Source organism: Oncorhynchus nerka, linkage group LG25 (genome assembly GCF_034236695.1).
Source record: "Oncorhynchus nerka isolate Pitt River linkage group LG25, Oner_Uvic_2.0, whole genome shotgun sequence".
NCBI classification, from domain to species: domain Eukaryota; kingdom Metazoa; phylum Chordata; class Actinopteri; order Salmoniformes; family Salmonidae; genus Oncorhynchus; species Oncorhynchus nerka.
The window spans coordinates 52,254,935-52,327,023 of NC_088420.1; the positions used below are offsets into that span (position 1 = coordinate 52,254,935).

At 44.0% G+C, this 72,089-nt stretch overlaps 1 protein-coding gene, 1 long non-coding RNA gene and 1 pseudogene across 3 annotated transcripts in view; all 3 read right to left on the minus strand.

Annotated features, from left to right (window-relative positions):
- Nucleotides 1–24,149: 24,149 nt before the first annotated feature.
- LOC115109665 (testin-like) lies at nt 24,150–52,685 on the minus strand. Its single transcript, XM_029634867.2, has 7 exons — nt 52,280–52,685; nt 42,989–43,074; nt 36,402–36,843; nt 34,895–35,602; nt 30,845–31,060; nt 29,455–29,613; nt 24,150–25,357 (listed from the first exon to the last, which is right to left on the minus strand). Exons 1-7 carry the CDS (start codon nt 52,304–52,306, stop codon nt 25,166–25,168), a joined length of 1,830 nt encoding a protein of 609 aa, XP_029490727.2. The 5' UTR covers nt 52,307–52,685; the 3' UTR covers nt 24,150–25,165.
- On the minus strand, nt 32,104–34,884 carry LOC135564552 (uncharacterized). Its single transcript, XR_010461138.1, has 2 exons — nt 34,408–34,884; nt 32,104–33,796 (listed from the first exon to the last, which is right to left on the minus strand). It is a non-coding gene; the product is annotated as an uncharacterized LOC135564552 (long non-coding RNA).
- A 17,320-nt stretch (nt 52,686–70,005) lies between the features above and the next one.
- The window catches only part of LOC115109666 (carboxypeptidase A1-like), a 3,973-nt pseudogene continuing 1,889 nt past the window's right edge, over nt 70,006–72,089 (minus strand). The window contains exons 7-11 of the transcript XR_010461139.1: nt 71,845–71,955; nt 71,223–71,313; nt 70,798–70,997; nt 70,531–70,615; nt 70,006–70,334 (exon numbers count right to left, since the gene is read on the minus strand). The product of XR_010461139.1 is annotated as a carboxypeptidase A1-like (transcript). The remainder of the gene's footprint in view (nt 70,335–70,530; nt 70,616–70,797; nt 70,998–71,222; nt 71,314–71,844; nt 71,956–72,089) is intronic.

Sequence of the window (72,089 nt, forward strand, 5' to 3'; positions counted from 1 at the left end):
GTAGGCTTCATTGCGCTCCTATAAGCCAGACATGAGATTGGCAGTCCTACTAAGCCACTTTAGCACCACCAATGAACTCTCCTAGACTACTCTGTTGTGGAGTCCTCTCTGTGGAGACTATTCTGTTGTGGAGACCACTTTGATCCTTATATCTTTATCTTGGCCAGGTCGGCTTTATCTTGGCCAGGTCGCAGTTGTAAATGAGAACTTGTTCTCAGCTTGCCTACCTGGTTAAATAAAGATGAAATATTCATGTTGTTGAACTCTCCATATCTCTCTGCTATGCTACTGTATTTAGTTAGGCATTATCTTTTGTGGCTCCTATACATTAATGACTTGGTACTGCAGAGGTTCTGTCAGACAATGTAAACGTTGGATGTTAGATGGGCAAACATGCCTCCCACTGGAACGGTTCCTCTGGTGGAATTTGGGGAAAGCCCTCAGCCGAGCCAAGATAAATATCTGGATCAATAGAGTAAGAGTGGGGATAATGATTTGCACCAGGAGGCAGATTATAAGAGTAGGAGCATATTTTACAACTGAGCTCAATCATATTGCTTTCATCTGGATGCTGTGGAAATGGTTTTGAGTATTTCTAGCCTATGTGGCTTGGACGGCACACACACACACACACACACACACACACACACACACACACACACACACACACACACACACACACACACACACACACACACACACACACACACACACACTTAGTAGCAAAGAGGCCATCTTCTCGCATGGCGACCATGAAGATATACAAGCAGGGAATAGTAATTCCTTCCAAATCTCCATGGTCAACTACATTGTGAAGGCTTACAATTTATTGCAGAGAGAGGGGCCAAGTGTATTCTCTCCAAACCCAAACTCTCATACAGAGGAAAGGAACTCTACTATTGACATGTCTCTGTAGAAGAGGGGAAAAAGCCCACAAACAATAACTTGAAAGGCATCGTGAGGGAAAAAAAGTCCAAGAAAAGGGACAAAACACCTTTTTTTGTGTGTGTAACAGTAATTAGTGTAAATTGATTAGATGTTCACTTTTTGGTGGTACCTGAACAAAACAAAAACAATTTACCCAAACTTGGCTCCAGCATGAGAAAACGTAGGCAAAAATTCAGTCAACTTAAAATGATGTGTTTCTTCAAATTGTCTCATATGTTCATTCAAGTACAAATGAGTATTTGGGCATCTTATCAAAAAACTTTTTTTTTTAAATTGTGGAACTAATTACACACACAGTGCTTTTAACATGAAATAGTTCCAACTTACGTATTTGAAATATATGATTACATTGTGCATGTTCATTCGTACAGTAATTCAAACTCACCTGGGATTTGCACTCACAGCATTCCAGTCTTCTTGCTACACCCCCAGTTCCGTGTCAATGACTCATTTCACCTGGATTGCTACACTTTGCACTAAATCTCAGCTCTGTTAAAAGTACAATCAAGAAATATGATTTTATTTATCATAGTGATTAAAGAGTAACATTAAAATAGATTAATATGCTCCACCAACATTAGACTACTATACAGAAATCCTTCAAATTGCTGAAATTAGCTAATTAAATCAATGATGAGAGGATAGTCCAATGAACTGATAACTGACACAGGCATGATAGCATAGCAGGAAAATCAGAATGCCATGAATCCAATAGGTTGTGAGTTCAAATCCCAGGCAAGGACATGTTGAATAAAAATTACTATACAAATAAACGTGCACAATGTATGTTAAAAGCGCTGTGTGTGTGTGTAACTAATTCCAAAGCCTATTTTAGGTAAGATGCCCAAGTAATAAATTCTAGTGGAATTGAACATATTAGACAAGTTGAGCAAACACATCATTTTTAATTGACATAATTTTTTCCTTCGTTGTCTCAAGTTGGAGTAAGTTTAGAGACAGAAGAAGGGATAGGGTGCTTATATTTGAGTTACATTCTTCACACCTAAAGGTAACTCCCTCCATTGCCTCAACCCTAACAAAAGGGGTGTGTGGTTTGTTTGTACGTGTGTTTCTGCATGCGAGTCTGTGTGTGTGTGTGTGTGTGTGTGTGGTAAACTTGGGGGAATACCTTTCCCTAAAATCAAAGCCATCAAGATTAATTTTTCAGCTGTCCAGTGAATGTGCGTGTGGGCGCGTGTGTGCCTGTGTGTGCATCTGCATCTAAGTGGCTGTGCTTTCATGCCCCATGTGTTTTAGTGCAGGGCTGTGAGCTGTGGGGGAGGGAGACCATAGCTTGCCAGACTTTGACATGGATTAGCAAATTACACTGTGGAAAGCGTGGGGCTGGGGTTGCTCAATGGGGGCTTGTTCACTTTGCAGGGCCTGGCTGTTACTGCCAGGGCTACCCTGAAACTAGGGGGGGGGGGGGATTACAGTGGTATACAGGGTCTAGGCTATGAGCGCAGTCTGTCTAAGAGCAGGAGTCACGTTGGGAAACACCATGAAACACATGACCCAGTCAGTGTGCAGAGGTTGCTGTGCTGTGGGAAACGTTGCTCAAACACAGCCAGCAGGCAGAACTGGGCTACAGATCAGATCAGCCTGAAGCCTGGGAAACAAGTTAGCTCATCAGACAGTTAGATAATCAGTCAGTCAGTTAGCCAGTCAGTTAGTCAAACACTCATTTAGCTAGTCAGTCAATCAGTCAGTGAGTCAGTCAGTCATATTATAATTCAACCAGTGGGTCAGGGATGAAGATGAGAAGGACAGTTTGCCGGTCAAACAGGTAGCCAGCTGAACTGTGAATGGTCATGGAGAACCAAAAAAAAAAAGGGTCAAGGGAAGCCAACTAGGATTTGGCATCACTCCTATTAAATCTCATTGAGAGCATACGTCATTGACAGAAAAACTTGAATTATTGCATCTTGTTGCGTTGTTGTCCTCCGGTGGCTAGCTAGCTAAAGTTGTCCATTTTCTACCTTAGCCATGGATGGAGATAAGGATTTGGACTTGTGTTTTTACTTAATTCTCGGTACTGGCCAATGACTATAACGGCGATTCTGATCCAACCCCCTGGCCTGAGAGGATGGAAGTGAAATATGCACCTAGATGTAGAAGGCTAATGTTAACTAGCTAAAGTTGACGATGAACGTAAGGCTAGCGAGCAACAGAAAAGAACAAAAAATACAACATCAAAAATATTAAAACTTGTACTTTCGTCACCATGAAACAGAGGATGGCATTGGCGTTTCACTACAAGTAGTGTTAGTCAACATGTTTTCCTACTTGCACGAATGCGCACGCGCACACACACTCACACAGAAATCAGAACCATGGACAGCCACATCATATTTAGCTTAGGTTGACTGGACTAAACTGTTTTTGGTATGTTTAGGATGTTGAAATGGTGCTCGAAAAGTGGAGGCACCCGTTTTCTTTGCGACTTCTGGTAACTGTAAGGGTTTTCCTGTGGTGAAGGAGAAGCGGACCAAAATGCTGCGTGGTGGTTATTCATGTTCTTTAATAAAGGATCTAGACATGAAATAACTAACAAAACAATAAATGTACGAAAACCTAAACAGTCCTAGCTGGTGCAAACACAGAGATAGGAACAATCACCCACAAACACACAGTGAAACCCAGGCTACCTAAGTATGATTCTCAATCAGAGACAACTAATGACACCTGCCTCTGATTGAGAACCATACTAGGCCGAAACATAGAAATACCCAAAACCTAGAAAAACAAACATAGACTGCCCACCCAACTCACGCCCTGACCATACTAAATAAATACAAAACAAAAGAAATAAAGGTCAGAACGTGACAGTAACTCTCTGTGGTCCTGAATCAATAGTTGTTTAGTGGTCGGAAAATGTCGGAAACATTGCTTGCTTGACTATGCTGTAGGTCATGTAACTGTCTGTTACTGTACATACAATATGCTTTGTGGAATTTACTGGACAGAGGTTTTATATACGATTTTGTGATAAACAAAGGTGTGGTTGAATTTATTCTGCCACTGTGTCTTCTTATTGTTTCGGCCTTTAGGTACATCTGGTCTAATGGGACTTCTGAAATCTTGTGCATGCTTGATAAGGAGTACATGCATCATATATCTTAGTATTCTACAGGACTATTGACGTCATGGTCCTGGAATGTAAGAGCAGACTTAGAGAGAATAGGAATGCTGTTGCTGTTTCTCCCAGAAGCAACTAATAGGAATCTATTTCACTTCCAGACCAGTCACAGTGTTGGTGTTTTAACAAGAAGGCTTTGTGCATTCTGGGATGTGTGTGGGTCCTAACTGATCCAACAAACCAACGCAGTGTGGAGTCACATCCATGGCAGAGCCCTTTGAGGTTGGAGTGGGGGCGTTCGGACACTGCCTGGGCAATGGCAACCTAACTTAGCAAGTGTAAAATAAACACATGAAACTAGAACCCTACATACTGGTCTTGACGAGAAGGAAAAAAAAACTGTCAGGGGAGGTTCTCTTCTGCACTGTTCAACCAATCCAGTACATTTGGAGGAGGAGTTAAGATGGAGCGTTGCCTTGTTACTTTTGCTCTTGGATGGTAACCTCTTTCCATTTTCCTCATGAGAAGACCATATTGTTCTTGTTAGTCATAAACTCAACTCAAGCAGTCTGCTAAATGACTTAAATGTAAATGTAAATGTTTGCAAGTCTTCTTCCTTTCATGACACTACTCTTACGACACTTTGCCGAGAGGATAGGTCAAGTGCAGAGGCCCTGATCACTTAACAGAGTCAATAAATGTATACCAGTGAAGGCTGCTGATGGGAGGACGGCTCATAGCTGGAATGGAGTCAATGGAATGGTATCAAACACATCAAAAACAGGGTTTCCATGTGGTTGATACCACTCCATCGACTCCATTCCAGCCATTATTATGAGCCATTCTCCCCCCAGCAGTCTCCACTAACATACTTGACAATCGGAGTCAAAGTGGAAACAATACGTTTTGCAATAATAACATTCCCAGCTCCACATTCCTTCAGCAAGCAGCTGACCAGTTGACCTGGACATGGACCAGCGCTCCAGGAAACATGGTGTCAGTGAGTCAGTGGTTTGGCCAGAAGAAGAAGCGAACGTCAGGAAACATGGGAAAGCTGAACTGTGTTGGAACGGGTCTGTTATTGTTATTTGTTGAAAAGCATTTCTAAAAGACGATCTCTATTATTGATGTTAATGATCAACTTGTATGTCAGCCAGAAATCACTACAGGGCCTACAGGGACATATAATAATCGCCAGACGGTTTTGCGTCGAAGGGTTCGATGGTTTATTTATTATCTGTGTCTTATAAGTCGCCAGGCCTTAAACTGACAGTCACTGTAGCAGTGCATTGGTGGAGGAAGAAGGATCATACTTTCTGTTTACCTTGCTGACTCTAAGTGTATTGTTTCTCATGCTTATCTCCCGAAACAAAAGACATCATTCATAAGACAACCCTCTCTGACCTGTAGACAAGAGAGTGGATTTTGGCATACGTCAACGATGGAAAGATAAGTGTAAAGGTTGTGAGGTGAGCTATGGGCCAGTGTTGACACTCACTTCATCATTCCAGATCAGAATCTGTCAGAACGTCTGTAGCGGAAAGACGTGCCCCTTTCTTTCACTCTCGTTTTCTGTCTTCCTCTCACCACAGTGCAAAAAGTCAAACATCTGATCTGAAGGCGGGAAAATGAAAAGTGTAAAACAAAATGTCCAGAAGGGGTTGGTGGGACTATCAGTGATCAAGAAGGGTGGAATTTTTGAGATTTTTTTTGAGTGGAGGAACTTGACCCCGTTCCTCCCTTCCCTGTTTCCATAGCCACTGGGAGATGATATTTCACTAGGAGATGTCAGAGCGGGGCTAGGGAGTACCAGTCGGAGAGAGGGGGTCTTTCCACAGAGTCATGGAATCCCCAGACCACATTCCGGTCAGCAACCTGGCCCGTGTACACTAGGCACCTCTGTGTCCTCTGTCTGGACTGTGCTGCTGGAGGGAGGGTTAGGACTGTGGGAGGGTAAGGAGAGGGTTATCCTGTTATGATTAATCCAGGACATTCCTCCAAAATATCACACCTTCCACTCCCTTGCACTGTATACACACAGAGAGGGTGTGGACCGGGACCAAATACATCGACTCACGGATGTGTGAGTGGGGAGATGGGGCATGAACTGTGTGTGTGTGTGTTTCATTTCATATTATACCTCCCTCTCCCATACACTGTAATGAAAAACTAATTTATACCGCAATTTTGGGTATTATTAATACTTTGAATCGTTTCACTGCAGCATGCAGGCAGATGGCAGACAGCGTATATGGCGTAGTGTGGGCCAGCAGTTAACATTTTGTTTATACATTTAACTAGGCGAGTCAGTTAAGAACAAATTCTTATTTACAGCCTACCAGGGAAGAGTGGGTTAACTGCCTTGTTCAGAACAACAGCTTTTTACCTTGTCAACTCAGGGATTCAATCCAGCAACCTTTCGGTTACCGGCCCAACACTCTAACCACTAGGCTATCTGCCCCCCATGTAGCCTAGTTTGCTGATGTCAATGTTGTGAACATGGTGCCCCATGGTGGCAGGCATAAGTTACAGACAATGAACACAATTGCATTTTATCAATGGCAATTTGAAAGCACAGAGATAGCGCCATAACCTCATGTTTCAGCATGGTAATGCACGGCTCCATGTCGCAAGGATCTGTACACAATTCCTGGAAGCTGAAAATGTGGCCTGCATACACACCAGACATGTCACCCATTGAGTATGTGTGGGTCATCCTGTATGAGGCAAATGGTGGACACACCAGATACTGACTGGTTTTCTGATCCACGCCCCTAGCCTTTTTTGAAAAGTATCTGTGACCAACAGATTATTTTCTGTATTCCCAGTCATGTGAAATCCATAGATTTGGGCCTAATGCATTTCTTTCAATTGACTGATTTCCTTATATGAACTATAACTCAGTAAAATCTTTGAAATTGTTGCATGTCGTGTTTATATTTTTGTTTAGTGTTTAAAAACCAGCCCTCAATTTTTATTACCATACAAGGCAGCCACACATTCCTGCCGAGGACATTTATTGGCTCTTAAATTCTGTTCCTTCGGCTTGCCAAACTCTGGGGAGGAATTCTTGTGTGCGTCCCAAATGGCACCCTATTCCCTACCCAAATGACACCTTATTCCCTATGTAGCCCTGGTAAAAAGTAGTGCACTATATAGGGAATAGGGTGCTATTTGGGACACAACCCTTATCTGCTACATGAGCAGTGTGGAATGGAGACTTGGAAAGAGGGATGAAGGAGGGTGGGGGTTTACGGAATGAAAATGTTAATAGGAACCATTTTGTTTGAACAACATGAGGTGTAATACATATTTGGGCTATAAAGTGCATACGGAAAGTATTCAGACCCCTTGACTTTTTCCACATTCTCTTACGCTACAGCCTTATTCTAAACAAAAAACTATTTTCCTTATCAATCTACACACAATAGACCATAATGACAAAGCAAAAGCAGGCTTTAAGAATTTTTGCACATGTATTAGAAATAAAAAACTGTGAGTATTCAGACCCTTTGCTATGAGACTCAGAATTGAGCTCAGGGGCATCCAATTTTCATTGATCATCCTTGAGATGTTTATGCAACCTGATTGGAGTTCAGCTGTAGTAAATTCAATTGATTGGACATGATTTGGAAAGGCACACACCTGTCTATATAAGGTTCCACAGATGAAAGTGCACGTCAGAGCAAAAACCAAGCCATGAGGTCGAAGGGATTTTCCGTAGAGCTCCGAGACAGGATTGTGTCAAGGCACAGATCTGGGGAAGGATACCGAAACATTTTTGCAGCATTGAAGGTCCTCAAGAACACAGTGGCCTCCATCATTCTTAAATGGTAGAAGTTTAGAACCACCAAGACTCTTCCTAGAGCTGACCGCCCAGGCCAAACTTAGCATTCGGGGGAGAAGGGCCTTGGTCAGGGAGGTGACCAAGAACCCGATGGTCACTCTGACAGAGCTCTAGAGGTCCTCTGTGGAGAATGGGAGAATCTTCCAGAAGGACAACCATCTCTGCAGCACTCTACCAATCAGGCCTATATGGTAGAGTGGCCAGACGGAAGCCACTCCTCAGTTAAAGGCACATGACAGCCCGCTTGGAATTTACCAAAGGGGCCTAAATTACTCACACTATGAGAAACAAGATTGTCTGGCCTGATGAAAACAAGACTGAACTCTTTGGCCTGAATGCCATGTGTCACGTCTGGATGAAACCTGGCACAATCCCTACGGTGAAACATGGTGTTGGCAGCATCATGCTGTGGGGATGTTTTTCAGCGGCAAGGACTGGGAGACTAGTCAGGATCGAGGGAAAGATGAATGGAGTGAAATCCTTGATGAAAACCTGCTCCAGAGCGCTCAGGACCTCTGACTGGGGCTCTGAATGTCCTTGAGTGGCCTTGCCAGAGCCTGGACTTTAACCAAATCGAACATCTCTAGAGTGACCTGAAAATAGCTGTGCTGCGACTCTCCCCACCCAACCTGACAGAGCTTGAGAGGATCTGCAGAGAAGAATGGGAGAAACACACCAAATACAGGTGTGTAAGATTATAGTGTCTTGCCCAAGAAAACTCGAGGCTGTAATCATTGCCAAAGGTGCTTCAACAAAGTACTGAGTAAAGGGTCTGAGTACTTATGTAAATGTGATAGTTTTTAAAATTTCTAATCAATTTGCAAACATTTCTAAAAACCTGTTTTCCCTTTGTCATTATGGGGTATTGTGTGTAGATTGACGAGTGAAAAAACCCCAATTAAATCAATTTTAAAACAAAGCGAAATGTAACAAAATGTGTTAAAAGTCAAGGGTCTGAATAGTTTCCGAATGTACTGTAGGGGGCTACAATGAGAAGTGTCCTCAATTCCCGCTGAGATTGGGAAGATCGCTTTAAGTTACTTACCCAATGAGGGCTGGGCTGTATATAACAGACAATGTCGTCCTGCAGTTTTATGGATCGGCTAATGCATTGGAGAGGGGCTCTCTCCAGAACATTTACAGATTAATATATACAGCGAGAAAACACACACCAATCAAAACTTCAGAGACTCCCGATCCAATATGACTCACTTGTATTTTTCAGCTGGTGGCATGAATGTGTTTATGTAACAAAAAGTACAGTACGCTCACTGGCCTCAGCATGCCCATGACTCAATTGTTGCGAGTGTGTGGACGAGCAACTCATTGGTTTCTCTTAAATCCATACTGTGTGAGTGTGTGGAGGAGCAGCTCATTGGTTTCTCTTAAATCCGTTCCGTGTGAGTGTGTTGGAGGAGCAGCTCATTGGTTTACATGCGTCTTTAACGAGAGGATTATAGTCTTCTGCCAGGCAGAACGCAACAGTGGAAAAGTCATCCGGTCATTACAGAAGAGGAGGGAGACTGTTGAACAGAAACAATGTATTAGTGGAACGGAAGAATGCTCCAGACCGACCAGTACTGGGGGATCACACTGTCCCTGTGTGTATCTAGCCTCCGTCTTTGAAAAGGCAGGAAAAGAGAGAAAGCGAGAGAGTGTACATGTGTGTTGTATTATACTGTATCTGTATGCTCTCACATGCAATTGAGCCTTGGAAATCTGAATGAACACAACTGCACAACAGGACAGGTGTGTTTTAGAAAAGTGAGGTAGAAGGGGGAACACTTTGTTGAAGGCTAATAATGGCAGTGATGTAAAGTCCTTAAGTAAAAATACTTTAAAGTACTACTTAAGTATTTTTGGGGGGGTATCTGTACTTTACTATTTACATTTTTTGCAACTTTTACTTTATTACATTCCTAAAGAAAATAATGTACTTTTTACTCCATAAATTTTCAGACACCTAAAAGTACTTGTTACATTTTGAACGCTTAGCAGGACAGGAAAATGGACCAACTCACGCACTTGTCAAGACAACATGACTGGTCATCCCTACTGCTTCTGATCTGGCGGATTCACTAAACACAAATGCTTCATTTGTAAATGATGTTTGAATGTTGTAGTGTGCCCCTAGCTATCCGTAAATAAATAAAAAAAAACAAGAAAATTGTGCCACCTGTTTTGCTTAATGTAAGCAATTTTAAAGGATGTCTTTTGATACTTAAGTGTATTTAAAACCAAATACTTTGACTTTTACTGAAGTAGTATTTTACTGGGTGACTCACTTTTACTTGAGTAATTTTCTATTAAGGTATCTTTACTTTTTCTCAAGTACGACAATCAGGTACTTTTTCCACCACTGGCTAAAGGCCTAACACTTGGCTTTACAGCTAACATACAGACAGAGCTTCTAACACACTCCGTTGTTTATGATGCCACTAGAGCGAGAGCTTTACATTAGGATTGACTGACTGCCAGGGGGTTATACTGTACTGGCTCTCCTCAAACATTCTCTATAGTGAAGGGTTTCCCCCAATCCTAGTAGTGCTGGGGAGAGGAGACCCACTGCAATCAAAATGGTGGGAAACTTTATTTATCTGTAAACACTTTCCCCCAGTATTTACCTAATAGTTATTTGGAAATAGTTTGCCATTAACAATGGGTACTTTCTGAAATGTACGAGTCCATATTCAATGAGCCCATCCTCCCCATTTCTACCTCCATCAGCTGCCACTTGTTAGAGAGTTATAGGGGAGTGTTGTCCGTAGAAAGCACTTCTGACACAGTGTTTATTGTGACTGGGGGTCATTTCTAAGGCCTATGCTCTTTTAGTTTGAGAGAAGGAGTAATTGGTTGTGTGAATGTGAATGCAGGCTTTTTCCAGCTCTGGAAAGAGGAAGTGCCGCGGTGCACAATGACAGGAAAGGGAAACTTGTATTGAGAATCAGGGTACAGCTGCTAATGTTGCTGGACAGAAGTCCATGCTACTAACAGGAAAGGATCGCAGTCTGCTCTTATAAACACCTTGGGTTTATTCATTTTTGGGGTGCATAGTCGCTAGTGAAATTACCTGCATTGCAGCTGAGCTAGGTTTAATATGTATCTAAACATTGGGCCTATCACTGGCTCAATATTGAAAGAGCCAGTGATCGAAAGAGCCATTGATTGACCAATGCTATTGCCCTGATTCTCTCCCTGTACATCGGTCATAAACAAATGTTGAAATTATAATTCATGATTATCGTCATCTCTCATTGCAGCTGTCTAGAAGCCATTGTGCAGTACATCCAATTACAGGATAAGTGTTTCTCAGAGCCTTGTCTCTTGGCTGACAACAACAACAACAACACAACACAAACCTGCGTGAGCACCTCTGTTTTTAACTCCACTGTACCTTGACCACCCAAACTAATCAGCCAGGTCGTCCGTGATACAAGTCAGTATTTGACCCTCATCCATGTCGGAGGATGCCAGGAGATTATGTAAAAACAAAACGTCCACTAGGGGCAACCGTGAGCGCTGTTACCTTCAAGTAGGTTGCGGTTTTGCGCGGATGTCGTGGATGGGTGCAAGCGTCTGCCTCTAATTCTTGAAGTTAAAGTTAAAGTCCAGCGATAGAAAGTGTTTTTTGGAGATTGTAGTTTTAAGCCTATCCGTAACCATTTGGAGGTAATGCCTAACTTTAAGATTTTGGACTTCATGCCTAAACTTAACCTTAAACACTTTCAAATTTGACGTTTGCAACAACTTCAAAATGCTATGTTTGAGAAACATGGATGAACGTGTCATGGCGGACTGAACACGGCGGTGCAGAATGCCTCAAGATAAAAACATAATATTCAATATCTGTACGTTTGACTAAATATTAGCACTTCACTCCACAAACTCGTGGGCAATAACCTTCAATATGAATCAAATCAAATCCAATTTATTTATATAGCCCTTCGTACATCAGCTGATATCTCAAAGAAACCCAGCCTTAAACCCCAAACAGCAAGCAATGCAGGTGTAGAAGCACGGTGGCTAGGAAAAACTCACTAGAAAGGCCAAAACCTAGGAATAAACCTAGAGAGGAACCAGCCTGAGGGTGGCCAGTCCTCTTCTGGCTGTGCCGGGCTGAGATTATAACAGAACATGGCCAAGATGTTCAAATGTTCATAAATGACCAGCATGGTCAAATAATAATAATCACAGTAGTTGTCGAGGGTGCAGCAAGTCAGCACCTCAGGAGTAAATGTCAGTTGGCTTTTCATAGCCGATCATTAAGAGTATCTCTACCACTCCTGCTGTCTCTAGAGAGTTGAAAAAAGTAGGTCTGGGACAGGTAGCACGTCCGGTAAACAGGTCAGGATTCCATAGCCACAGGCAGAACAGTTGAAACTGGAGCAGCAGCACAGCCAGGTGGACTGGGGACAGAAAAGAGTCATCGTGCCAGGTAGTCCTGAGGCATGGTCCTAAGGCTCAGGTCCTCCGAGAGAGAAAGAAAGAGAGAAAGAGAGAATTAGAGAGAGCATACTTAAATTCACACAGGACACCGGATAAGACAGGAGAAGTACTCCAGATATAACAAACTGACCCTAGCCCCCCGACACAAACTACTGCAGCATAAATACTGGAGGCTGAGACAGGAGGGGTCAGGAGACACTGTGGCCCCATCCGATGATACCCCCGGACAGGGCCAAACAGGAAGGATATACAACACAAAATAAATCAATGCAATTTAAACGGACGTTGAAGAACTTAAAAAGGAGAACATGTTTCTGAGAGAAGCCTTACTTGAAATACAGTCGAGATCAATGAGAGAAAATATGGTACTTACTGGTATTAAAGAAAATAGGGAATATCCTGAAAGTGTGGTGAAAGAATTCTTTCTAACAGCACTACATATCCCATGCGATACCGTCAACAAATTCAAACTCAAACGTGTACAAAATAAAACGATATGAGCACCCAATCATTGCCAAAATTTGCATCCTTTAAATATAAAATAATGGTTAAAAGCCTGGGTAAAAGACTCACTGGCACAAAAATAGGCATAAATGATCAGCTCCTATTGGAAATTGCAGAAATTCTGTACCCAATCTTCAAGGTGAATAGATTTAAAGGGAAATGTGTGGGCTCCCCTCTTCGACAAAACTGTATATTGATAACCAATTGTTCCGATACACCAAGACTACTCCATGGCTATTCTAAATATTATAATGTTCCCATAAAGGTAACCTCCCATCCGCTCTGTAACCCGGCTGGAAGCAACGCCGTCACCCCGGTTTCCTGGGAACCCCGCTTACCTCCCCCGGAGCGCTATGATGGAAATTCCAGAACCTGCCTGACCTTTCTCTCCCAGTGCTCAATCATTTTGAGCTGCAGCCTTCTTTGTTCCCCTCGGACCACTCAAAGATAACACACATTATTACGCTGATGTCCGGGAGGGCACTCGCCTGGGCCTCGGTGGTGTGGGAGCAACAAACCGCCGTCTGCCTCAGTCTGGAGTTATTCATGGAGGAGGTGAGAAAGGTTTTCAATGCTCGGGTGTCCGGGAGAGGGGCTGCCTGGAAGTTACTCCAGCTTCGGCAGGACCCCCTCAGTGTGGCAGACTATGCGGTAGAGTTCCGCAAGCTAGCAGCGGAGGGTACCTAGAACCTGGAAGCGCTGTTCGACACGTTCCTGCACGGATTATCGGAGGAGGTAAAAGATGAGCTGGCAGCCCGAGTACTACCGACGGATCTTGACTCACTCATCGCTTTAACCATCCGGATCGATAGTCGGCTACGGGAAAGTAGGAGGGAGAAGAGGTCCGATTGCAGTCCCAATCGCTCACTCAGGGATCCCACCTGGCATCTGATGAACTCTGGAAGTCCCCGGCGTCTACGTCCCAGAGAGGAACCGAGCTTACCCGAGTCCCTCCAAGAGCCTCTGGAGACTGCCGATTCTCCTCTTCCCAAGCCGATGCAGCCCGGCAGGGTTAGGCTGTCTCCAGCCGAACGAGTATGCAGACTTGAGACCCAGAGTTGTCTTTATTGCGGTACTGCCGGTCATGCGCCACCTCTGGATTACCAACCTCTGCCTGACCTGACCCTGAGCCTGCCTGCCATCCTATACCTTGGCCTCTACCCTGGATTATCGACCCCTGCCTGCCTTGACCTGTCGTTTGCCTGCAGTCTTACCTTGGTACCTGATAAATCTATACGGTCCAAACAATAATTGTCTATGCTTCTTTGAAAATATATATAATTTATCAAACCTACAAGCAATACAAGACTATTATTATGGTGGACAATTTAAGAACGGTTTTAGATATCTCAATGGACCGTAAAGGAAATCAAACTACAAACTGTCACCCTCATGCACTTCAGGAAATCACAAATATCGTGGATATATAAGAACTAGTGGATACATGGAGGGTTAAATATCCAGCCATAGTAAGGTATTCATGGTGGAGGCTCAATCAAGCTAGTCGTCTTAACTACTTTAGACAGAATGTGGTCGGATAATTAAATAATTGGCATATTGTATATATTAGTCTTACAGGATATTTGACACTAAATCAAAGCCTATTGGATGATAACTTTAACGAGGAGAGAAACATTTCTAATGGACTTTTTTCCGATATAACATATGTACAGCAGATCCCCCTTATTGTATGGGACACTTTTAAATGTGCCTTTAGAGGCCATGCAATTCAATACTCATCTTTAAAACATAAGCAATTTAGGTCAAATGAGTCCATATTAACAATGGAAAGAGAAGGACTAACCGTACAGATAGATATCAATAAACAAATGTATCATAGAGGCTCAGAATAAATTAAGGGAAAAACTCAAAGAAACGGAGGAACTTATTCAAGAAACATCAAGTGTAATAATGTATATTATAAAAGTAGAGAGGAAAGCACTTTAAGTTTTCATTTCAGTCTCCTCCATCTCCACAAACCAAAGTTAATTGTATGCATTTATTTCTATTAATAATGTATAAGTAACAGCTGAACAGAAAGACTAATGTGTAGACCAAATTACAGAGAAGGAACATCTTGATGCAATTAAAGCCTTTAAGTCAGAGAAAACTCCAGGGCTGGATGGCATACCAGTTGAGGTATAACAAACCTTTTTTGATATACTCAGAGGACCGTTAGGGGAAAGGGGGATATCTAGTCAGTTGTACAACCGAATGCCTTCAACTGAAATATGTCTTCCGCTTTTAAACAAGTTTTAATGACTCCAATGGATTTAATGGAGTCATTAAAACTTGTTTTTCAACCACTCCACAAATTTCTTGATAACAAACTATAGTTTTGGCAAGTCGGTTAGACATCTACTTTGTGCATGACACAAGGAATTTTTCCAACAATTGTTTACAGACAGATTATTTCACTTATAATTCACTGTATCACAATTCCAGTGGGTCAAACGTTTACATACACTAAGTTGACTGTGTCTTTAAACAGCTCGGAAAATTCCAGAAAATGATGTCATGGCTTCAGAAGCTTCCGATCATCATTTGAGTCAATTGGAGGTGTACCTGTGGATGTATTTCAATGAGTACCTACAAACTCAGTGCCTATTTGCTTGACATCAGGGGGAAAATCCAAATGAATCAGCCAAGACCTCCACCAGTCTGGTTGATCCTTGGGAGCAATTTCCAAACGCCTGAAGGTACCACATTCATCTACACAAACAATAGTATGGAAGTATAAACACCATAGGACCACGCAGCCGTTGTACTGCTCAGGAAGGAGATGCGTTCTGTCTCCTAGATATGAACGTACTCTGGTGCAAATCAATCCCAGAACAACAGCAAAGGACCTTGTGAAGATGCTGGAGAAAACAGGTACAAAAGTATCTATAGCGACATAACCTGAACGGCCACTCAGCAAGGAAGAAGCCACCGCTCCAAAACCGCCATAAAAAAGCCAGACTACAGTTTGCAACTGCACATGGGGACAAAGATCATACGTTTTGGAGTAATGTCCTCTGGTCTGAATGAAAAAAAAGAAAGAACTGTTTGGCCATAACGACCATTGTTATGTTTGGAGGAAAAAGGGGAACGCTTGCAAGCCGAAGAACACCATCCCAACCGTGAAGCACGGAGGTGGCAGCATCATGTTGTGGGGGTGCTTTGCCACAGGAGGGACTGGTGCAATTCACAAAATAGATGGCGTCATGAGGCGGAAAATTAATCTGGACATATTGAAGACATCAGTCAGGAGGTTAAAGCTTGGTCTCAAATTGGTTTCCCAAATGGACAATGACCCCAAGCATGCTTCCAAAATTGTGGCAAAATGGCTTAAGGACAACAAATCAAGGTATTGGAGTGGCCACCACAAAGCCCTGACCTCAACCCTATAGAACATTTGTTGGCAGAAGTAAAAAGCATGTGCGAGCAAGGAGGCCTACAAACCTGACTCAGTTACACTAGCTCTGTCAGGAGGAATGGGCCAAAATTCACTCAATTTATTATGGGAAGCTTGTGGAAGGCTACCCGAAACGTTTGACCCAAGTTAAACAATTTAAAGGCAATGCTACCAAATACTAATTGAGTGTATGTAAACTTCTGACCAACTGGGAATGTGATTAAAGAAATCACTCTACTATTATTCTGACATTTCACACTCTTAAAATAAAGTGGTGATCCTAACTGACCTAAAACAGGGAACTTTTGCTAGGATTAAATGTCAGGAATTGTGAAAAAGTTTAAATGTTTGGATTTGAACCAGTATCTGTGCGTTGGTGCCTAGAAAGCTCAGACTGAAACTCCCATTCACCAGCTCTGCAATTCTTACAATGTCAAAATACGAGCAACTATCTTCATGTACTTCCTTTACGGCAGGTATGTACTTCCCAAAAAGGTCTAAATAAAAATTTACAAAGAAAATACCACTTCGGCACCTTATAAATGCTTGAAGAACTGATGAATGGGAGTTTGAATCAGAGCTTTCTGTGCGTTATAGAGATCTCTAATGCACATGTGCTGGTTCAGATTGGATTATGGGTTTACTAACGAGTTAGTTCTAGTAGCTATGTTGACTATGACGTTAGCTAATATGATGACATTGATGTAGGCTGTATGTAACGGTTAACCGTTTTGGTACGAAAGTTTGCCTTGGAGAGTTTTTCACCTGGTCACACAGACAGCTGTTATGTTGTGCACTGAAGTCCACAAGCAAAGGGAAAATGTGAGATGAGGAGAGCAAGTAGATGTGATGATTCTGTTTGTATGGCTGCTATGAAGGGGAACAGTGTGTGCGGGGGATTGGGGGTGTATTCATTCCGCCGATTCTGTTGCAAGACGTTTCTTAAAACGGAAGCAAACGAAACGAAACTAAACCGGGATGGACCTACCTAAATTAGTCGAATAGTAACGGCGGTATTGGACGTATCTGACCGTCTGTCACCCTGATTATTCCGATTTGTCTCTCGACCTGTATGTTATAAACATACATAATAAATAGTACTGTATCATTTGAATTATTTTCGTCAATAAGATTCCTGCTACGTAAACTTAACTTTCTGAACATTCGAGACGTGTAGTCCACTTGTCATTCCAATCTCCTTTGCATTAGCGTAGCCTCTTCTGTAGCCTGTCAACTATGTGTCTGTCTATCCCTGTTCTCTCCTCTCTGCACAGACCATACAAACGCTCCACACCGCGTGGCCGCGGCCACTCTAATCTGGTGGTCCCAGCGCGCACGACCCACGTGGAGTTCCAGGTCTCCGGTAGCCTCTGGAACTGCCGATCTGCGGCCAACAAGGCAGAGTTCATCTCAGCCTATGCCTCCCTCCAGTCCCTCGACTTCTTGGCACTGACGGAAACATGGATCACCACAGATAACACTGCTACTCCTACTGCTCTCTTCGTCCGCCCACGTGTTCTCGCACACCCCGAGAGCTTCTGGTCAGCGGGGTGGTGGCACCGGGATCCTCATCTCTCCCAAGTGGTCATTCTCTCTTTCTCCCCTTACCCATCTGTCTATCGCCTCCTTTGAATTCCATGCTGTCACAGTTACCAGCCCTTTCAAGCTTAACATCCTTATCATTTATCGCCCTCCAGGTTCCTCGGAGAGTTCATCAATGAGCTTGATGCCTTGATAAGCTCCTTTCCTGAGGACGGCTCACCTCTCACAGTTCTGGGCGACTTTAACCTCCCCACGTCTACCTTTGACTCATTCCTCTCTGCCTCCTTCTTTCCACTCCTCTCCTCTTTTGACCTCACCCTCTCACCTTCCCCTCTACTCACAAGGCAGGCAATACGCTCGACCTCATCTTTACTAGATGCTGTTCTTCCACTAACCTCACTGCAACTCCTCCAAGTCTCCGACCACTACCTTGTATCCTTTTCCCTCTCGCTCTCATCCAACACTTCCCACACTGCCCCTACTCGGATGGTATCGCGCCGTCCCAATCTTCGCTCTCTCTCCCCCGCTACTCTCTCCTCTTCCATCCTATCATCTCTTCCCTCTGCTCAAACCTTCTCCAACCTATCTCCTGATTCTGCCTCCTCAACCCTCCTCTCCTCCCTTTCTGCATCCCTTGATTCTCTATGTCCCCTATCCTCCAGGCCGGCTCGGTCCTCCCCTCCTGCCCGTGGCTCGACGACTCATTGCGAGCTCACAGAACAGGGCTCCGGGCAGCCGAGCGGAAATGGAGGAAAACTCGCCTCCTGCGGACCTGGCATCCTTTCACTCCCTCCTCTCTACATTTTCCTCTTCTGTCTCTGCTGCTAAAGCCACTTTCTACCACTCTAAATTCCAAGCATCTGCCTCTAACCCTAGGAAGCTCTTTGCCACCTTCTCCTCCCTCCTGAATCCTCCTCCCCTCCCCCCTCCTCCCTCTCTGCAGATGACTTCGTCAACCATTTTGAAAAGAAGGTCGACGACATCCGATCCTCGTTTGCTAAGTCAAACGACACCGCTGGTTCTGCTCACACTGCCCTACCCTGTGCTCTGACCTCTTTCTCCCTCTCTCTCCAGATGAAATCTCGCGTCTTGTGACGGCCGGCCGCCCAACAACCTGCCCGCTTGACCCTATTCCCTCTCTCTCTTCTCCAGACCATTTCCGGAGACCTTCTCCCTTACCTCACCTCGCTCATCAACTCATCCCTGACCGCTGGCTACGTCCCTTCTGTCTTCAAGAGAGCGAGAGTTGCACCCCTTCTGAAAAACCTACACTCGATCCCTCCGATGTCAACAACTACAGACCAGTATCCCTTCTTTCTTTTCTCTCCAAAACTCTTGAACGTGCCGTCCTTGGCCAGCTCTCCCGCTATCTCTCTCAGAATGACCTTCTTGATCCAAATCAGTCAGGTTTCAAGACTAGTCATTCAACTGAGACTGTTCTTCTCTGTATCACGGAGGCCCTCCGCACTGCTAAAGCTAACTCTCTCTCCTCTGCTCTCATCCTTCTAGACCTATCGGCTGCCTTCGATACTGTGAACCATCAGATCCTCCTCTCCACCCTCTCCGAGTTGGGCATCTCTCGGCGCGGCCCACGCTTGGATTGCGTCCTACCTGACAGGTCGCTCCTACCAGGTGGCGTGGCGAGAATCTGTCTCCTCACCACGCGCCTCACCACTGGCGTCCCCCAGGGCTCTGTTCTAGGCCCTCTCCTATTCTCGCTATACACCAAGTCACTTGGCTCTGTCATAACCTCACATGGTCTCTCCTATCATTGCTATGCAGACGACACACAATTAATCTTCTCCTTTCCCCTTCTGATGACCAGGTGGCGAATCGCATCTCTGCATGTCTGGCAGACATATCAGTGTGGATGACGGATCACCACCTCAAGCTGAACCTCGGCAAGACGGAGCTGCTCTTCCTCCCGGGGAAGGACTGCCCATTCCATGATCTCGCCATCACGGTTGACAACTCCATTGTGTCCTCCTCCCAGAGCGCTAAGAACCTTGGCGTGATCCTGACAACACCCTGTCGTTCTCAACTAACATCAAGGCGGTGGCCCGTTCTTGTAGGTTCATGCTCTACAACATCCGCAGAGTACGACCCTGCCTCACACAGGAAGCAGCGCAGGTCCTAATCCAGGCACTTGTCATCTCCCGTCTGGATTACTGCAATTCGCTGTTGGCTGGGCTCCCTGCCTGTGCCATTAAACCCCTACAACTCATCCAGAACGCCGCAGCCCGTCTGGTGTTCAACCTTCCCAAGTTCTCTCACGTCACCCCGCTCCTCCGCTCTCTCCACTGGCTTCCAGTTGAAGCTCGCATCCGCTACAAGACCATGGTGCTTGCCTACGGAGCTGTGAGGGGAACGGCACCTCAGTACCTCCAGGCTCTGATCAGGCCCTACACCCAAACAAGGGCACTGCGTTCATCCACCTCTGGCCTGCTCGCCTCCCTACCACTGAGGAAGTACAGTTCCTGCGCAGCCCAGTCAAAACTGTTCGCTGCTCTGGCCCCCCAATGGTGGAACAAACTCCCTCACGACGCCAGGACAGCGGAGTCAATCACCACCTTCCGGAGACACCTGAAACCCCACCTCTTTCAGGAATACCTAGGATAGGATAAAGTAATCCTTCTCACCCCCCTTAAAATATTTAGATGCACTATTGTAAAGTGGCTGTTCCACTGGATGTCTTAAGGTGAACGCACCAATTTGTAAGTCGCTCTGGATAAGAGCGTCTGCTAAATGACTTAAATGTCATGTAAATGTAAAATGTAAATAAACTTTAATGAGTAGGCTAGGTTTTAGCAATCTCATGATGGGTTGCTACAGCCTAAACCTATCTATGTTATATTGAGCTGGGTTAATGGAATATTAATGACAGTCATCCAATATGCTGTAATAAAAAATGTCCATCCTCACGAAACAAAAAGCGTCCTCCCTAATCTTAAACGGCACTGACTGCCGCTGACATCATAAACCATAGAGATAAAACTGTGGGTTCTATATCTCTATGATATATTAACTGACCCTCCACCGTACCTCATTAGACAGTTTAACATAAGCAGAGCATGTTGTGTGGAATCCACTGAGGTGATGTATGATAGACAGGCAGCTTTTTTCCCACTGACAGGTGCTGCTGTCAGCAGGGGTAGGATTAGTTAGAGACGCCCCACAGACACAGACATGAAGTGCATGCTTTGTCAGTGTTGTAAAGTACTTAAATAAAAATACTTTAAAGTACTGCGTAAGTAGTACTTTAAGGGGTATCTGTACTTCACAAATTATATTTTTGACAGCTTTTACATTTACTTCTCTACATTCCTAAAGAAAATAATGTACTTTTTAATCCATAATGGTCCAATTCACAAATTTAAGAGAACATCCCTGGTCATCCCTACAGCCAATGATATGGCAGACTCACTAAACACAAATGCTTCCTTTGTAAATCATTTTTGAGTGTGACCCTGGACCCCCCCTTCCTTCTCGTTTTCAATTTTACAGGATTTATAAAAGTTTACTTTTGCAGTATATTATTGCAATTACATTTATTTTGATACTCAAGTATATTTAAAACCAAATACTTTTAGACGTATTACTCAAGTAGTATTTTACTGAATAACTTTCACTTTTACTTGAGTCATTTTCTATCAAGGTATCTTTACTTTTACTCAAGTATGACAATTGGGTACTTTTTCCACCACTGTGTTTTGTTACAACGCCAGCCAGGTCTCAAAAACACAGTGGGAACTGGTATAAGTGAATTTGTCCACAGGATACAGGGCCCCCTACTGGCCTACGATAGAGACACTCCCAGATGCAATGGTAAGGTGTGGTCAGCATATCCTAGCCTATGACTCCTAGGCTTTCTATCTTCTCTATCCTGGATTCTATATAAACCATGTGAGGAATCTGGATGCCATATAATGTGAGAGCCCGGGTCACACACCGAAACTAACTGGCTCCATCTGGACATCGGCCTGAGCCAAACCCTGGAACCAAACTTCTAAAGATAGGGTGGGGGATAGAGAGGAAAGAGGGAGGGTAGAAAAAGAGGGAGGGTAGAAAAAGAGAGGGAGAGAAAATGAGAAAGTAATTGGGAGTAAATATAGAAATGTACTAATGGTCTCAAGTCATAATACTGATGTCCACTAACCATATTGTGCACAAACCATCTTGTTATTGTGATGTAAAGTGGTGCGAAATGGGTATTCTTTGGGTGGGGGAACTACTTAAAAACAGTTTATCATGATTATCTTTAACGACAACCTATTCAACTGTCTGCCACTATTTCATCTATCACTTTTTAAGGGGCTGCCTCACTTCCATACCCCACCTAAGTCCCCCACCCTTAGGTGTACAGGTTGCATTACATAGGATGGTCTGTCACACTATTCTCTATGATTTTGTTTCATTTTTCGAACCCTGATGTTTTTTTACTACCTGCGGCACCCATTTTAGGGGAACACTTTGCCCACATCATGATGACTTGCATTTGAGCACAAAGCCAGAGGTCAAAGGCTAGCTTTAAACAGAGTACAGTACAGTAACGTTAAATCATACACTGACAGAGAGGTCACAGATATCCCGACCTCAGCATATGACAACCATTGAAGATATTCACGTACCGTAGATAATCATTCCATGCCTCTTCCTTCCATAAAAACATTCCTAAAAAGTGTCTCTTCTATCCGTCCCTCCCCCCTCCCATCCACTGTCCATCTCGCTCTTTCTCCACCTCTCTCTCGTTCCAGGGTGAAGGAATGCGTGTGGGGAGTGTTATGTGTTCCAGAGATGACTGCTGCTGCTTCTCCTCACGTAGTATCAGTGTTTAGACCTTCACATACCTCTGGCTTTGACTTGGCACAGCTGGACCAGACCCCAATCTACCCTGCATGTTATAGTGCCTACATTGCATCCCTCTCACACAACGGAAGCTGACAAGACAACAAGTGTGGTATAAAATCACAGACCTTGTGTCCCTTAGAATTTAGTGTCATGGCCAAAGCTAGCTAAATATACTTAAAAAGTGAGTGATAATGTATTGTGGCCATACTGGTTAGTAAGAGCGTATGGACCAACACCATAGAATGTGAAAGTGTGCCCTCTGCAGGAACTGAGCCAAACTGTCCTAAAGAACTTCACATGGGATTCACTGGATTGTTTTTATACCAATGACATGGATATGCCACCAACTGCCAACTTTCCGTCAATAAGTCCTTTTCATACCCAGAAACTAAATGTTGACGGTAGTGTGGGGACATGTCACATCAATGGTATAGCAAAGAACGTGCCTCACTTTCCTATTACAGAGCACATTGAGGTATATCCCATGGTATTTCCAGTTGGTCCTCGGCTGTGGTTCATAGGCGTATGCTGATGAATAACATAGTGAATAATATCAAAGCTAGTAGAATCGAGATACAATCTTAAAAGAGACTATTATCTGGGTCTGAGCCTCTGCTTGTCGCAATGCAAGACGCAGACACGAAGGCTAGCTTAAGAGGGACATTTTTTAAATGTAATCTCCTTGGTTCTTCATGTGACGTCGACTCATAGCTAGTTTACGCAAGTCATATAGTTAATCCAGTGTGCATGGCTGGCTGTCAGATACAGTCATGTACGAGACTATGATCTATGGTGACGAGCCTGCATTCTCAGCACAATCCAGAGATGTCAAAATGGAAATATAAAGTAAATCCAACTAATGATTCCATACATGTGAAGGAGGGATCATCCATCTCTCACAAGAGGTGCAGTGCAGGCACTGTGCCATGCACCTGGCTCTCATTGTAGAGAGAACCAACGGCAAAATCAACAGATCATCTCTACATGTCAGAATGCAGGGAAATAAAAACCTCTCCTCAACCTAGGTCCTAGGAAAATACAGTACAACTGGGGGAGGGGTGGGGACATAGGCATGGAAAGCAGTACAGTGAAAAGTGCAATAGGAGCATGACATCAAAGGAAAGGGTATGATTGAAGTATAAGCCTAGTAGAGGTGAGGTTACAGTATGGGGAGGGAAGCCGCTGCGTTGCTTTGGGCCGGCTGCCACTAAAGACAATGGGGCCTGAGAGAAAATGGGGCTTCCTTGAATTGTGCACCACTTCCACTGAGTGGGTTAAACACAACAAGGCTACTCTGGGCCCTTTTTTATCCCCAGGAGAGGAGGGTCCGGTTCTGTAGCGGAGCTGCTGTTCCACCCGTGTGAAATAGAGTTTGTCACATTAGCCTGCTAGCGACACTGGGTGTGCTAGCTATGTTGACAATTGAATCGCACACAAGTGCGCTCACAAGTACACCGGTTACGTTCTAAATGGTATGTCGTTAACACCTGTGGGAGTGTTGACTTATGTCCTGTATGCCAGTATGAACCAAACAGGACTAATCATGGAAAAAATCTTTATTAGGTTGTAAGAGCGTGAGGAGAAAATATCATAAAGTGCTTTTCACTGAGCAAGAAACAAAGGAAAGCAAATGGCAAATTATTGAGAAGACAATATCATAATAGCAAAAAAAGACAGCAGGAAAGAAAGGAGGACGCAGGTCATTAGACACCACAGTAGAAAGAAAAGTACTTTCTCATTTCGTTGGTCCTTAAGAGTCGTAATTTGAAGACGTTCTGTCGATCGCATAGATATGACATCACCTGCATTCACATTTCAGTGATGTTTTCCATAAAAGTGTCACTTGTGAAAATCTGCGCTCCCCATGGGTTCTCCAGGACTGTGTTGGAGAGAATCAGTCAGCCACTTGGCATAGTCAGATACTTATCCGCCTGTAACAACAATGAAGAGCTGCTTCTAGCGGAAAAGAAACACTGCACACAAAGCATAATTTCTTGTAAGGTTATTGCTATTATACTGCTGCTTCGAGTTGGATGTCTGTAATCAGTCGTACATTCTAGAGAGAAAGCAACAGGCCGAATGATATGAGAACAACCCAAGGTAGTTATTTTGGTAGTAGACAGAGTCGTGAATCCAAAGCTGATTTACACCCTGATGAATAAGTGACTGTAAAATTTTTTTAAAGTGTGCTGAAACAAGACTTCAACAAAATGTATCTCAATAAAACTAGAGTAGTTTCATTGAGATACAGTAGAACAAAACAGTTGCATGTCAAGTGAGAAACAGACAATATTGAGGAAATTCCCAACTGTTATTCAGATGACCGGTTGCAGTCTTGAGCGGAAATAAGCAGAGTGAAAACTAAAATTAGCTCAGGACTAGGGTTCAGGACTAGGGTTGGTTGTCATCAGGAGCAGAGTTGATCTGGGCAAGAATCAGTTGCAGACTGAACCACATTGTTTGAGGTCAAGGGAAATGACCATTTTTCGCATTCTAGACCAGACTTGAATAATTTTGTCATCAGGTTGAGCTGCTCTGGGCCACATAGTCTTCTCTAGGTCATTGTCTTCTTCTTGCACTCGACAGAGCAGAAGAGCATGCCCTGTATGGCCATGAAGCGCTCTCCAATGAGACACTTAGCACAGCAGGAGCACTGGAAGCACTGGGGCTCAGCGTGCCAGTAGAACTCCCCGTAGGAGACGCGCTGGGCCTCGGGCTCCACTGGGTTCTGACAGGCTGTACATACCTGTAGAGTGAGGAGAGGATGTGTTTAAATCACACACACATATTCAACATAGACAAGAGTATGTAGCAGAGAGTTGTATCTCATGTATACAATATACATTGTACACATTTAATACAGGGTATCATATCACACACACGCAGGTATACATGCATGCACACACACAATAGCCACAGCACTGCACAACGCCCTATCCCACCTGGAGAAGAGGAATACCTATTTGAGAATGCTGTTCGTCGACAACAGCTCGACTTTCAACACCATGGTGAGCCAAAGCTTATTACTAAGTTCAAGGCCCTGGTACTGAACCCCTCCCTGTGCAACTGGGTCCTAGACCCAGAGGGTAGGCGACAACACCTAAACCACGCTGATGCTCAACACAGGGGCCCACAGAGGTGTGCGCTTAGCCCCTTCCTGTACTCCCTGTTCACCCATGACTGTGTGGCTACGCACCAACTCCATCATCAAGTTTTCCTGATCACCAACAACGTTGAGACAGCCTACAGATAGGAGTGGTGCCGGGGAAATAACCTCTCTCTCAATGTCAACAAAACAAAGGAGCTGAATGGCACAACAGGAGACAGCATAGAGAGCACAAGCCCATCCACATCGATGGTGCCGCAGTGGAGGGGTACAAACGCTTCAAGTTCCTTGGTGTTCACATCACCAAGGACCTGAAATAGTCCCACCACACCGTCACCCAAGGTGAAGAAGGGACAGCAGCACCTCTTCAACATCAGGAGGCTGAAGAAATTCAGCATAGCCCCCCAAGACCTTCACAAAATTTTACAGATGCACCATTGAGAGCATTGTGCTCGGACTGCATCCCCGCCTGGTAAGGCAACTGTACCACCCGCAACTGCATGGCTCTCAAGAGTGTGGTGCGGTCAGCCCAACGCATCACTGGGGGCACACTTCATAGGAAGGCCAAGAAGATGATCAAGGACCACTGAGCCATGGCCTGTTCCCCCTGCTACCATGTAGCAGACAGAGATAGTACAGGTGTAACCAAGCCGAGACAGAGAGACTGAAAACAGCTTCTATTTCCAGGCTATCAGACTGTTGGTCAGCCATCACTAGCTGGCCAACGGCTGGTACTCTGCCCAGCACCTCAGACACTGTCCCTAGCCAGCTACCGCCAGGCAGCTTAGAGACTGCTGCCGCATGCATATAGAGACATTGTAAACTGTTAAAGTGACAAGTATTCTGACTATTTACCCACTTTATATGCAAATACTGTATTCTAGTCATGGCTCATCCTATACAGTATAACTACTGCTGTACACCTTTTCTATTCATATACTGTCCATGCTGTCAATACACACCATATACAGTTGAATTCGGAAGTTTACATACACCTTAGTCAAATACATTTAAACTCAGTTTTTTATACAATTCCTGACATTTAATCCTAGTAAACATTCCCTGTCATAGGTCAGTTAGGATCACCACTTTGTTTAAAGACATGTCAGAATAATAGTAGAGAATTATTTATTTCAGCTTTTATTTCTTTCATCACATTCCCAGTGGGTCAAGTAGTATTTGGTAGAATTGCCTTTAATTTGTTTAACTTACCCAAAACGTTTGACCCATTCCTTCTAACAGAGCTGGTGTAACTGAGTCAGGTTTGCAGGTCTCCTTGCTGGCACACGCATTTTCATTGCTGCCCACAAATTTTCTATAGGATTGAGGTGAGGGCTTTGTGATGGCCACTCCAATACCCGGACTTTGTTGTCCTTAATCAATTTTGCCACAACTTTGGAAGTATGCTTGGGGTCATTGTCCATTTGGAAGACCCATTTGCGACCAAGCTTTAACTTCCTGCCTGACTGATGTCTTGAGATGTTGACTTGCTCGTCTCCTTCATGAGCGGTATGACGGCTGCATGGTCCCATGGTGTTGATACTTGCGTACAGTTTTTTGTACAGGTGAACATGGTACCTTCAAGCATTTGGAAATTGCTGCCAAGGATCAACCAGACTTGTGGAGGTCTACATCTTGGCTGATTTCTTTGATTTTCCCATGATATCAAACAAAGAGGTACTGAGTTTGAAGGTAGGCCTTGAAATATATCCACAGGTACATCTCCAATTGACTCAACTGATGTAAATTAGCCTATCAGAAGCTTCTACAGCCATGACATCATTTTCTGGAATTTTCCGAGCTGTTTAAGGGCACAGTCAACTTAGTGTATGTAAACTTCTGACCCACTGAAATTGTGATACAGTGAATTATAAGTAAAATAATCTGTCTGTAAACAATTGTCGGAAAAATGAATTGTGTCATGCACAAAGTAGATGTCCAAACCAACTTGCAAAAACTATAGATTGTTAACATCCTGACATGACCCTACAGCATGATAATGCCACCAGCCATACTGCTCGTTCCGTGCATGATTTCCTGCAAGACAGGCATGTAAGTGTTCTGCCATGGCCAGCGAAGAGCCCGGATCTCAATCCCATTAAGCACGTCTGGGACCTGCTGGATCGGATGGTGAGTGCTAGGGCCATTCCCCCCAGAAATGTCCGGGAACTTGCAGGTTCCTTGGTGGAAGAGTGGGGTAACATCTCACAGCAATAACTGACAAATCTGGTGCAGTCCATGAGGAAGAGATGCACTGCAGTACTTAATGCAGCTGGTGGCCACACCAGATACTGACTGTTACTTTTGATTTTGACCCCCTTTGTTCAGGGGCACATTATTCCATTTCTGTTGGTCACATGCCTGTGGAAGTTGTTCAGTTTATGTCTCAGTTGTTGAATCTTGTTATGTTCATACAAATATTTACACATGTTAAGTTTGCTGAAAATAAATGCAGTTGACTGAGGACGTTTCTTTTTTTGCACAGACAGACAGACGGACAGACAGACGGACAGACATTTTGGACACACCTACTCATTCAAAGGTTTTTCTTTATTTTTATACTATTTTCCACATTGTAGAATAATAGTGAAGACATCAAAACTATGAAATTACACATATTTTGGTTAGACGCAGAGTAGGTGAATGGATGATCTGCATGTGTGGTTCTCACAATGAAGGATAAGGTGTGATGGTGTGGGGGTGCTTTGCTGGTGATACTGTCAGTGATTTATTTAGAATTCAAGGCACACTTAACCAGCATGGCTACCACAACATTCTGCAGCGATACGCCATCCCATCTGGTTTGCAGTTAGTGGGACTATCATTTGTTTTTCAACAGGACATGACCCAAAACACACCTCCAGGCTGTGTAAGGGCTATTTGACCAAGAAAAAGAGTGATGGATTGCTACATTAGATGACCTGGCCTCCACAATCACCCGACCTCAACCCAATTGAGATGGTTTGGGATGAGTTGGACCGCAGAGTGAAGAACAAGCAGCCAACAAGTGCTCAGCATTTGTCGGAACTCCTTCAAGACTGTTGGAAAAGCATTCCTCATGAAGCTGGTTGAGAGAATGCCAAGAGTGTGCAAAGCTGTCTTCAAGGCAAAGGGTGGCTACTTTGAAGAATCTCAAATATAAAATATATTTTGATTTGGTTAACACTTTTTTGGTTATGACATGATTCCATATGTGCTATATCATAGTTTTGATGTCTTCTACAATGCAGAAAATAGTAAAAATAAAGAAAAACCCAGGAATGAGTAGGTGTGTACAAACTTTTGACTGGTACTGTATATATTTCACATATCCTGAGTATACCAACCATTAGGAACACCTTCCAGGCTTATCTCAAGGATTAAACATCCTTCTTTAACCTATCCCCCCCATTCATCTACACTGATTGAAGTGTATTTAACAATTTACACCAATAAGGGATCATAACTTTCACCCTGATTCACCTGGTTAGTCTATGTCATGGAAAGAGCATGTCTTCTTAATGTTTTGTATACTCTGTGTATATATTTATACTCTGGATTCTGACATTGCTCGTTCTGATATTTTTCTTCTCTTTGGATTATGTGTGTATTGTTATTGTATTGCTAGATATTACTACACTGTTGGAGCTAGAAACATAAGGTCTTCGCTGCATCTGCGATATTGTCTGCAAATCTGTGTGCATGATCAATAAACTTTCATTTGATTTGACACACACTCTCTCCCTCTCTGTCCTTACTACTGCGTGGCTCTTCATGTAGCAGGGCTTGCAGACAGGCTTGTTGTTCTCCATAACATAGGTCTCTCCAGCCAGAACACAGTCACAGTCGAAGCAGCAGAAGTGTTTCAGGTGCCAGTTCTGGTCCTCGGCCTGTGTGTACTCATTACTGAAGATCAGCTGTAGAGACACACACATCATGATACAGTTAATTCAACACATCGAAGAGCAATAACGAAAACCAGAGTAATAGATTAGGGGAGAGCCATTTCGTTACATTCAGCATCACTCCGTGAAGGGAAATATAATATTCTTTCAAACAAAGATATCTACATATATTTCAGGATGTTATGTATCCCTGGAAATAAATCAGAATTCATGTAAACATTTAAAGTTTTGAAAACATAGCTTTTCCAAAAAATGGAGTATGGGTTAGGTTAAGCCGCCTACACATTTCTGTACGGAATTAAATATTACCACTGCCTTTTTAAAACCATGCCAATCTTTATTTCCCAAACACAATTCAACAGAATCAAAATAGTTTGTCTTTTAATAATTTTAAGTATCTTATCACAGGCTTAACCCCTAACAAAGACTTTGTACTTTTTAAAAACACTTTTAACATAGACCAGGCCCTGTTATTACATCATATCCCAGCGATAATGCCTTACATTACACTTGTGAAGAAAACACTTCAATTTGCTCAACATGGTATTGGCTCAACCATTGGCTCAGCATACCCCATGGCCATTGGCCCAACTTACCCAAAGGTAAACATTTTGACTATATTAGCCCATACTGCTACAAGGATGCACATTCACGCTAGGTTTAGAACCACATACTGAAGTTTATAGAGACGCCAATTGATGTATAGTACAATCTTAAAATGATCTACATTGGTTTAGATACAAGGATCATGCAACCTCAAACAATACATTCATTTGACTTGGTGAAAATGTGTTTTCTTGTTTTTTTTTATACCTAACTTGCTTACCATTTTTTCCATGTGGTTTCTAACTTCACAGACTCCGTCAAACGATGACCTCTTCCTAAATATGTGGTCAAATTATGCATTTTGTGTATGGTTTCCTAGAAACAAGGGTGGCTCAACCACTTTGGTTCAATTACCCCACTCTTCCCTACAGTACATCTATTTTTGTTAGCGTTGCAGTTTTTTCCTCTCTACACACCTGAATCTACATAAAGTGTGTGAATAACAATCTTACTCTCCTGTTGATCTCTCTTCCTTTAACAACCCCGTCTTCCCCATCCCTCCTCGCCTTGTCACACCTTCCCCCTTCTCACAGTCTCCGTAGTGACATCCGAGTGCAGCTGTCCCTTCGTCCCTCACCCCTCTTCTCCCTGCCCCCCCCCACCTCTCTCTTCCCTGCCTCCCCCTCAAATCCCTCACCTCGTCACAGCCTCCACAGCGGGGCTTCTCGCTGTCTCCGTAGTGGCGTCCGCAGTAGAGCTGTCCCTTCTTCCAGAAGTAGATCATGTCCACCAGGAGCTCTGAGCAGGTGCAGCACACGAAGCAGGCCGGGTGCCACAGCTTGTCGTAGCCAGCACGCTCTGCGTACACCGCAGGCTCGCCCTGACGCATGGGCAGTTGGCACTGGTGGCACGACTGGAGGAGGGGCAGGGGGGGTAAGAGGAACAGAGGGGAGGAAGGAGAGAGTGGGACGGAAGGAGGAGCGGGAAGGAGAGGAGATAAAAAAGGAGGAAGGAGGGAAGGCGACCTTCATTAGCAATGCCCTCACAAAAACAATGGCTCTGTAGCATAGACCCATCCTATTATTTTATGCCATTATACACTTAAATCAGTCATTGTTATCATTATGCAGTTTAAGACACTGCCTGACAACGTCCATAAATCAAAATGTTCATTCAGTTTGAATAACTAATTGCATATGGGGAGAGACGGGTAAAGACAGACAGGGGTTTGCATGAGCCAAATCTCTGTTAGATGGAAAAATGGTACATTTAAACCACGATAAACAAATCACCATGCAAAAGTGTACAAAACTTTCCGGCAAAAAGTGATTGATATTTTTACTCCTGGCTCTATCTTGTGGCCTGTTGAATTTACGATCTATATCTAAAATACCAGATACGATTCTCTGCTGGGAATTAAGCCTGTCACATTCTTCCCAGTAGAAACGGTTAGCGTATATATTATGACGGGATTCTTCCATGAAGTGTTTATTGTGATTCAATGGGAGACGACTATTTTTCATGCACATTTTTTCACTTGAGAAATACTTCACCAAACATAGATGTAAAATTGGTAACTAAAACCTCCTTGGCAAAAAATGTAAAAAATAATGACAGATTTCTTGATTGATCTTAGATTCATTTGGACTATTTTGAGGAAGTGCATACCGGCTCTTTGATTTAGTCCACTCTATGTACACTCCCTCATTCCACCATCATAGATTTAAAAGCATTGGATGGGGGAAAACAATCGCAGAAATTACCCCTCATTTATCAAATGGCTCGGGGAGGGGGGGTGGGAGGTCTGGCCAAAATTTCATATGACCATAGTTTTTACATTTTTGATGGTATGACAGTATTTGACGTTTTTGAATTATAAAAGTTCTAAAAGCTTTATGTAGTTCATTTCCCTAAGGTGACTACACAGAGTACCAGTCAAAAGTTTGGACACACCTACTCATTCAAGAGGTCCTCTTTATTTATTTTTTACATTGTAGAATAATAGTGAAGACATCAAAACTATGAAATAACACATGGAATCATGTAGTAACACAAAAAAGTGTTAGACAAATAAAATAAAAAACATGTAATATTTTAGATTCTTCAAAAGAAGCCACCCTTTGCCTTGATGACAACTTTGCACTCTCAACCAGCTTCACCTGGAATGCTTTTCCAACAGTCTTGAAGGAATTCCGACATATGCTGAGCACTTGTTGGCTGCCTCTCCTTCACTCTGCGGTCCAACTCATCCCAAACCATCTCAATTGGGTTGAGTTCAGGTAATTGTGGAGGCTAGGTAATCTGATGCAGCACTCCATCACTCTTCTTCTGGTCAAATAGCCATTACACAGCCTGGAGGTGTGTTGGGTCATTGTTCTGTTGAAAAATAAATGATAGTCCCACTGAGCGCAAACCAGATGGGATGGCGTATCGCTGCAGAATGCTGTGGTAGCCATGCTGGTTAAGAGTGCCTTGAATTCTAAATAAATTACTGACAGTATCACCAGCAAAGCACCCCCACACCCCCTCCCTGCTTCACGGTGGGAACTACACATGCAGAGATGATCCGTCTGCGTTTCACAAATACACTGCATTTGGAACCAAAAGTCTCAAATTTGGAGTCATCAGACCAAATTACAGATTTGCACTGGTCTAATGTTGGAACACTGCTGCGGGGACTTGCTACCAATCAGCCACAAGAGTATTAGAGAGGTCAGGCAATGATGTTGGACGATTAGGCCTGGCTCGCAGTCAGCGTTCCAATTCATCCCAAAGGTGTTTGATGGGGTTGAGGTCAGTGCTCTGTGCAGGCCAGTCAAGTTCTTCCACACTGATTTCGACAACAAATGTTGTATGGACCTCGCTTTGTGCACAGGGCCATTGTTATGCTGAAACATGAAAGGGCCTTCCCAAATCTAGAATGTCATTGTATGCTGCTGCAGCGTTAAGATTTCCCTACACTGGAACTAAGGGGCCTAGCCCGAACCATGAAAAACAACCCCAGACAATAATTAAAACAACCAAACTTTACAGTTGGCAATATGCATTCGTGCAGGTAGCGTTCTCTTGGCATCTGTCAAACCCAGAATTGACTGCCGCATCGTGAAGCGTGATTGATCGCTCCAGAGAATGCGTTTCCGCTGCTACAAAGTCCAATGGCAGCGAGCTTTACATCACTCCAGCTGAAGCTTTGCATTGTGATCTTAGACTTGCTTGGCCATGGAAACCCATTTCATGAAGCTCCCGACGAACAGTTCTTGTGCTGACATTGCTTCCAGAGGCAGTTAGGAACTCAGTAGTGAGTGGTGCATCCAAGGTCAGACCATTTTTACTCACTTCAGCACTCGGCGATCCCGTTCTGTGAGCTTGTGTGGCCTACTACTTTGCAGCTGAGCAGTTGTTGCTCTTAGATGTTTCCACTTCTTTTTGATTTTTGCCCTAGCACTACACAGCTGATTCAAATAATCAAAGCTCGATTATGAGTTAGTTATTTGAATCAGCTGTGTAGTGCTTTGGCAAAAAGTTTGGGGAAACCCTGATCTAAACCACACAAAAGTGCTCTTGCCATTGTAGTGGAACTGTTGGCCTGGTTGCATGGCTGCCCTCCAGACGTTTTTTAGGACTGTAACGTTTGAGCCAAAACATGAATCTGCAAAACATGAATAATTCAGTCAAATGTTGTAAAAGACGTATTGTAACATAATATATCCTCTGTATTTAAAAGTCATACAAGCTAATGCATGGACTTGTATTTAAAAATATACCTTCTCAGTATTTATCTTAATCTCATGTACTATGTTTCAATAAAAATGCCTTTAAATAGCTAAATGAACCTTAAACCAGTAGTCATCTCTAACGGTAGCCGCTAAGCTAATACCGTATAGGCTTGACAGGATAGCGTTAGTGTATAGAGTTAAAACAAAAAAAATACAACTCTGTAATATATAACACTTGGATGGGGAGATGTCAGGGCCTAGACCATACAAACAAGTAGAAATCAAACTACAATATTACCTCAGAGGAGCTAAAGCTAAATCAATAAATTCAAAACAGAATATTATCTGGCGCCATTTTTTCTTATGTTATTCTATGGGCTAGCAACCACAAACCGTCATCTCTATGTCAAGATCGCTAACAGTTTTCCCTCAATTAATTTACAGATTTAAACTTTACAATTTCAACATAAAAAGGTAACTCTCACTCAGATAACCATTTTGACTAACATTTTCAGTAGACAATGTGCTTGTGTACACTACATACCTGTTTAAGAGAACACATTTTTTAAAAGAGTAGGAGAAACAGTAAAAGTTGTCACAGGCGTCTTCTTCAAGTGTTGTTGAGGGGAGTAGAGACACAAACCGCTATGCTCCCTCACCCCCTGCTGGTGGCAACAGGCAAAACAATTCCAAATGGAAATCCTTGGGAGGACTCAGCCCAAAATAATAGTGGATTACAACAATATACAGTCATTGATTACAACAATACCTAAACCACGTGTTATGAACACAATGTGATTCCATAACCTTATGGGCAGCCACAACTATAGTGAATGAAAATAAACATGCATTCTGGTTTCTGTGCGTTTTCAAAACTGGTACATCAGAAACTATAAACCTACAATAGTCTACACCATCTCAAACGAATCTCAAAATGAGATGGCAACATTTACAGTAGATACAAAGATACGACATATTAGTCACAAGGTTGACTAACACTACAGTCATTCACAATTCTCTCTCACACTTACGTATTGTCCACAGGGCCCAGCCAGGTGAGATCCAGGGGCTCCCGGAGTGCCCATTGACCCAGCGGTAGTGGTGGCAGCAGTACCCATGTCTTCTGGTGCACCCTTTCCAGCCCCAGGGTAACCCCCAGCCCCCGTCCCAGGCTGAACTGGTCCTGCTGGCCCAAGTGCACCCCCAGCCCCGGGTCTAGTCCGAAGACCAGGACCTGCAGGCCCAAAGGCTCCCCCAGCTGTTGCCATCCCTGGGTGTTCTGCCATCCCTGGTCGTCCTTGTCCTGGTGCTCCCATGCCTGGTGCTCCCATGCCTGGTGCTCCCATGCCTGGTGCTCCCACGCCTGGTGCTCCCACGCCTGGTGCTCCCACGCCTGGTGCTCCCATGCCTGGTGCTCCCACGCCCGGTGCTCCCACGCCCGGTGCTCCCATGCCCGGTGCTCCCATGCCTGGTGCTCCCATGCCTGGTGCTCTCTCCTGACCCAGTCCCATCATCTCCTCGGGCAGCTTGATGTCTCCCACTCCCAGGGCCTCGTCCTTGTACTTGCGGACAAACTGCTGCATCTGTTTGACCTCTGCAGGGGTAAGCTCGTGGCACTTGGCCGGGTCCTGGTCATGCTCCGGTAGCTGCACTGCCATCTGTTGCCGGCGGTAGGCTGCACCCTCCGTGCCCGCTATGGGACGCCTCTCTGGGGGCAGGAGCTCAATGTAGCGGACAGCCTGATGAGGGCAAAGTGGAGAGGAGAGAGAGAGGATATCAGGACTTTGTAAAGGAGAAGGGAGGAGAAGACAGGAGAAAAGAGGGAGAGAGACAGGAGAAGAGAGAGCGAGGGGAAGACAGGAGAAAAGAGGGAGAGAGACAGGAGAAAAGAGAGCGAGGGGAAGACAGGAGAAAAGAGGGAGAGAGACAGGAGAAAAGAGAGCGAGGGGAAGACAGGAGAAAAGAGGGAGAGAGACAGGAGAAGAGACAATGAGAGGAGTGGCAGAAAGGACATAAAAAAGGAGGAAGGAAGAGTCACGGGCACAAATAGAGAGAGAGTGAAAACAAAAATGATAGAGATACAGAAAGAGGCAGAAAGGAACAGACTAAAATTAAACCCTGTTAATGAGCTGATGTAGTTACGGGAGAATTGGGGAGAGGCAGTAAGCTATTAGAGGACAAATTACAACCTTTCCCTAAATAACACTTATTTGCTTGTTGAGGGATACGAAGAGATCATGAGCACTGGTGGCACAGGACTTCAAGTCAGTGACTTCTAGTGGACAATATCTTCCATTACAACACACCAATGCCTTGCTTAGTGAACTGAACCAGACCAACTACAGACCCATAAGTCTATTGCGACCTCAAGATTGTAATCATATTTCATTGTACAGCACATTATGATGACTTTGCTTCTGGAATGAATAGCATCATGCCAAGGGAACAGCACCAGATTCTTTCAGATTCAGACCTGTGTTCAATACTCTTGGGATTCCTAGGTATTTAAATACTATGATACAGTAGTTATACCCTTACCATATACTGTTTGACCCCTGGTGGTGCCCACTCGTAGGTGACAGACTTCACAGCATCCTTCCTGACTGGCACGACATTGACTGACACAGCATTAGGTCTGATTGCCCCTGGTTTGGACATGGTAGCGGGCCCAGCACTGGCCCCATAACCGGCACCAGCACCAGACCCCGGTACGGCCCCCGCCCCAACCCCAGCACCATAGCCAGCATTGGCTGGCACAGTGTGGGGACTGTATGGTACAGAGGTGGCTGACATGGGGCTAGGGGAGATGGAGAAGGTGACCTGGTTGCCCTTGTATGTGGGGGCGCCATCTGTCTTGAGCTTGGCGACGAGACCCGTGTACTTGGTGTCCTCAAACAGCTTACCAACCTTCCTGTCATCCTCAGAGTTCATCTGAACATCGTGGTCCATCAGGCCACACTTACAGTTCCGGCAGATTTTTCTGTGGAGGGGAAAGTCAATGAGGAAAGGGAATGGGTTAGGTTAGAAAATATTTTTGGTTGTGCCTAAGCACTCTCAAATGTATAGGTTTCCTTTATGATCATCAGACCAGGCCCTTAGTAGGCCCTTTAGCAGCGTTTTCCAAACTCGGTCCTCGGGACAATGATAATCCCTCCCAAAAGCTTTGAAGATCATAGACAAATTCAGCTCCATCTCAAGTTATGAAATAAATCTAACCAAATCTGCCCTACTGCTTCTCAAGACCCTGATAGAGGACTCCATCTCTAATTATGGAATCCCAATCGTTTCCCATTTTATATATATTGGAATAGATATCCTTCCTGAGACAAAACTATTGCCAGAAACTTTAACAGAACGCTCAAATCAATTCAACACAACCTCAGTAGATGGACTAATATCCCAGTTGCTTTAACTGACAGAATATTTGTTGTCAAAAGGAATATATTGCCACGGCTGAATTTCTGCTTCCTTTGTCTCCCCCTTCTGGCTACAGGGATAAAAGCCATAGTGCGGTTTCAAAAAGTATATGGCAAGGTAACGCGAGACTGGATAAAATTAACAAACTTGCAAAGGGAAAGACATAGGACACTCTGTACCAAACTTTAAATTATATTACCAGGCACTAGCATTTCATCCCATACTACATTGGTTTAGACATGATACCATAAAACAATACTCAGCCCCCTGGCTGAGTAGAGAGATAAATATGGTGTCTCCCATTTCCCTGGAAGAGGTGGTCTTCACTGATGTATCCCTTAAACAACGAAAATTACACTTTGGTCCTACTATTGCTCACACTATTTCTATTTGGCACAAAATTGAAAAACAATGTAAATGGGAATCAAAATGGCATGCCCATATTCCATAATGACACATTTCGATCTGGAGGGCTGGCTGCCTTTTAGATGGAGACATGTTGGCTGGGTGGGAGGCCCACTTCTTTGTTTTCATTTCATGTTGATATTGAATGTATTATCACTTAAAGATGCACTATGCAGAAATCGTGCCGCCATTTCCTGGTTGCTAAAATTCTAATAGTTAATAGATACCTAATTTCAGTTTGTGAGACAAAACAAGCAAGTATAGTGTATAGCATCATCGTATCAACTAAACCGCTGTGAAATATATTTCCCACAAGCAAAAATATTGTATTTTCAGCTGTTTGAAGCTGGTGTACAAAACCAAAAGTAAAAGACATAAAAACGAAAACATAAGACCGGGAAGCATAGAAATAGTGCACATAGAACAGATCTGTTTCTTAGACTTGCTATCAATGAAAATGACAGATCGAAAACTCACATTTCTATGTGAATTTGGTCGGATCCCCTAAGAAGTTACATATTGCAGCTTTAAGCTCAGTATGTATTTCTTACATTTAATGTATTTGGTAGCAGCCTACATGTTTTCTGAACCTATAATTTGAAATGGAGTGTACCTGTAACCCCCCCCAAGCAAAAATGTAAAAAACAAATAAATCACATCGCATAACACAGAATAGCTTTCCAGTTCCGTTCTTATTGCCACAGACATGTCTGACCATGACCAAGACCGAAGACCCTTCCCATTGGACACATCAAGTCATTTCAATGTGGAAATTTGGGTAATATTTGGTTGAGGCATTGATCAATGAGATTTCAACCCTTATTCACCCACTCAAAAAGACACCCAGAAGTTTGTTGAATTCCCAAAATGTCATCACCATGCTCCAACAATCGAAAAGCACAATCGAATTCCAATGGAAAAACAATGTCTGACTATGTGTTATCACTGCGCATTCAAAAGAAAAGCTGCACACACATCAACCATTTAAAAGCACAACCAAAGTTCACATGGGAATACAATGTCAGATATTTTGTATTTATACAAGAAACTTAATGTCTTGTCACTGCGCTTCTTTCTTGATATGCCACACCCGTCAGTCAGGTGGATGGATTATCTTGGCAAAGGAGAAATGCTCACAAACAGGGATGTATTTTGTGAACAAAATTTGAAAGAATTAAGCCTTTGTGATTAGGGAACATTTCTCTGGGATCTTTTATTTCAGCTCATGAAACATTGGACCAAGACTTGTTGCGTTTATATTTTTGTTCAGTTTACATAGTGCAAGTGATCAATGCTGTTTGAGATTCTGCAGATTATTATAGCAAATGTGAAGTTCTCCACAGACCTGTTAACTTTGCATGCTATCGTGAACATTTACACTTTCTATGATTACGTAAGACATTTATAGTTACAGTAACATCTACGGATGTGTATCTTTAAACACTGATTGTTTAAAGCAAAACTACCAAAACTATTGCTGATGGTGAACCTGAGTAATCAAAATAAAATCTATTTTAAGCCCTGTATAGCCAGATGAGAGCTGTGTTTCCGTTAGCTTATTTTTATTCCGGTAAAACACCATTTTCAACAATGCATACAGTAGATAACATTAACCTAGCAGGTTACATAGGCTTCCATCAACGAATAAAGCCTAATATCGTTCATGCCATTTGTCACGTCCTGACCATAGAAAGCCTTTATTTTCTATGGTGGAGTAGGTCAGGGTGTGACTGGGGGGTGTTCTAGTTTATTATTTTTATGTGTAGTCTAGTTTTTGTATTTCTATGTTGGCCTGGTATGGTTCCCAATCAGGGGCAGCTATCTATTGTTGTCTCTGATTGGGGATCATATTTAGGCAGCCTTTTCCCACTTGCTGTTTGTGGGATCTTGTTTTTGTATAGTTGCCTTGAGCACTGCACATTTTGTTATATTCTTTGTTGTTTTGGTTGTAAGTTTCACTATTAAATATAATGTGGAACTCTACGCACGCTGCGCCTTGGTCCACTCATTTCAATGAACGTGACACCATTTTAGCATTTGAATGCTGAAGGTGCCATGCAGATGTGCAAGATCAGGAACAGGCCGCCTATCTCGCGTTGGTCAGCGCATGAAGCTGGGAACAGTGTGCAGTTTGGGGATGTTCAGCATGCAAAATGCTTTGAAGATCAATGACTGTCAACACAGTTACATGCTTAGTTCCACACGGAAGGAGAGGACACATCAGTTGTCACAAAAGATTAGGTATTTTTGGAAGAAGAAAAAAATTGTGAACCGGCAATTCGTAACGTTTGATGCTACATTTGGATCAGTTTGGGGTCCGCAGACCATGTTAAAAGATTTGAATCGGGGACCAATGTAACCTCAAATGTGGCCATGGATGTGTTACTCATTTTATGGTTGAATAAATACTGTTACATTAGTTTGTAAGTTTGTAAGATAGCCTAAACTTATGTATTGTATTACAAAAGTGTCAATGCAATCAAATGTCAACCAAAAATCTAAGTTAAAGAATAGAGCTAAATCAAATCAAACTTTAAATGCACTTTAAATAAAGTCTGATTTGATTTAGTTATATTCTTTATTTTTGTTGAGATGGAGACATGAATCCAACATATCAATCATTAATTTGTAGACAAACTGGAATTAAAGCCAGACTAAGTCAGTGGCACAGATGGAACTATCCAAACAGAAGTAACATCTCCTTCAAATTCAATATCACTAAATGTCCTTACATTTGAAATCAACCAGAGCTTGAACCTTAGGCCTATTATTGTATAGTGCATTTCAATTTTGATTTGATTATAGGCCTAGTCCTATTCTTTAACTTAGATTATAGGTCTAGTCCTATTCTTTAATTTAGATTATAGGTCTAGTCCTATTCTTTAACTTAGATTATAGGTCTAGTCCTATTCTTTAATTTAGATTATAGGTCTAGTCCTATTCTTTAATTTAGATTATAGGTCTAGTCCTATTCTTTAACTTAGATTTTTGATTTGATTATAGGCCTAGTCCTATTCTTTAACTTAGATTTTTGATTTGATTATAGGCCTAGTCCTATTCTTTAACTTAGATTTTTGATTTGATTATAGGCCTAGTCCTATTCTTTAACTTAGATTTTTGATTTGATTATAGGCCTAGTCCTATTCTTTATTTAGATTTTTGATTTGATTATAGGCCTAGTCCTATTCTTTAACTTAGATTGTTGGTTGAGTTGGAGACGTTAATAATTAATATGTTTGATTCACTTGAAGATGAACCCTGGGTTGATTTGAAACAATAGCTGTTGATGACTTCGCAAATGCTATGTAGACCTAAATATCATCATCGATGATATATGACTTATAAAGTATGGTCACATTTCATTTGCTGTGTTAAACATATCATTTGGAATGACTTCAATAGCAACTGTAAATCTATTTACTTATTAAGAAATATCTCAATCATTCTCATGATAGCACATTGGTAGGTAGTCAGTGACAAATATCAAAGCTAAGCTGGGCTTGGTTAAAACCCTGGATGGGAGACCAAATGGATAGCTGTGGATAGCTGTAGATAGTTTAACTTTCCAGTAGGAGGTGCTAGCCAGCCTATGCATTTTTTATGATAGTGGATATAATGTTGAACATCTGACGTTGTTTCAAATGGGTTATAATGATGACATAATCCTGTGTTGAAATTTAACCCTCAAAACAACTGTTGACAATGTATTTTTCACGTAGATTTCACGTCACAATACGTCGATAAATTAAAATGAAACAATGTTGATTCAACCAGTTTGTGCCCAGTGGTCAGTGTGGCGGTTAGGTGTTGCCATAACGACCAGCCACTGCAGTAGGCATGAGGGCACCCGTTGTGATGTCTTCAGGAAAGCTAGCCGGGTGTGGATAATTGTCTGGGTAAACGGGAAACAGGAATGCTGGCTTAATTGGCGAGAGGGGACAGTGGGGGACACAACTATTTTAATGAGTCATTGGTCCAGATAATGACTGCATGGTAAGGTTGGAATCAGACAGGAAGTCAAAGGAATGTAGGCCACTTCAGTTCTACAGTAATCCAAACATAAAAGAGGACGGGAAACTGTACTAAACAACAAGGATCGGTGCTACATGCTTTGGGGGGCCTGTGGCTTTCCCTGTTGTGTAACAAAGAAAAAGTAAGCATTGTTTTTTGCCAAATTGGGTCTAGTTCATATTGAATTTAATATATTGAAAAGTAAGAAAAAAAAACATTTTTACATGTGCACCAAAAAACATGCAAAAACATTTTTTTCTTACTTTCCTCCTGTGTTGACCTATAAGTACCTAGGTGTCTGGCTAGACTGCAAACTCTCCTTCCAGACCCATATCAAACATCTCCAATCGAAAATCAAATCAAGAGTCGGCTTTCTATTCCGCAACAAAGCCTCCTTCACTCACGCTGCCAAGCTTACCCTAGTAAAACTGACTATCCTACCGATCCTCGACTTCGGCGATGTCATCTACAAAATTGCTTCCAACACTCTTCTCAGCAAACTGGATGCAGTTTATCACAGTGCCATCCGTTTTGTCACTAAAGCACCTTATACTACCCACCACTGCGACTTGTATGCTCTAGTCGGCTGGCCCTCGCTACATATTCGTCACCAGATCCACTGGCTCCAGGTCATCTACAAGGCCATGCTAGGCAAAGCTCCGCCTTATCTCAGCTCACTGGTCACGATGGCAACACCAATCCGTAGCACGCGCTCCAGCAGGTGTATCTCATTGATCATCCCTAAAGCCAACACCTCATTCGGCCGCCTTTCGTTCCAGTACTCTGCTGCCTGTGACTGGAACGAATTGCAAAAATCGCTGAAGTTGGAGACTTTTATCTCCCTCACCAACTTCAAACATCAGCTATCTGAGCAGCTAACCGATCGCTGCAGCTGTACATAATCTATTGGTAAATAGCCCACCCATTTTCACCTACCTCATCCCCACAGTTTTTATTTATTTACTTTTCTGCTCTTTTGCACACCAATATCTCTACCTGTACATGATCATCTGATCATTTATCACTCCAGTGTTAATCTGCAATATTGTAATTATTCGCCTACCTCCTCATGCCTTTTGCACACATTGTATATAGACTCCCCTTTTTTCTCTACTGTGTTATGGACTTGTTAATTGTCTACTCCATGTGTAACTCTGTGTTGTCTGTTCTCACTGCTATGCTTTATCTTGGCCAGGTCGCAGTTGCAAATGAGAACCTGTTCTCAACTAGCCTACCTGGTTAAATAAAGGTGAAATAAAAAAATAAAAAAAATAAAAGAGAGCAGTACAAACCTCCAGAAGTGCAGCTCGAACCCCTCGCATTTGTCCTTGCATTTCAGGCACGCGGCTCCGGCACCAATCTCGTGGCCCAGGGTCATCTGCCAACAGACATAGCACATCAATGAGATTAACATACTTATACTGTATAGGGAAATTATTTCATACAGTAGAAAGTTTCAGGCCAGGGTTTGATACACTATATATACACACACAAAAGTATGTGGACACCCCTTCAAATTAGTTGATTCCGATATTTCAGCCACACCCGTTGTGGACAGATGTATAAAATCGAGCACGCAGCCATGAAATCCCCATAGACAAACATTGGCAGCAGAATGGAAATACTGAAGAGCTCAGTGACTTTCAACGTGGCACCGTCATAGGATGGCACCTTCCCAACAAGTAAGTTTACAAAAGTTTTGCCCTGCTAGAGCTGCCCCAGTCAACTGTAAGTGCTGTTATTGTGGAGTGGAAATGTCTAGGAGCAACAACGGCTCAGCCGCGAAGTGGTAGGCCACACAAGCTCACAGAACGGGACGATCGAGTGCTAAGATCGTATGTCCTCGGTTGCAACACTCACTACAGAATTCCAAATAACTGTTTATCAGGAGCTTCATGAAATAGGTTCCCATGGCCGAGCAGCCTCAAAACAGCCTAAGATCATCATGCGCAATGCCAAGCGTTGGCTGGAGTGGTGTAAAGCTTGGCACCATTGGACTCTGGAGCAGTGGAAAAGGGTTCTCTGGAGTGATGAATCACACTTCACCATCTGGCAGTCCGATGGACTAATCTGGGTTGGCGGATGCCAGGACAACGCTACCTGCCCCAATGCATAGTGCCAACTGTAAAGTTTGGTAGAGGAGGAGGAATAATGTGCTGTTTTTCATGGTTCGGTCTAGGCCCCTTTGTTCCAGTGAAGGGAAATCTTAACACTACATCATACAATGACATTCTAGACTATACTGTGCTTCTAATTTTGTGGCAACAGTTTGGGAAGGCACTTCCCTGTTTCAGCATGACAATGCCCCTGTGCACGAAGCGAGGTCCATACAGAAATGATTTGTCGAGATCGGTGTGGAAGAACTTCAATGGCCTGCACAGAGCCCTGACCTTAACCCCATTGAACACCTTTGGGATGAAATGGAATGCCGACCGTTAGCCAGACCTACAGTGGTTGCTCCACTAAAAGTTTTGCGATTATGCTGTGGGACGGTAATTTGTGGTTTAGTACAGTACCCTGCGTCACTACTTCATTGCTCCAGCACAGAGCAACACTAAGGGGCATTGCACTAATACTGGCGCTGACTAGGGAAATGTTCCCGCTGTTCTTAGTGCCAGTCTGCACGTTCAAACTCAAACAATGTAACTAATAATGGCGTGAAAAATGCCCCTTAGATTAAATATTAAAGCACTACACCGCTCACTAAAGGCATCAAAAGCTATACTTTAACGAAAAATGACATGAAAAGCACACATTTGTAAATCCCAAACTCTAAAAGTAATTGGAAAGGTAGATACAAATTTGGTGACATTGTGGTTACAATAAAGAATGTAAACAAGATGTAAATAAGATGTTTTATTTACAGTAGTGATGGACAGCTGGTGGCATTTTGAAAACAGGTTTTCAAACAATTGTAGCCAGATTAGTAGCATAATCAAAGTGAGGACAATCGGCGATATACTTATGGCCTATTGTAAGTCACTCCTTTCCAGTACTCCTCACCCCGCCCCAAACTCTACCCTTAACACAGTTACCATTCAAAAACGAGCTGTTTATCTAAAAAAATAAAAATGATATGACTTCTTTCTATAGTGCTACCATTCCAGGGTTAGGACCATAACCACGGGAGGACTTGAAAATGAGCCAGAGCTGAATGAGCCAAAACTAAAAAGGCATTTTGGTTTCAGTGCATTTTCTTTAAAAAAAATGTATATAGCCTATCAATGTGTAGGCATACTGTTTAATAAAATCTATACTTCAAAGGTTAAATAAAACAAATACATTCATGTTTTTAGATTATTTGTATTGTTACAGAGCATGAACAACCATGCCAACAAACATATGTGGAGATCGGTGGACAAAGGGCTGGACAACGGTCCGCACAGAAAAAAAGCGTGGTTGGGGGCTCAGGTACCATTCTGATCATCTGATGAAGGTGCACATGGATCAGATTCAAACTTTGAAGACCGACATAGAGTCCCTGAAGGCAGATCAGCAGAAAGAGAAACATTATCTGAGGGCAGAGATACGGGTGACAGCTGATGCATTGGTCCAGAGCCAGGCGGCATTGGCGGAGAGTCAGGCGGAGAATGACGTGTTGAAGAGGGCCAGGCACACCTGTGAACTCTGGAACTCCACCTCTGACAGGCAGAGTCAACATACCTGGTGGGTTCATCAGGTCGTCGGTTCACCCTGACATTTCCATTCCTCTTCTGACAACAGAACTTGACCAACTGCTCAACAGGCACAGCAAGGGCCATCCGGACCGTTATGTTCTTCTGCTGTTCCAAGGATGTGTAACCGAAGCGAGATACCACGAGTGGGCACAGAATACCAACTGAGATGGGTTACCATTAATACTGTGTCTCAGAAGTGTCTGTCCATGACTGGTACAACCTGAAAAAGCCTTAAAGACAGAGTTAATGAGTACTTGAGGTCACAGAGAAAGTCTGGACATGGCCTGCTCTCCCTTATGTAAGGAATTAGGCACTTTCCCATGTTTACCTGTCAGACTGCACAGTAGCCTAACAAACAAATGCAAATGGCTTATATCTTCAAAATGCTTTGAATGCTTTATTATCCAAATGTAAAAGCATATACTGTACAGTACTGTATTTCTTCATCAGCATCTTTATGCTTTTGTTAATAAAATACTGTTCAAATACTCTTTCAAAATGCAGATGTTTATTTAGTTATGGATCCAAAACGAATTACTATGGGAATAAATATCATTGAATTACAGAAATATTGGAACAAAGTTGTCTCATGAAGGTAAACAAATTGTTGCTTACTGGAAAATACTCTTTCAAACACACACGGTCACATTGTACAGCGCCATTATGGCTATTAGCTGGACAATATAATTGCCTAAGAGGGTAGGGGGAGAATTCTATCGTCAAATGTTTTATTTCACCTTTATTTAACCAGGTAGGCTAGTTGAGAACAAGTTCTCATTTGCAACTGCGATCTGGCCAAGATAAAGCATAGCAGTGTGAACAGACAACACAGAGTTACACATGGAGTAAACAATTAACAAATGTATTTCTTAGTTAGGTTGGCTGTATCACAACCGGCCGTGATTGGTTGCAATTTCAGTTTAATCCACCAGAAAATACTAAACAAATAATACGACAAAATTGATATTTTTATTATTATTATTATGTATCACACCCGACCGTGATTGGGATTCCCATAGGGCGGCGCACAACTGGCCCAGCGTTTCTCTCCCTCCAACAACAAAAATAAATGTTTTGGCCCTTACAAATTCTATATTGACCTTTATTCATATTACAAATCGCTCACTTTTTTTGCGAAACAACCTCCAAAATATCGTTATATATTATCAAGTTGATGGCACGGTCATATAGCCCGGCACCTACATAAAGCTGAGTGACTCATTTATTCAAGGATTTAGATCAAAATAAATAAGTACCAACATTCTTTCTGATAGTATTTAATAAAGACATTTGGATGATATCCTAACCTTGACACCATGTATAGTATTATAATAGCCCATTATGGGCTGTTAGCAGGACAATATACCTTTACCAACACCTCTCTGTATTTTGATACTTTGTGGATGGGGCCTCCCGATTGGCAAAAGTCTAAGACACTGCATCACAGTAGGCCTACCGTAGGTGACATGAGTCTCACTAATGTCGAGTAATGTTCGGTTAAAAGTGGTGTAGATCTTATTTATTGAAAGAGCATTTTAGCAACTTTTCACGCTGCTCTGAGACAAGCATGGGGACTGGTCTTGATAAATCAATGAGATTTTTATTTTCACAGAATCGCCATTTGGGTATTGTCTAGACTACAATTATACAATTAGGGTGTGGAAATGTTGCTATTAGTACTGTAGCCTACTCCCGACCGTCACGTTGTATCGCTCCATATTTCTATTCCATCCTAACGGAAACCCTGGGGGTTTTTCATTTTTCTTGGAATAGAAACATAATATTAATCAAATGAATTAAGCCACTATTGAAGGTTATCAAATGCTTCTCAAAGATTCCCTCTGGTGGTCAAACTAGCACTAACTGGCTTTAATGGTTACAATGGCTGACACTTAAATAACGTGCCATAGAATTCTGCGGCCCACGCTTGGATTGCGTCCTACCTGACAGGTCGCTCCTACCAGGTGGCGTGGCGAGAATCTGTCTCCTCACCACGCGCTCTCACCACTGGCGTCCCCCAGGGCTCTGTTCTAGGCCCTCTCCTATTCTCGCTATACACCAAGTCACTTGGCTCTGTCATAACCTCACATGGTCTCTCCTATCATTGCTATGCAGACGACACACAATTAATCTTCTCCTTTCCCCCTTCTGATGACCAGGTGGCGAATCGCATCTCTGCATGTCTGGCAGACATATCAGTGTGGATGACGGATCACCACCTCAAGCTGAACCTCGGCAAGACGGAGCTGCTCTTCCTCCCGGGGAAGGACTGCCCGTTCCATGATCTCGCCATCACGGTTGACAACTCCATTGTGTCCTCCTCCCAGAGCGCTAAGAACCTTGGCGTGATCCTGGACAACACCCTGTCGTTCTCAACTAACATCAAGGCGGTGGCCCGTTCCTGTAGGTTCATGCTCTACAACATCCGCAGAGTACGACCCTGCCTCACACAGGAAGCGGCGCAGGTCCTAATCCAGGCACTTGTCATCTCCCGTCTGGATTACTGCAACTCGCTGTTGGCTGGGCTCCCTGCCTGTGCCATTAAACCCCTACAACTCATCCAGAACGCCGCAGCCCGTCTGGTGTTCAACCTTCCCAAGTTCTCTCACGTCACCCCGCTCCTCCGCTCTCTCCACTGGCTTCCAGTTGAAGCTCGCATCCGCTACAAGACCATGGTGCTTGCCTACGGAGCTGTGAGGGGAACGGCACCTCAGTACCTCCAGGCTCTGATCAGGCCCTACACCCAAACAAGGGCACTGCGTTCATCCACCTCTGGCCTGCTCGCCTCCCTACCACTGAGGAAGTACAGTTCCCGCGCAGCCCAGTCAAAACTGTTCGCTGCTCTGGCCCCCCAATGGTGGAACAAACTCCCTCACGACGCCAGGACAGCGGAGTCAATCACCACCTTCCGGAGACACCTGAAACCCCACCTCTTTCAGGAATACCTAGGATAGGATAAAGTAATCCTTCTCACCCCCCCCGCCCTTACTAGATTTAGATGCACTATTGTAAAGTGGCTGTTCCACTGGATGTCTTAAGGTGAACGCACCAATTTGTAAGTCACTCTGGATAAGAGCGTCTGCTAAATGACTTAAATGTAATGTAATGTACTGCAGTACGCTTCAACTTTTGAAGGACGAACCACTGTAATCGCCCAACATCAGTGTCTGACCTCACTAATGCTCTTGTGGCTGAAATGAAGAAAGTCCCCGCAGCAATGTTTGAACATCTAGTGGAAAGCCTTCCCAGAAGAGTGGAGGCTGTTATAGCAGCAAAGGTGGGACCAACTCCATATTACTGCCCATGAGTTTGGAATGAGATGGTTCAACGAGGTGTCCACATACTTTTGGTCATGTAGTGTATTTACTGTAGTTCCTATGGTGGAGTCAGTACTTACTTAGGTCTAGTTGTTTTGGAGTGGCCTCTTCAAATACCCTAGTTAGCCAAATCTACAATGTTTTGTTAACCTGGGTGTACACAACACAATTTTGGCCCCGATTTAGCTGTCCCAGACAGGTTTTTTTTATAGATCAGAGAGAAAATCCCCATGTCGTTTCCTCAGGGCGTGTGGCCGTCACCAACATTTGTTAAATGTGAGCGGGTCAGAGATGCAATCTACCGATCCCGTCTTTGAGCAGTCCCAGACGTCCCAATATTTTCAAACATGTTTGATTTTATTGGCACAAAATCTGCAATGATCTTGTAGTGTGAGATGTGAAATGAAACGTTTTGAGAAAGGTGATCAACAAAAGCCAATGAGAGCTCACCAGAGAAGAAGCCAGTGGGATGATGTGGTTTCGCATCACCCGGAATGTGTAAACGATCGAGCAGGAGCAATGACTACTGCTAGTATGCGTTTGTACTTGCCTTTCACCAAAGCCAAAGTGTCAAATCGTTACAGCTCTGAATTTCACAAGCAATGTTATTCAACACAAAATGTTGGCTAGATATTTCAACTCTTTATGGCAGGTGTGAATGTCTTCATGAAAACATCTATGAGGCTGATTTTGTCTAGCTACGTTAACAATCTAATCACATCATTGTTTTCACGAGACAGCGTGGTGGTATGGAGAATCCTAGTAGCGGGTGACACACCGTCTCTGCCACATTGTTTAGTGTGCATACCACTACGTTGGCAAGACAAACAACTGCAGGAAAGATGGTTGTTTAATGCGAGAGGCTCAGAGATGTTAGGATTTTGAAAGTAGTGTCGTGTACAACCGGCATTACAGTACAGCTTGACATTTGCATTTAAACATGCCTAACAGAGATGTGAGAGGGAAAACAATATCTTCCTAATTTCAAATGCACAATCTGATGTCCCATTAATCCCTAATCTCCTCCTCGGATATATTCCAGATTTAACGCTTCCTGCAACATATATAGCCTACTTTTCTCAACCATCTGCATACATTCTCTTCTTCTGATTCCTTTACTTCAGTGCCTATTTTGGTCAAATATAAAAGCAGCTCTAAAGTTCTGTCTTGCCACCTTTTCGAATCAAACCAGACTCACTATACTAGGTCTGCATCTCAAAATGGCACCATACTCCCTATATAGTGTACAACTTTTGACCAGGGCCCACAGGGAATAGAGTGCCATTTGGGATGCACACTGAGGCTAATTCCAGAGTTGTAGTCACAGCCCATACTGTGGCACTCTTTCCTCCCTCCCATTCGCATCATTCAGTCCTGCCTCACTTCTCAGACGTACTTCAAACACCAGTGTTGTCCGTCTTGCCCTGTCAAGGCTGTCCGCGCCCTTATTTGGTCAATTATTCCACGATGCTGAGAGCCCCTCAGGACTCCAGCACACACTGCTGTTTGGAGAAGCTGTTTTTTGGCTTAGGAGGAGCACTCAGGGAATGTGCAGCCGGCCTGTACACGGAGGAACGCAAAACTAAAGCCAGACTAGAGCATGACTCAGTAAATAATATTTACGTTAACTATCAACTCCCTCTTCTCCACTTACCAACATTAGACGTGTTTCCAACTATATCTGTCTAGGTTTATAACGAATGGGGAGAATAGCCAGAGATGGTTTACAATGTAACGGCTTTGGTCTAGATATTGGTCTGAGCCAGCCATGAGTCTCTCCAAAGTGTCCAGCTCATTGTTTCTGTATTCCACAGAATATCCAGCTGACGGTTCATCACTTCTGAAAATATAAATATTTGTGAATTGTTTCCTTAAACCACTTGGGAACACCATAGAATCCTTGCCATTTTGGGGTGGGTTGAGTCAGTGGCCATTTGTTTTGCAAACTCCATCTCATGTGCACTTCAGAATTACTGCTGACCAAACAACAGTGCTAAGTGCCTGCTCAGTTGAACTAAAGGGTAACAAAAACAATTCACGGACCTCAAAAGTGGTCTCCTGGTGTGGTTTAACACATTTTGTTATTTTTCTATTAAAGTGTTACTTTTTGAGAGCGAAAACCTGTGAATTTATTACTCAGCTGGCAATCTCATTTATCTATTTCAATAGTAGGCCTACTATTAGTCTACTTGCACAGTACAACTTGCAGTACAGCTTGGGCTGATCTGCAGGTGAAAGACCAATTTGAGATGGATCATTTTAGGTAATTCAAAGCGTGTCACTCTTTTTCATATACTTTTTCACACAGGGCAACTTTCTTTCGCCGGGCGGGCCATTTGGGAAATGTTGGGCAAAATTTGAGTATGCCCACTTCTCCAGGCAAACAATTGAAGTTAAGGTTAGGTTTAAGGGTTAAGGTTAGGGACATGCCAAGGAACCTGGATTGCACTAACTGAGGCCAATCCCTTTGTGCAAGAGCTTGAACCATGATGACAGCTGACAGACAGGGGCTGTCTGGAATCATAAAGCCCCCCTACACACTCCCCCCACCAGACTTGACAGCAGAAATGAATCCCCTTGAGTGGAGAAGAGCTCTGTTTGTCTTAACGACAGTTATCATAGTCGTGTTATTTAAATGAGGATGCATGGGAGTGACTCCCGTGTGTGGATGATGGTTTATTTCGTGTAAAAAATATGCTGCATTGTTCTCTGCTGCAGCAGGAAGCTAATGGAGATTGTGGTATCGCTGCTGAATGAAAGCCAGTGGAAGACAGTAATTGGCATTCCGAGTCTTTTCGGTGAACCGGTTTATTTGGCTCCGTTCACTTAAGAGTCGGCTCATTTGGTTACCAAACTGCTCTTCGTTCAAAAATCGACCTAGAACCATTATTTTTTTTTACAACAACCTAGAACCAATTTCCAATGTAAATACAAAAAGTAAGCTACCATTATGTCAGATCATGAAATATGTGTTCAAATAAATGTTTACCTGGTCAAATTATTAGCTCACCTACAAAACCATTTTTAAAAAGTGTTTATTTTTAAGCAAGGAATGTACGGGCTCTCCCCACTAAGTATTGTTTCCGTAGTGAGGATTCAAGCTCTTACAGAATTCGTTTGTAATTTATCTGCAGATAATCGTTTTGAACGCAAAAAGCAGTAATAGCGGTATGCAAATCAGGCAGCCAAATGAACGGCTCTTTCACCGATACAAAAGATCCGTTCAAAAAGAGCCGTTCGTTCGCGAACGACCCATCACTAGTGTGAGACGGGACGGAACGTCTGTTCTCCTTCAAACATGAAAATATTGTGAAAAATGTACTCTACCAACGAAGCGAAAAATGTCAATGCATATTAAGACAACCCCGGGTTTGTTATTTTTGTATTTCATGACTAAAACAAAGAAAGATGTGAAAGGTTATATAGCTCATACTAATCTATTTTTTAAAGTATCAAAAGCAGTCTGTAGCTGGCTACACATTGACAGGACTAGGCAGGCACCTTCCTTGCTGACTTTACTACCTGGTAGGATACACCTTTTAGGGCGTTGCCATGTCTTATCTGGAACTATAGAAGCATGAAGACTTACCTTCTTTATTTCCTTTTCTACCTCCATTTTCAATTCCCCTCCGTATGTTGTTTGAGTCCCGCCGTAATTTGCAAATAAACACCAAAAATTTGGATTGACTTTACGTTGACACCAATCTTTAGAAACAAAACCGAGAGTTTATCGATTTTACTCGCCCATCACTTCTTCAAGCACCGCTGTCCCGTTCATTGCATTGGGAAAGATTCGTATAATCTGGCCCGGGTAGGCGTTTTTGCACCGGGTGAAAATTGATCACGTTCCTTTTGGAACAGGGCTGCAGTTGCAACCTGGTCTCATATAATTTCGTATTATTCTGTACATAACTCCGATTCACTCCATTTAGTATGATATGTTACGTTTGGTATGGTTAAATACAGCTCACTAGGAAGGTATTCAGACCACTTCCTTTTCCCACATTTTGTTACGTTACAGCCTTATTAAAACATGTATTAAATAACAATACTCATCAATCTACCTATACTGACATTATTCAAACCCTTATCTATGAGACTCAGAATTGAGCTCAGGTTCATCCTGTTTCCGTTGATCATGCTTGAGAAGTTTCTACAACTTGATTGGAGTCCAGCTGTGGTAAATTCAATTGATTGGACATGATTCCGAACACACCTGTCAATATAAAGGTCCCAGAGTTGACAGTGCATGTCAGAGAAAAAAAACAAGCCATGAGGTCGAAGGAATTGTCCGTAGAGCGCCGAGGCAGGATTGTGTCGAGGCACAAATATGGGGAAGGGTACCAAAAAATGTCTGCAGAATTGAAGGTCACCAAGAACACAGTGGCCTCCAACACTCTTAAATGGAATAAGTTTGGAACCACCAAGACTCTTCCTAGAGCTGGCTGCCTGGCCAAACTGAGCAATCGGGGGAGAAGGGCCTTGGTCAGGGAGATGACAAAGAACCCGATGGTCACTCTGACAGAGCTTCCTCTGTGGAGATGGGAGAACATTCCAGAGGACAACCATCTCTGCAGCACTCCAACTATCAGTCCTTTGTTGTAGAATGGCCACTCCTAAATAAAAGAAACATGACAGCCCGCTTGGAGTTTGCGAAAAGGCACCTAAAGGACTTTCAGACCATGAGAAACAAGATTCTCTGGCCTGATAAACAAGATTTAATTCCTTGGCCTGAATGCCAAGCGTCACATCTGGAGGAAACCTGGCACCATGTTTTTCAGTGGCAGGGACTGAGAGACTAGTCAGGATCGAGGGAAAGAAGAACTGCGCAAAGTACAGAGAGATCCTTGATGAAAACCTGTTCCAGAGCGCTTAGGACCTCAGACTGGGGTGAAGGTTCACCTTCCAGCAGAATAATGACCCGAAGCACACAGCCAATGCAAGAATTGAATGTCCTTGATTGGCGACGCCAGAGCCCGTACTTGAACCCTATCGAACATCTCTGGAGAGACCTGAAAATAGCTATGCAGTGACGCTCCATATCCAACCTGACAGCGTTTGAGGATCTGCAGAGAAGAATAGAATAAACGCCCCAAATACAGGTGTGCCAAGCTTTTTGTGTACGACCCAAGAACACTCGAGGCTGTAAATGCTGCCAAAGGTGCTATAACAAAGTCCTGAGTAAAGGATCTGAATACTTGTAAATGTTTATCTCCATTTTAAGTGTAATACATTTGCAAACATTTCTGAACTTGTTTTTTGCTTTGTCATTATGGGGTATTGTGTGTAGATTGAGGGGGGGGGGGGGTGATTTAATAAATTTTAGAATAAGACTAACGTAACTAAATGTGGAAAGTCAATGGGTTTGAGTACTTCCCGACTGCACTTTAAGACCGATGGTTACTTGGCAAAAAACAAACAAGATGGTGGTTTGTCAGGGTGGGTAGCTGGATGGGCATATAACGCAAACATCTAAAAACCCAAAGGTTGTGAGTTTGAATGTCATCATGGGCAACTATCATTTTACCTAATTAGCAACAACGTACTACTTTTTAGTTACTTTGCAACTATTTAGCATGTTAGCTAACCCTTCCTCTAACCTTAACCCTTTAACCTAACTCCTTAACCTAACCCAGCTAATGTTAGAGCTAGATAATATTAGCCACCTAGCTAGAATGTGGCACATCATAAACATTTAGCAAATTCTTAACTTATTGTACGTTTTGAAAAATAGTAACATATAAGCCAATTTGTAGCATCATACGAAAAGAGTGGACATCCACAAATTAATACATACCATATGAAATGTAACATCATACTATTGAGTGTCTCAGATTTCAGTACAAAATAATACTAAATGCTCTGAGACCAGGTTGGCCTCCCAGGTGTGAGCCAGGTTCCCAGTTCAAATCCCACTGCAAAGTCTGTTTAAAACAAGTGACACAATTACAGTGGTGGAAAAAGTACCTAATTGTTATACTTGAGTAAAAGTAAAGATACGTTAATAGAAAATGACTCAAGTGAAAGTCACCCAGTAAAAAGTCTAAAACTATTTGGTTTGAAATATACTTGTCACGATCGTTGTATAAATAATTAGACCAAGGGGCAGCGTGAGTAGAGTTCCACATTTAAATGATATTAGAACTTCCAAAAACAAGGATATAACGGTCGTGACACACGTTGGCACTCAAACAAAGCAATATCCCACATCGCAGGTGGGAAAAAGGACAAACTACGTATGATCCCTAATTAGAGGCAACGATTATCAGCTGCCTCTAATTGGGAACCATACCCACACACCAACATAGAAACACAATATCTAGAATCCCCCCTAGTCACGCCCTGACCAAAAACACCATAGAGAACACCGAGGGCTCTCTATGGTCAGGTCGTGACAGTACTTAAGTATCAAAAGTAAATGTAATTGATCAAATGTACTTAACTAACAAAAGTAAAAGTATAAATAATTTCTAATTCCTTATATTAAGCAAACCAGACGTCACCATTTTCTTGTTTTATAAATTTACGGATAGGCAGGGGCACACTCCAACACTCAGACATAATTTACAAATGAAGCATTTGTGTTTAGTAATTCTGCCAGATCAAAGGCAGTAGGATGACCAGGGATGTTGTCTTGATAAGTACATGAATTGGACCATTTTTCTGTCCTGCGAAGCATTCAAAATGTAACAAGTACTTTTAGGTTTCAGGGAAAATATATGGAGTATATAGTACATTATTTTCTTTAGGAATGTAGTGAAGTAAAAGTAGTCAAAAATAAAAATAGTAAAGTACAGATGCCAAACAAAACTACTTAAGTAGTACTTGAAAGTATTTTTACTTAAGTACTTTACACAACTGCACAATTAAGCATGTGGAGTAATGAGTAGGATTCTGTTTTCACATGCAAAAGTGATTACTTTTGATAAAAATGCTTAATCTGCCTTCCCAATGAAAACTAGTTTGAATTTATTTTTTATTTTTATGGAAACAAAATGTATGTTTCTGGACGATACACCATGCTGCCTTGTTGACAAAAGGACTGAGCGGTTCAGATTAGCCAACTGTTTGATTTGAGAAGTGCATTTCTCCTTCACCACTCAGACCAGTGCATCATGGTTCAGCGTAATCAAATCTGCCCACCGGTACTATGCAATTCTTATTTACTATGACCGCCTACCCCAGCCAAACCCTAACCCGGATGACGCTGGGCCAATTGTGCGCCACACTATGGGACTCCCAATCATGGCTGGTTGTGATATAGCCTTGAATCAAACTAGGGTCTGTAGTGATGCCTCTAGCACTGAGATGCAGTGCCTTAGGACTCTGCGCCACTCGGGAGTCTACAGTTCCCCAACTCTGGATCAATAGGAATTGAGTGAGCAACCAATAAAGTACCGGACAGCCAATCACCATTTAGCAAAGGGGGCCTCCTCAACAATGAAAATAAAATGAATGAACCTGTAAATTGCAGTACACCGTTTAACATTGAGAACATTTCAATATTTTTTGTTGGCTGTGGCTGCATTATCTATGAGTTTCTGGTGTGGTGAAGTAAATATTATAGGCAGTTTTTTTGTGTGTTCACAGTCAATTTACATATGTTGAATCAAATGTCCTTTTATAGGCTTATATAAAAAGACAATAAAGATTAGACAATAAATATTGACGATAATATTCATATTTTGTATGGGATATCATCATATGCCAGACAGAGGAGCAGCAACTTCTTGGCATATCTAATTGATTAAATGTATCTGTCATGTGCAACACATTTCACATTTGTTATGGAGATGAACAATATGTCTGCCACACAGCTGATTCATAGAGCCTCTTGGTCTGATCGGGTGAGTCTTGATGCAGTCATGTACAGCTGTATTTACTATCTGTCCTCCATTCCCTATCTAAAGCCCACACATACTGCAACTTGTTTTCATTATCATGCAGATGCAGGAAGCGTGTCGTAATAATGTGGTTCGAGACTTCCTGCCTGTGCATCTGCTTCGCTGTCCTTTTCAAGGGAAGCATTGGGTGTTTCACAAAACTTGTGAACTTGTGTGACTGTGTTACAGACAAACAGCAAGCGGGTAACTGTATCAAAAAACAGTTAACAGTAATCACCATTTGAGGATTTTTTAAGCTTATGACTTTGGTGACCTGAGTGAATTCAGTGATACATGTAGAATGTTGCAAATAGAGCAAACACAACATAGTAAAGTTTTGTGTTCTGTGCTGTAGATATGTGGTAGTAGAGTAGGGGCCTGAGGGCACCTTTTGCTGGACTCCAGGAAGAGTAGCTGCTTGGGGAGCCATAATAAATACAAATACAACAGAGAGTTGCAAATTCAGTTCCCTATTCTTCAAGACAGACTGTATATACTGTTATATCTGGGGGGGAAAAACATTTTTCTTTACTCTGTCATTGTTGTTATCAGCTTGATTGCATAAGACAAACTGCAGTCACCCTTTTTTTATAACATGCACCATGTAGACTGGAAGTACATACCAATTTCATTTCAAGTTACCTGGGGCCTCATTTATAACTGTTGCGTAAATGTCACTCTAAATATCTGCGTGTGCTATTTCTGAAGAGACTGAGCACTTACAAAAATATTGATATTTATAAACTTAGCGTACGCCATACATACCCATGTGTCCCCTGTATAAATCAGATCCGTCCTGAAACTGTGCGAGCGTGAACGAGCATTAAAACTCACCCTGAGAAACACCCATCATTCACTTTTTACGGTGACAATAATGCCCTTATCTGCTGTATACTTTGGATGCATTCAATTAGGCCGTGGCAGTGTTCATGTCTTCGTAGGTGATGGCAGAATGTTAAACTTTTGCAGTGACATTTGCCGGAGGCCTAGGCTATCTGACAGACAAAATGTTTATAAAAGACAACAACAATTGCAAATTGCTGTGGACCTGTAAAAAATACAGTTTGAATTTAAAGAGGCCTTTACTTTTTCTCGAACATATGCTGCACTGCCTGAATTCTGAAACATTGTCTACTTACAGTGATAGCCATACACTCTTCAATGCAAAAAGTAATATGTCTGTTCACCTAAATAGGAATGGCACAGTTTAGATCACACAAGATCAAGCACACACAAGGTAAATGTCCTGTTTTTTAAAATGTTTTTCATGGACAAGCTATAAGTCAATTATTAATGAGAAGAGCTGGAAACACATCAGATGGCTTGTTACATCTGCTCCTGCCACGCCCTCTACTTCTCATCTTGTGTCTCCCTAACTGTCACGTTTTATCAAGGTGGGTGGAATCAGGCGCAGAGAGCAGGTTTCAGATATTTGACAGTTTATTCTCCGGTGCACAAAAAACACGGTCAACCAAACACACAGGGTGAATAATCCAACACAGGATAAAAAATAGACCGGAGAATAAAACACAAGCACTACACCAAATGACATGAATACAAAAACAATCCCGCACAAAACAAGGGCGGGACAACCTACTACATATAAGGACGTTAATTAAACTAAAATAAACACAGGTGAAACTAATAAGACAAAACCAATAGACAAACGAAAAAGGGATCGGTAGTGGCTAGTAGGACGGTGACGTACCCCCCCTCTGATGCGCGGCCCCCACAGCGCGCCGCCACCGTCCTCGAGGACGACCCGGAGGACGAGGTGCTGGGCGATCCGGGTGGAGGCGGTGGAAATCTCTCAGGAGAGAAGGGCCCAAAATGTCCCCCACCGGAACCCAGCATCTCTCCTCCGGACCGTACCCCTCCCAGTCCACGAGGTACTGTAGGCCCCCCACCCGGCGTCTCGAATCCAGAATGCCCCGAACTGTGTACGCCGGGGACCCCTCGATGTCCAGAGGGGGCGGAGGGACCTCAGGCACCTCACCTTCTTGCAGGGGACCAGCCACCACCGGCCTGAGGAGAGACACATGAAACAAGGGGTTAATACGGTAATAACTAGGAAGTTGTAACCTGTAACACACCTCGTTTATTCTCCTCAGGACTTTGAACGGCCCCAGCTTCCGACAGGGCAGGCGGAGGGGCAGGTTTCGGGTCGAGAGCCAGACCCTGTCCCCCGGTGCAAACATGGGGGCCTCACTGCGGTTCTGGTCAGCGCTCCTCTTCTGCCATTCTCCTGCTAACCGTAGTGAGTCCTGAACGGCTTTCCAGGTGTCCTTGGAGTGCTGTACCCATTCCTCCACCGCAGGAGCCTCGGTCTGGCTCTGATGCCATGGGGCCAGGACCGGCTGGTAACCTAACACACACTCAAAAGGGGACAAGTTAGTTGAGGAGTGGCGTAGGGAGTTCTGAGCTAGTTCAGCCCAGGGAACATACCTTGCCCACTCACCAGGCCGGTCCCGGCAATAGGACCGCAGAAACCTGCCCACATCCTGGTTTACGCGCTCCACCTGCCCATTACTCTCGGGGTGAAAACCTGAGGTTAAGCTGACCGAGACCCCCAGTCTCTCCATAAACGCCCTCCACACTCTGGACGTGAATTGGGGACCCCGATCAGAAACGATGTCCTCAGGCACCCCGTAGTGCCGGAAGACATGGGTAAACAAGGCCTCCGCAGTCTGCAGGGCCGTAGGGAGACCGGGCAACGGGATGAGACGACAGGACTTAGAAAACCGATCCACAACGACCAGGATCGTAGTACTTCCCTGGGACGGGGGAAGGTCGGTAAGAAAGTCCACCGATAAGTGTGTCCACGGCCGTTGTGGAACGGGGAGGGGTTGTAATTTCCCTCTAGGCAGGTGCCGAGGAGCCTTGCTCTGAGCACACACTGAGCAGGAGGAGACATAAAATCTCACGTCTTTAGCCAGCGTGGGTCACCAGTATCTCCCTCTCAGACTCCTCACTGTCCTCTCGATGCCAGGATGACCCGAGGAGGGGAGAGTATGAGCCCACCTAATAAGCTTGTCCCGGACCCCCCTCTGCACGTACTGAGTCCCCACTGGACAGTTAGGGGGGGCCGGCTCTGACCGTGAGGCCCTCTCTTTCTCCGTGTCCACCTCCCATACCACCGGTGCCACGAGACATGACGGTGAAATGATGGGAGTTGGCTCAACGGACCGCTCCTCGGTATCATAGAGGCGGGACAGCGCGTCGGCTTTGGAGTTTTGGGAGCCTGGCCTGTATGAGAGGGTAAACCGGAACCTGGTAAAAAACATGGCCCATCTAGCCTGATGTGGATTCAGTCTCTTCGCTGCCCGGATATACTCGAGATTACGATGGTCAGTCCCGATGAGAAAAGGGTGTTTAGCCCCCTCAAGCCAATGTCTCCACACCTTCAGAGCCTTGACTACAGCTAACAACTCCCGGTCCCCCACATCATAGTTTCGCTCCGCTGGGCTGAGCTTGCTCGAAAAGAAAGCTTGGGTGGCACGCCTGAGCGTTGGGACAGCACGGCTCCAACCCCAGCCTCGGACGCATCCACCTCCACTATGAACGCTAAAGAGGGGTCCGGATGCGCCAACACGGGCGCATTGGTGAACAGCTCCTTCAAAGGACTGAAGGCTCTGCCCGCCTCTGCTGACCAGCGCAAGCGCACCGGTCCTCCCTTCAGCAGTGAGGTGATGGGAGCAGCCACCTGACCAAAACCCCATCCGGTAGTAATTGGCAAACCCTAAAAACCGCTGCACTTCTTTCACCGTGGTCGGAGTCGGCCAATTACGCACGGCTGTAACGCGGTCATCCTCCATCACCACCCCGGAGGTGGAAATACGATACCCCAGGAAGGAAACGGACTGTTTGAAAAACTCACATTTCTCCGCCTTGCAATACAGGTCATGCTCCAGCAGTCGCCCAAGTACCTTACGCACCAGAGACACATGCGCCGCGCGTGTGGCAGAGCAGATCAAGATGTCATCGATGTACACTACCACTCCCTGCCCGAGCAGGTCTCGGAGAATCTCATCTACGAAGGATTGGAAGACGGCTGGAGCATTCTTCAACCCGTATGGCATGACGCGGTACTCATAATGACCAGATGTAGTACTAAATGCGGTTTTCCACTCATCTCCTCCCCGGATACGCACCAGATTATACGCGCTCCTCAGGTCCAGTTTTGTGAAGAAGCGTGCCCCCGTGAAATGATTCCACCGCCTAGGGATGAGAGGTAGTGGATAACTAAACCCCACTGTGATGGAATTTAGACCTCTATAATCAATGCACGGACACAGAACTCAATCCTACTTCTTCACAAAAAAGAAGCTCGAGGAGACGGGTGATGCGGAGGGCTGAATGTACCCCTGTCCCAGCGATTCAGCAACATATGTCTCCATAGCTACTGTCTCCTCCTGGGACAATGGATACACGTGACTCCTAGGAAGTGCAGCGTTCTCCAGAAGGTTTATCGCGCAGTCCTCTCGACGATGAGGTGGTAATTGGGTCGCCTTCTTTTTACTGAAGGCGATAGCCAAATCGGCATATTCAGAGGGAATGCGCACGGTGGAAACTTGGTCTGGACTCTCCACCGTAGTCGCACCAACGGCAACTCCTATACACCTACCTGAACACTCCTCTGACCACCCCTTAAGAGCCCCCCGTCGCCAGGAAATCACCGGGTTGTGTTGAGCTAACCAGGGAACCCCCAACACCACTGGAAACGCAGGTGAATCTATAAGGAACAGACTAATCTGTCTCCACTTGTTCCCTGCGTCCAGCAAAAGAGGTGGCTCAGCAGCAGTGGTGGATATACTGTGGATCCAAATCGCCTGCCCATCTCCCTCCAGACTCCTGCTTGACGGCAACCTCGTGTGGCAGAGCTAGGCTTTTCCTCTGCCTGCTCTCATCAACTCGGGCGTCGACGAGTGTTTCTTGGACTGTGGTGTCGTTACCCAGTTGGTCCTGGACACTGTTCCACTCGATTCACCCCTCGATGCCAACGATCTCAACGGACAGCTCCTCGCCCGTGTCTGTTAGAGAACCGTCCCTGTCGTCCTGCGTCTCTCTGGAAACCACCAGGAAAGGATCAGTTTCCTCATAATCGACTGCCCTCCCTCTCCCCTGGTTCTTGGCCATCCATAGTTAAAGCTGCACAACCCACAGATCGACTGGACTGCCGTAAAGGTAACCACTTGGAGTTAATTTTGTCCCTCAGATTGTCTACATTCTGCCCTTGCCCCTGCCTTGTCTGTGCCCCAGTCCATTACAGATTCTCTGGACCTGTCATCAGTTCCACTCAAGTATCACGATCTAGCTCCTGTGTTCAGCAAGTACCACGCCCTGTCTCTGCCGCCTGATAGGCAGTACGACTGCGCCAGTTGTATAACCTCTCTCGCCCCGAGCACGAGGCTATGGAGAGGTACATCCAGGATTCCCTGGCCGCAGGACATATTTGGCCTCTCCCATGGTTGCTTTTTTTCCCGTTGTGAATAAAAATGATGGGTCACTGAGGCCGTGCATAGACTTCCGCGGGCTGAAATATATCACAGTGAAGAACAAATGTCCCTTGCCATTCATTCATTCTGCTTTTGCCCCTCTATGGTGCCACGTGTTCACCAAACTCGACCTCCGGAATGCCTACCACCTTGTCCGTATCAGAGAGGGGGACGAGTGGAAAACTGCTGTTTTACAGAACCTAGTCGATGATGGGCTGAGGCATTTGACTGGACGCTTAGTTTTTGTCTATTTGGATGACATTCAACATTTTTTCTAAGGACCCTGAGGCTCACCAGCAACACATTCTCCAACAGCTTTGGGAGAATAAGCTTTTTGTTAAAGCTGAGAAATGTGAGTTTCATGCTTCCTCTGTCTTTCCTGGGTTATATTATTGCACGTTACGCATGTATCCCGCCAAAGTCATGGCAGTCACAGAGTTGGCTGCACCCTATAACCTGAAGCAGCTACAGTGTTTCCTGGGGTTTGCCAATTTTTTACAGATGTTTCATCCGCAACTACAGTCATCTGGCAGCACCTCTCACCTCCACTCTGTTCCACTGGACCCCTGAGACTGAGGCAGTATTCCTGGAACTCAAGCGCCGCTTCACTTCCGGTCCTCACTCAGCCAGACTCAGAACTCAAGTTCTCCGTGGAGGTGGACGCCTCCGACACAAGGGTAGGTGCTGTTCTGTCTCAACGTTCCCCCTCTGATCAGAAACTCCACCCATGTGCATTATTTTCTCGTAAGCTCTCACCTGCAGAGAAAAATTTTGACATCGGAAACCGGAAACTCCTGGCAGTTATGCTGGCTCTTGAGGAATGGTTTAACTGGCTGGGTGGTTTTGCAGAAATGTGGATCAAATTTAGCTCAAACACAGGCCAGATCAAAACTGTGCCTACTATGTAAGATGTTTGTTATTTAGTGAAAACAATGTATAAAATTAACTTCTTGACTTTCTGGGCTGTGAATCGATAATGTCATAGGCCAACAAATAATACATCCTTATCAACTGTGGAGTTTTCGCTTTCACAACATATCAATGTTGTTCAAGATTCATATAGTTCTCACTTCTCCACACTAACGGACCAGGAGTCGCAGCCATCTTGAAATGGGCTCGTGGGAGTTACCTGCCCTTTTATGGCCGCATGCCCAGCTCATTTAATCCCTACCATTGTGTCACTTTTGCTTTAGCAAAAGTACATAATCTAGGGGCACAGGAAAACACAATGTAAGTAACCTAATTTATGTCCCTCTTACTGCCCTGAATGCCTCTACTGATCCTACAGCTATTGTATGCAGTAATCATGTGCCTATAAAACAGAGTTATACTGTTAGCACTGAGACAGTGTGCCCTAGTAGGAAGTCCACCGTGTGCAGCTCACCCTGAACACACATAAATAACCGGAGCATGTCTACCTCTGTTTCTATTGCTTTACTGGGAGGCTTAGCAATCAGGCATCACAGAAAAGTGCTAAAAAAATTGCCCACGTTAACATATGTAGCTTAAGAAATAAGCTTCATGAAATCAATCATTTGCTAGTAACGGATGACATTCCTATTCTGACAATCTCTGAAACTCACTTAGATTATACCTTTGATGATACAATGGTAACAATACATGGTTACAAGATCTACAGAAAATACAGAAATGCCAAATGTGGAGGTGTGGCCGTTTTATATTCAGAACCACATTCCCGTAAAGCTTAGAGAGGATCTCAAGTTAATACTGCTGAAGTAATAGGGCTGCTGCTATAGACCACCAGGGGATACATGTCAGTAAATGGATAACGTGTGAAATGCTTGATAGTGTATGCGATATCAACAGAGATATATTTTTTGGGTGATTTAAATATTGACTGACTTTCATCATGCTGCCACTCAAGAGGAAGCTTCAAACTGTAACTAGTGCCTGCAACCTGGTTCAGGTTATCAATCAATCTACCAGGATAGTCCAAGAGGTAAAGAGTGGCAGACAGGCTCGATGTCATGGCAGGCAGAAGGGTCAGGCAGGCGGGTATGGAGTCCAGAAAAACAGGCAAGGGTCAAAACCAGGAAGACTAGAAAAAGAGAATAGAAAACAGGAGCACAGTAAAAACCACACTGGTTGACTTGAAAACATACAAGACGAACTGGCACAGGGATAAATACACTGGGGAAAATAAGCGACACCTGGAGGGGGTGGAGACAATCACAAGAACATGTGAAAGAGATCAGAATGTGACACCTGTCTGGTGGGATGTGTTCTCTTGGCAAAAGAGAAATGCTCACTAACAGGGATGTAAACTCATTTGTGCACAACATCTGAGAGAAATATGTTTTTTTGTGCACATAGAACACTTCTGGGATCTTTTATATCAGCTCATGAAACATCAGACCAACACTTTTTAGCCCTGCATATCTCCTTTAAAGACATTCATATCAGAGATTATTTGCAGTTTCTCAAACAATCTAACTAATTCAAACCAACATACGTGTACATTAAACCAGGTGAAATGATCCAATGGGTTTATCACACCTATTACCCCTCTAAACCACATGCCCAGGGTAACCTTGCTGAACCTCTTTAGACATGTGTTAGGCCACAAACCTTGAAGACAGACACTTCTGAATCCAAGATGGCGTAGCAGTCGGACGTGTGTTTTGTCTTGTCCCGTCCTGTATAGTGTAAATATAGTTTTTTTCCTCTTTTTTTCCGTATATATTTCGTACATATTTTAATCTCACTTCCCAACCACAGGCTGAATATACTCTCCTGCAACCCGCATCACCCAATGTGGTACGGATCTGCTTTTTCTATGCTTTAGAATCGGAACCCTCATCAGAAGCTAGCCGCTAACTAGCTACTAGCTAGCCACTGCTAGCGGTCTTCAACGCTAACTAGGACACCAGCGCGACATCTACCCAAAGCATATCAGACTGCTTTTTCTCTACCACATCTCCGGATTCCTACCGCAAGCTCTGAAGCTTTATACCGGATCATCGTAAATAGCTAGCTGCAATCCGAGTGGCTACTCCTGGCTAACGTCTCTGTCCCAGAGCAAGCACCAGTTAGCCTGGAGCTAGCCTCGAGCTAAACCCATCTCCCGACTACCCGAAGAGGTCCAAAAATACCTAATTTGCCAATTGGCCTGGACCCTCGACTGACCCTCTACTGCCGACACGGAGCCCCGCCGATCCATCACGACTGGTCCGCCGACATAATCGTCCGAGGGGGTTTCAACAGGCTTCTCCGCTGCGACATCGCCAAAGATCCATCTACTGGCCAAGGCCCGCGAGCTTTCTGAATCGCTGTATCTCCAGCTCACCGCATGAAGAGGAATAAATAAACAGACTCACCCCATCGCGACGTCCCCCTAAGGTTAACTCTCTAGCCCTCGCTATCTCCCTGCTTGCTAATTCGGCCTGCTAACGGCTAGCTTGTCAAGCTCCGGTCCGCTAACTGCTACCTTGTCTAGCTCGGGCCTACGAACACAGGCCTGCTAACCGTCTGTACCACCGCGTCCCAATCACTCTCTGACCCCATTTACTTTCTATCTCTTTTTGATTTTTAATTTGTTTATACCTTCCGGAAACCTGCCTCACCCAATGTGATACGGAATCGCTATTACTTTTACTCTTATTTTTATTTTTATGACACTCAAGAACCTCCAGACGCTAACCAGCTAACTAGCTACAAGCTAGTTAGTCATTGTTAGTTAAAAAAAAAAAAAAAAAAAAAAAAAACCTGAATCACTCGCCAGCCCCCCTGCCCATCCACCGCTGCCCCCTGGACACTGATCTCTTGGCTACATAGCTGACTCACGCTGGACTGTCCATTAATCACGGTACTCCTTTCTGCTTGTTTGTCTTACCTGTCGGCCCCGTTGCCTAGTCAACGCCATTTTACCTGCTGTTTGTTGTGCTAGCGGATTAGCCTCGCCTACTGTTTTTAGCTAGCTTTCCAAATTCAACACCTGTGATTACTGTATGCCTCGCTGTATGTCTCTCTCAGATGTCAATATGCCTTGTATACTGTTGTTCAGGTTAGTTATAATTGTTTTAGTTCACAATGGAGCCCCTAGACCCACTCTGCATACCCCTGTTACCTCCTTTGTCCCACCTCCCACACATGCGGTGACCTCACCCATTACAACCAGCATGTCCAGAGATACAACCTGTCTCATCATCACCCAGTGCCTGGGCTTACCTCCGCTGTACCCGCACCCCACCATACCCCTGTCTGTGCATTATGCCCTGAATATATTCTACCATGCCCAGAAACCTGCTCCTCTTATCCTCTGCCCCCAACGCTCTAGGCGACCAGTTTTGATAGCCTTTAGCCGCACCCTCATACTACTCCTTCTCTGTTCCGCGGGTGATGTGGAGGTAAACCCAGGCCCTGCATGTCCCCAGGTACCCTCATTTGTTGACTTCTGTGATCGAAAAAGCCTTGGTTTTATGCATGTCAACATCAGAAGCCTCCTCCCTAAGTTTGTTTTACTCACTGCTTTAGCACACTCTGCTAACCCTGATGTCCTTGCCGTGTCTGAATCCTGGCTCAGGAAGGCCACCAAAAATTCAGAGATTTCCATACCCAACTATAACATCTTCCGTCAAGATAGAACTACCAAAGGGGGCGGAGTTGCAGTCTACTGCAGAGATAGCCTGCAAAGTAATGTCATACTTTCCAGGTCCATACCCAAACAGTTCGAACTACTAATTTTGAAAATTACCCTCTCCAGAAATAAGTCTCTCACTGTTGCCGCCTGCTACCGCCACCCTCAGCTCCCAGCTGTGCCCTGGACACCATTTGTGAATTGATCGCCCCCATCTAGCTTCAGAGTTTGTTCTGTTAGGTGACCTAAACTGGGATATGCTTAACACCCCGGCAGTCCTACAATGTAAGCTAGATGCCCTCAATCTCACTCAAATCATCAAGGAACCCACCAGGTACAACCCTAAATCTGTAAACAAGGGCACCCTCATAGACGTCATCCTGACCAACTGGCCCTCCAAATACACCTCCGCTGTCTTCAACCAGGATCTCAGCGATCATTGCCTCATTGCCTGTATCCGCCACGGAGCCGCAGTCAAACGACCACCCCTCATCACTGTCAAACGCTCCCTAAAACACTTCTGTGAGCAGGCCTTTCTAATCGACCTGGCCCGGGTATCCTGGAAGGACATTGACCTCATCCCGTCAGTTGAGGATGCCTGGTCATTCTTTAAAAGTAACTTCCTCACCATTTTAGATAAGCATGCTCCGTTCAAAAATGCAGAACCAAGAACAGATACAGCCCTTGGTTCACTCCAGACCTGACTGCCCTCGACCAGCACAAAAACATCCTGTGGCGGACTGCAATAGCATCGAATAGCCCCGTGATATGCAACTGTTCAGGGAAGTCAGGAACCAATACACGCAGTCAGTCAGGAAAGCTAAGGCCAGCTTCTTCAGGCAGAAGTTTGCATCCTGTAGCTCCAACTCCAAAAAGTTCTGGGACACTGTGAAGTCCATGGAGAACAAGAGTACCTCCTCCCAGCTGCCCACTGCACTGAGGCTAGGTAACACGGTCTCCACCGATAAATCCACGATTATCGAAAGCTTCAATAAGCACTTCTCAACGGCTGGCCATGCCTTCCGCCTGGCTACTCCAACCTCGGCCAACAGCTCCGCCCCGCAGCTCCTCGCCCAAGCCTCTCCAGGTTCTCCTTTACCCAAATCCAGATAGCAGATGTTCTGAAAGAGCTGCAAAACCTAGATCCGTACAAATCAGCTGGGCTTGACAATCTGGACCCTCTATTTCTGAAACTATCTGCCGCCATTGTCGCAACCCCTATTACCAGCCTGTTCAACCTCTCTTTCATATCGTCTGAGATCCCCAAGGATTGAAAGCTGCCGCAGTCATCCCCCTCTTCAAAGGGGGAGACACCCTGGACCCAAACTGCTATAGACCTATATCCATCCTGCCCTGCCTATCTAAGGTCTTCGAAAGCCAAGTCAACAAACAGGTCACTGACCATCTCGAATCCCACCGTACCTTCTCCGCTGTGCAATCTGGTTTCCGAGCCGGTCACGGGTGCACCTCAGCCACGCTCAAGGTACTAAACGATATCATAACCGCCATCGATAAAAGACAGTACTGTGCAGCCGTCTTCATCGACCTCGCCAAGGCTTTCGACTCTGTCAATCACCATATTCTTATCGGCAGACTCAATAGCCTCGGTTTCTCGGATGACTGCCTTGCCTGGTTCACCAATTACTTTGCAGACAGAGTTCAGTGTGTCAAATCGGAGGGCATGCTGTCCGGTCCTCTGGCAGTCTCTATGGGGGTGCCACAGGGTTCAATTCTCGGGCCGACTCTTTTCTCTGTATATATCAATGATGTTGCTCTTGCTGCGGGCGATTCCCTGATCCACCTCTACGCAGACGACACCATTCTATATACTTTCGGCCCGTCATTGGACACTGTGCTATCTAACCTCCAAACGAGCTTCAATGCCATACAGCACTCCTTCCGTGGCCTCCAACTGCTCTTAAACGCGAGTAAAACCAAATGCATGCTTTTCAACCGATCGCTGCCTGCACCCGCATGCCCGACTAGCATCACCACCCTGGATGGTTCCGACCTTGAATATGTGGACATCTATAAGTACCTAGGTGTCTGGCTAGACTGCAAACTCTCCTTCCAGACTCACATCAAACATCTCCAATCGAAAATCAAATCAAGAGTCGGCTTTCTATTCCGCAACAAAGCCTCCTTCACTCACGCCGCCAAGCTTACCCTAGTAAAACTGACTATCCTACCGATCCTCGATTTCGGCGATGTCATCTACAAAATGGCTTCCAACACTCTACTCAGCAAACTGGATGCAGTCTATCATAGTGCCATCCGTTTTGTCACCAAAGCACCTTATACCACCCACCACTGCGACTTGTATGCTCTAGTCGGCTGGCCCTCGCTACATATTCGTCGCCAGACCCACTGGCTCCAGGTCATCTACAAGTCCATGCTAGGTAAAGCTCCGCCTTATCTCAGTTCACTGGTCACGATGGCAACACCCATCCGTAGCACACGCTCCAGCAGGTGTATCTCACTGATCATCCCTAAAGCCAACACCTCATTTGGCCGCCTCTCGTTCCAGTACTCTGCTGCCTGTGACTGGAATGAACTGCAAAAATCGCTGAAGTTGGAGACTTTTATCTCCTCACCAACTTCAAACATCAGCTATCCGAGCAGCTAACCGATCGCTGCAGCTGTACATAGTCTATTGGTAAATAGCCCACCCATTTTCACCTACCTCATCCCCATACTGTTTTTATACTGTTTTTTTATTTTATTTATTTATTTACCTTTCTGCTCTTTTGCACACCAATATCTCTACCTGTACATGACCATCTGATCATTTATCACCCCAGTGTTAATCTGCAAAATTGTATTATTCGCCTACCTCATGCCTTTTGCACACATTGTATATAGACTGCCCATTTTTTTTTTTTTCTACTGTGTTATTGACTTGTTAATTGCTTACTCCATGTGTAACTCTGTGTTGTCTGTTCACACTGCTATGCTTTATCTTGGCCAGGTCGCAGTTGCAAATGAGAACTTGTTCTCAACTAGCCTACCTGGTTAAATAAAGGTGAAATAAAATAAAAAAAAACAGAGAAACATCAAAACGGCTTTAAAAGCCGCATCACTCCGTAGACATATTTGTCAGGTCCATATTGCACACACCCACAGGGGACTTCTTTTCATTTTGAAGACATTTTAAAACAACATGTTTTTTCTTATGTTACTAAAGTCCTTTATTTTTGACACAAAAGTTCAAATATGTTTTTTCATATACAGTCTGTACCTCTCCACGAGAGATTACTTCAACCATTACAACCTTTCTCTCTGCTTCATTTTGACATCACCTAAAGAGCTGGGCAAAGTGTTAAAAATGAAATAGACAAAATCAGGTATAACAGTTGATATTTATTGATCTCTTTCTGGCCTGGAAAGAACCATGGTAGACTTAATGGTACATCTAGGCTTTTCCTATATATGTACAACAGTACAATGACAGAGTGTCCTGTAGGTTGTCGTGGTGACCCATCTAGTTGGTGTTGTCCTTGGTATGCTCCATGATGGCCATCAGAGCCAGCCAAGTCTCCTTGGCAGTAGGAAGGATCTGGTTAGCTGGCAGGATGAAACCATAGCGACCGGTGTCTCTCAGCTCAAAGGTGTAGGAGTACTTGACGCCCTGGTTGTAGGTCCAATCAATGGTACCACCACTAGCCTGATCTGGAATTGACAAGAAAAAAGGGAATTGACAATAGTTTCTGTCTTAATGTCACAGAGTATATAACAGCATTGTTTATATTATTCAGATGGAGTGTGCTCATGTTGATAGACCGTGGTGGACTAGTGTGGACTGGAATGGCATGCGATGGGATCCATTTAAAGCAATGAATAGGTTAAGCCGGTGTTTGACACTTACAGATGGTGTTGATTATGCTGCCGTATCTGTAGGAGGTTCCGTACAGGGAAGCCAGATCAGTGATAGCCTTCCTGGCCAGGTTGTGCTGTGGGCAGATAATAAAAGTAACCTAATGTTAAAGTACCCTGTTGGAGCCTCCCTTCCCCTGGTGAGGCCACATGTAGTGGAGAATGCAGGCAGGGTGCCGCCTATAGGCACGGATGCCACAAGTTGTTACCAAACATGTTATGTTACCAAAGACAATTAGTTGATGGATGCTGAACTCACCAGCTCGCTCTCGTCCTTGCAGGGGGTCCTGGTGTAACCATAGGGGTAGAGGAGCATCTGGGAATAGGAATGGATGGACACGAAAGCCTGCAGGTTGCCATGAGACTTGACAAAGTCCACGATGGACTTGACCTCAGACTCAGAGTGAGCCTTGGATCCACGGTAAGTCTCAGAGCAGGGGCTGTCACTGGCACCGGGACCTTCCAAAGATAGAGGGGATAGACAAAAGGACAAAAGGATAAAAGAGATTAGTGCCAGACTAAAAAATAACAATGCACATTTTCCACAGTAAAATACTGTCTCACCAGGTGCAAGGAGATACCTCTTTATTTGACATTTTTTTAATAGATTTGGTCTCTTATTGAGTTTGTGACATCTGAATCTTTTGTATTTGAGTGAACATTTAAGTGAACTGGAAAATATACCTCCAAAACCAGCATCCCAGTTTCTGTTGGGGTCAGTTCCAATGCAGGAAGAGCCAGGGTTGGGCTTCCTGGTCTTACGCCACATACGGTTCTGTGGAACATGAAAGGTTGATGAAGTCAGAGAGAAGTCAAATGACAAAACAGGATACAACATTGAGATTTGTGAAAGTTAGATTCGATAGTTGATATTCGGTACAGATGTAGGATCTTAATTTGATCACCCTGTAGCAGGAGAACTTTTAAAATGTGCAGTGTATTTGAGGTTTGAAAAGACTTCTGAAGTTTAATTTCCACTTTGACATTTCAGATTTGATTTGCGATTGCAAAAAATGCATCAACCCTTACAAAATTGTCCATTAATTATAATCCACATTATAATTCAAATGTCCTGCTGCTGCAGGATTATTTTCATGCTGTAGCAAACTGGCTCAAATTAAGATCTCACATATGTACAAGAGATTCAGATCACGCACACGTGTAACATGGAGTTAATAATCAAAGAGGTGGAGCGATATAACGTGATGTAAACACAATGTAACATTTAGTAATCATAGCGATCAAGTACGGAACATTAACCTAAAATGTACCGTAAATGACACATTTTCTGTTGTGAGCGACTCACGCTAGTGTGGGTGTAGTAGTAGCCGTCAGGGTTGGTCACAATCTCCAGGAAGATGTCCATCTTGTCCAGGATGGCGGTGAGGGCGGCGTCACGTCCGTAGTCGGTCACAATCTGGACATGGAAACAGAAATCTTACATGATGACTGCTCATACATAGTGAGTAATAGTGGGAGTGATACAGTGGTTTGGTGAACAGATGCGTAGATGAAGAGAGGGGAAAGGTTTAAAGACTGTCAGGGAGTTAG

What these genes read in the sequence shown, in the direction of transcription:
- LOC115109665 (XM_029634867.2), bottom strand. Translation starts at nt 52,306, where the DNA reads ATGGAGGTAGAAAAGGAAATAAAGAAG. An exon ending in CAGGGGTCAAACAGTATATG is followed by an intron (nt 35,603 to 36,401) that starts GTAAGGGTATAA and finishes TGCCCTCATCAG; the next exon opens with GCTGTCCGCTACATTGAGCT. An exon ending in CTGGGCCCTGTGGACAATAC is followed by an intron (nt 31,061 to 34,894) that starts GTAAGTGTGAGA and finishes CCCCTCCTCCAG; the next exon opens with TCGTGCCACCAGTGCCAACT.